Below are 72,089 nucleotides of genomic sequence, written 5' to 3' on the forward strand. Positions count from 1 at the left end.
ACTACTTTAAACTGTAGCAAGATAGTTCAGGAGGCAAGAGTAAAAACTAGGATTGAGATAAACTAGAGAAATTCTCTCAATAAATAAATATGTTTGGTTGCACATCAAATAAATAAAATCTAAAGGCATATAAAAAAAATAGGAGAATTACCAAACTTTGTAAGGAAAAACAGTTGCACACAATCCCCACCGTCTGTAGTTGGCTTTGAAAAAGACAGAAAAGGGAAAGTGGCATAACCTATCCGTAGAAAACAATGATAATGTACAATCCATTAAAACCAAATAGAATTTGCCATAGTCAAATAACCCTAACATCAGATTTTATTGAACCAAGGAGTTCAATCGAAATAGCCTCTAACCGGCATACATTAGAATGACCCTCTTTCTCTATGTAGAATGAATGGCAAGGCTTATGATGAAGATGGGAACTTGTGTATGTTAGTGTAACAAATGAATACTGTGACTACTGGGAAATTTCCTTTGATTCTTATGTGTCCCCTTCTTTTCCTTTGTTTGTGATGTTGTTTCATAGCTGAGTTATTGAAATTTGGAGTTATTGAAATTTGGAACCTAATTGACTTTACCAAAGATTTGATGTCACTACGTTCCAATTTACTCTGAATCATATCAAACCATTGTGCGGCTCCAGACAGATAATGTCTCCGTGGACTTCTATTTTGATATTGGGTTAAAGATATATTTTACTCTTCAATTTCCGAATTTTTATTTTTATTCTTTTAGTATTTTATTATTATACCTTTTAATCTTCACGATTTTTATTAGTATTTTAAATTTCTAACAGAGTACAGATGCTTCATTAGACATGTAAAAAATAATAAAAAAAAAACGATGTGGTTTTGAATTTTTAACAATAATAAAAGCAATATTAAACACAAAAAAATAATATTGCGTTGATAATTTTATTATGCTTCACTCATACATGTTACAAGTCGTGACTAACATAAATACTATTTAAAATTAAACATGGGAAGATTATCATTAGAAGAGTGTTTAAAAGTAATAATGTGTTAAATTTGTTGCCAAGAAAATTAACTTTAAACAAATTAACTTTTTATACATGCTATTTCCGTTTTTATAACGGGGTAAAATCTTTCAAACCACTGTATTAAAGTAGATGTTCTTCATAACATTGTATTTTAGAATACACGAATCTCATTCAAATTCAAGATCACGTAAGGGAAAATATCAGAAGAAACAAAACTCAAATTGTTCACCATCTTAAGTGTTAACTACCAAAATTAGATCCAAATGACATAAAAAAAATGAAAGAATTCTGTTTATTGAAGAATTAAATAACTTTATACATTAATTAATCGAGTATATAGTACTTCATTTCTTTTTCTTCAAACGATATGAACAACACGTGTCAATTTTAAAACCAATATAAGGCATTATTCAGTCTTTTATATGCTTTTGTGATAAGAGCTAGAAATTTGCCAGATATACATAGCAATTTCTTGTCATTAAGCAAAGATATCTCAAGTTTATTCTCCTGCATATTCTTATCATGTTACCTTTCTAGCCAAAACCAAAGAATATCCTTGATGCTTCAAAACTGAGTGGAATGATTTTACAAAAAAATGTAGCATCTGCATGATCTAAAAGAGAAAGGGACAATCTGTTAAGAAATATTTTTTTTCCTATTAATAGACAGAAAATACTGCATAATGTCCTTGACAGAAACAAAAAGGATATTAAAACATGGTTATATGAACTGAACCACAAGAGTAGAAGAGTTTCTACTCTTGTAAATATTTAAAGAATGTGACTTATGCACTAAGGCACTGTCTAGTTGAAAAAGTAGAACATACCACTAACTGAAAATGACCAACTCCTAACGATTCCCATGGCTATGGAATTTTAAACCTTCTCTTTTTTCTTTTCATTCAGTGGACTCCAGATTGACAGTGCTTTTCGTACTTTGTTATTTTCTGCATAAGCATGCACAAGATTTGATTCCAAATTTCAACGACCATGATATGGAAAGATATGAAGCTTATTCTTTTATAATAGTCAAGCATTTAAAACTAACAATTGCATCAAAGTTTTGAACTTCTGACTTAACTGGCATAGCTCATTTGTTTGTGCTCACCTTTTCTGGTTCAATCTACCCTTTACTGCTTTACTTTTCATGTTGACAGCCAGGGCTGAAAATCACTAATTTCTTGGTTAAACCAATGGCCAATGAGAAATGCACCACAAGAACTTCTTGTTTCTGTTTACAAGTTTCTTGAGCATCATAACAGAACTATTATGCTCATTAGCACTAAGTACATACATTGATTTCAGTTCAGGGATAAACTTGATTCATTCCTATTTTCTTCTTTATAAATGTTTATATGCTATTTCCACATTATCTTAATCTCAATGATAATTAGTCAAAAATGAAAAATTAGAAAAGCCTGCATGTAATTATGGTAAGTGTATCTATAGATTGTTTAGGCAATAAAGACACATCCCAACATGACATCACTTTCAACTTTCTTATATTATATGCACAACTTTCTTATTTCTAGCAAATACGAAAATTAAACTCATACTTAGATTTCCAACACAACTTTCTCTTAGACACTTTGATTTTCGTATGTCATTAGTCATAAAACAAATTTATAATATGGTCATGGATCTATGGTATTTGCTGATGATGCTAAGGCCTTAGTTTTTCCATTTTTGTTCTGTCACATTACATTATTTGCATAGTGGATTGCTTGCATCAACAAATAGGTAAAAACAGCACAAAAATCCCTCATGGGTACCATTTCGAATATTCACATATATACTATCATATTTTTTGGGTGTATGCAATATAATGTGCATATCATGATGTAAATCTCCACAGAATAAGGTGAAAGATCCTAAGTAGTACGGTTTGAGCCACCTTTACAGCATATAATTATAAACTTTAAATGGGTGTTTACATGTCAATTTTGTTAGATTATTACACTCTTGGAAAATCATACTATATCCATTATAAAATAATTCAAATTACTTTCTCTTTTTATAGTGAATAAATTTATTTGAAAAGTAATATATTTATTATTGTTCATGTGCTACATAAACTACAGTCATATAATATTGACAGATGAAGGTGCCATGGAATTATTCTACTTCCCAATTGCACACCTGAAATGCATAATCAAAGGTCACAAAAGTGCTTCCACACGCTTTGAATTGACAATATTAATGCTTGTGAAGCATCACCTAAAAGTGCTTCCCAAATCATGCTTACGCTCTTCTGAATTAACCAGAGGAAAATATTAGAGTAATTTTGATATATTAATCCTGTAAAAGCTTTACAGTTTTAATTTATGATTGAATGACCATTTTCAAGTAAAAAACTATTTACTCAATTAACATTGGAGTCATCCTTCCGCAATACTTAATTACTAGCATGAATGAATCTGTGATTTTATGAGCACTTCTGTTAGGTTCTGTAATGAAAGAACCCACAAACTAACACTAGTATAAGCCACTCGTATCCCTTCGTTTACAAATCACAGAGAATTACAGAAAATATGTCCCTTCCTTCACCGGATGTAAGCAAACCTGCCAACTTTCCTCTAATCCTCTTTCTATCCCCATCACCCCATCGGATCCCTACATATAGTCTTCTTCTAATATAACAAAGACTATCCCTTTCCTCTCATAACTAATAGTTTGTTAATTATGTTATTAACTATTTTTTCCTCCTAACATACATTTTCCACTCCCTAACATTACCCCTTCCTGGACCAACAACCTTATCCTCCGGGTTGAAATCAGTATTGCATAGTAGTCACGTCTTACCAAGTGGCTGTGTCAGGACCCCATTCTGCCACTGGATCAACACTTGTTTAACAAAATCCTCTTGTTCAGCCTGGTGTACACTCCTTTTGTCAAGAACTTTGCTTGGCAAACAAATAGAAGTTTGCGAATGTAGTTGCTCTGGTAAATCAGCCTCCACTTCATGTGAGCCCACAACTTTTTTCAGTTGACACATGGAAAACCGGATGTATAAGAGTGTCTTTGGAAGTTGTAAGTAAAAAGCAACTTGTCCCACCTTTCTGAGAACTAAAAAGGGACCATAATACTTAGCCGATAATTTCGGATGCAGTCGCATGGGCATGGATAGTTGCCGGTGAGGACGAATCTGTTAGGGTAAACTTAAATTAGGAGATAGTGAGCAAACTTAAATTAGGGTAAACATTTGTGATGTTTAGGAGAGCAAAAGTCAAAAGTTTTATGTGTTATGTTTCGGATGTTAATGGTGATTAGTGTTATGTTTTTATAATAATTGGAGACATTATGACTTGTAGATAAAAAGCCAAATGTAAGTCCTATAAATTGTAGTGTCTTGCTCATATGAAATACACAAGTGAAGTAAATCATATTTTCAGAAATAGAGTGCCTTTGCTAACAAAGTGGTATCAGAGCCAGTTAGCCTGAGTGTCTGAGAGTGAAAAAAGTGTGAGTGATGGGCAACAATATGTCCTTACCCCAGCTGACACAAAAATCTGACTACGATAAGTGGAGCATACAAATGAAGGCCTACCTCAGATCCCAAGACGTGTGGAATGTAATTCAAGGTGGCTTCAGAGAGTTAGAGGATTTTGATGAACAGATAGTCGCTCAAATTGTTGCGTTGAAAAAAACATGAGTCAAAGATAGAAAAGCTATGTATACATTGTACCGAGATGTGGACGATGCAGGCCTTGAGAAGTTAGCAAACGCTACGACTTCAAAAGAGGCATGGGAGATCTTGGAGAAAACATATAAGGGAGATGACCATGTGATACAAGTTCGTCTTCAAGCTCTCAGAGGAGGGTTTGGGAGGTTGGTGATGAAGGAGAACGAAGGGGTATCCGAGTTCATATCTCGGGTGAAGACTGTGGCAAACCAACTTGGCAAGAATGGGGAGCCGTTGCCTGCACACCAAGTTGTGGAGAAAATTTTGAGGTCAATGACAATTGACTTCGACAACAATGTGTGTGCTATAGAGGAATCCAAAGACCTCTCAAAGCTCACAGTGGAGGAGCTTGCTGGGTCTCTAGAAGCCTATGAACAGAGAAGAAGAAAGACGAAGGAGGACTACTTTGGCCAAGCTCTCCAAGCAAGGGCAAATTTCAAGGAGAAAAAGGCGTTCGGAACTCAGAACACTTGGGGCAGAGGAGGAAGAGATCACGAGAGTCAAAACCATGGTCCTGGAAGTAGAGGTCGATGACGTAGTGGTCAAGGTCGAGATGATTACGAAGATGATGCTCCCAGCCTGGAAAATTGGCGAGGCCGAGGTCGAGGTGGAGGCCGAGGAGGTTGGTCAGGCAATAATGGTGAGTGCTACAAGTGCGTCAAGCCTGATCATTACGCAAATGAGTGTAGATCGGTCAAGTGTTATAACTATGGTAAGACCGATCATTTTGCAAAGGATTGTCGGTCTTAAAATAGGAGAAATGAATCAACCAATCTTCTTACAAAAGAGGTTGAAGAACAAGTTGAAATACTGTTGATGGCAAGTAGCGAAGCGAGCTCGACACATGATGTGAAGAACTCAACACATGATATGAAGAATTTGGCAAGGAAGGAAACTGATAAGGATGAGATTTGCTGACAAGGAGCTTAAATATCGAGCTTAGTCCAAACTCTAGCACAAACACCGAGTTTGGTTTACGAGTCCAAAACAACTTGATCTAGTATCTAGACACTGGAGCTAGTAACCATATGTGTGGAGATGAAAGTATGTTTGACGAGCTCTCCAAAATTGAAGCTGGACATGTGTCATTTGGAGACGCTTCCAAGGTGATGGTAAAAGGATGAGGTACGATATGTTTTTATCAAAAGAATGGACGAATTGGGACAATTCGGGATGTGTACTACGTACCCGACCTCAAAACCAACATATTGAGTGTGAGACAGTTAATGGAAAAGGGGCATTCAGTCATCATGAAAGATCGAGTGCTGGAGTTGACGGATAAACTCGAACACCTTATTACCCGAGTAGAAATGAAACAAAACAGAATGTATAATTGAGGTGTTTGAAACTCGATGTTGAGGATGAAACAATGAAGTGGCATTTTCGATTCGGCCATTTGCACTTTAGAGGGTTGATCGAGCTAGTACAAAAAGAAATGGTGCGTGGATTGCCAAACATAAAATTTAAGAAGAATTTCGTTGAAGATTGTGTACTCGGCAAGCACTAGAGAGCCTCGTTTCCAAAGACAATTGAGTATCAGGTGAAGGAACAACTCGGCCTGGTGCAAACTTATGTTTGTGGACCAATTACTCTTATATCTTTCAGTGGTAAGAGGTATTTTTTAACATTTATTGATGATTTCTCTCGGATGACATGTGTTTATTTTTTGAAGGAGAAATATGAAGTATTTGGAGTGTTTAAGAAATTTAAAGTAATGATTGAAAATGATACGGGCACAAAAATTAAAGTTATTTGATCAGATAAAGGAGGTGAATACACATCAGCCGAGTTCATGAGGTACTGTGAGGTGCTTGGCATTAGAAGATTTTTTACAGCTTCATACTCACCATAACATAATGGAGTTGCTGAAAGGAAGAATCAGACAATTCTCAACATGGTTCGAGCAATGTTGAAAGGTAAGAATATGTCAAAAGAATTTTGGGTTGAAGCAGTGTAGTGTGCAGTATATGTGCAGAATAGGTGTCCTCATGCAAAGCTCAATGGACAGACACCACATGAAGCATGAAGTGGAAAGAAACCATGTGTATCTCACTTGAAGGTATTTGGCAGTGTAGCATATGCTCATGTTCAAGCGCCACAAAGAACCAAGCTCGAGGACAAGAGTAAGAAACTTGTTTTTATTGGATATGATGAAAAAACAAAGGGCTATAAATTGTTTAATCCAACAACAAAGTTCCTGTGAGTCAAGATGTTGTAATAAATGAGGAGAACGAATGGAACAACTCGACAGTGACAGTTAAGAGCTTAGCAACGACAAGTGGGAGCTCGGAAACTACCTTTGGAAGCCCGACAAGTGAAAGAAGAAATTTGGACAATGTACCAGCAAGACAACAGGAGGTCTCTAACGAGGAAGAATAACCATTGTAACCCAGAACTCGGAGCCTACAAGACATATATAATACAACTAACGAGGTACATCTTGTATGTCTTTTGGCAGAATCGGAAGATGTTAGTTTTGAAGAAGCCGTGGTGGACGAGAAATGGAAAAAGGCAATGGGCGAGGAGATTGCTGCTATAGAACATAACAACACATGGGAACTATCTGAGTTACTACAAGGAGCTCGACCCATTGGAGTAAAGTGGGTTTTCAAGAAGAAAATGAACGCACAAGGTGAGATAGAGCGATATAAAGCTTGATTGGTGGCAAAAGGCTATAGACAGAGGGAATGAGTTGACTATGCCGAGGTGTTTGCACCTGTTCCTAGGATGGAGACTGCTTGTCTACTAATTTCTGTAGTAGCTTAGAACAAATGACCCATTTTCCAAATGGACGTAAAGTCAGCTTTGCTGAATGGTGTGTTAAAGGAAGAGGTCTACATTGAGCAACCACTCGGCTGCATGAGGAGAGGTGAAGAAAAGAAGGTGTTGAGGCTGAAGAAGGCTCTTTTTGGCCTGAAACAAGCTCTAAGGGCATGAAATGACCAAATCCACACTTATTTCGTGGAAAATAAATGTGAACAATGCCCGGTTGAACACACACTATATATAAAGAAGCATGGAGGTAGGATAATGTTTATAGCTCTTTATGTTAATGACCTTGTGTTCATGGGTAATGATGCAAAATTAATCAAGAAGTTCAAAAGAACCATGGAGAAAGAGTTTGAAATGACAGACTTGGGACAATGAGATACTTTCTCGGGCTGGAAGTCAAACAACTTGAGATAGGCATCTTTGTGTCTCAAGAAAGATATGCCGAGGACATTCTAAGTAAATTCAAGATGATGAGCTGCAACCTGGTTTCAACTCAATGGAACCAGGTAAAAAACTTTCAAAGTTTGATGGAGGAGATCATGTAGGTGCCAACAAATATAGAAGTTTGGTTGGAAGTCTTTGTTACTTGACGAGTACAGGGCCGAATTTATTACTAAGCGTTGGAATAGTAAGTCGATACATGGAGGAGCCGAGCTACACACATTAGAAAGCATTGAAAAGAATATTGAGGTATGTGTGGGGAACAACTTCACTCGAGTTATACTACACTAGGTCGGACGATTACCGATTAGTAGGGTACTCGGACAATGATTGGTGCAGAGATGTAGATGATCAAAAAAGCACATCCGGGTATGTATTCTGCTTGAGTAACACGGTGTTTACCTGGCTCTCAAAGAAGCAACCTATAGTGACGTTGTCTACATGCTAAACTGAGTACGTTGCAGCATCATTGAGTGTATGTAAGACCCGAGAAAATTAAATAATTAAATAAATAATTATTTAATAAATGCGGGTAGTAGAAGCCTTTATGGCACTTAATGCTAATTTTTGTGACGTGTAAAAGTACTAGCTCAAGTGGTTGAGAGTACTTTGATTGTGTGAGAGGACTTGGGTTCAAGTCCTATGTATGCCAATTGTATGATCTTTGTTTTGTGCATTTTTTAAGGTTATGAATGAATGTGAGTAGTGATAATGTAATCCTAAAATTTTAGAAATTATCACGAAATATGAATTGGTTGAATTGCTTATGCTTTGACTTTGTAATTGCAGGGTTGTGTGTTCAAACCTTGCTCGGAACGAAATTAATCCCTTTGTTTTTGCTAATATAAGTGTGGTCTGATTGTGAAAGGATGGGAAAAACCTAGGACTTCCAAGGGAGGCTAAAAAGACAAGGAGGTTAGGAAAACAACTCATAATGGACTGTTAAAGGCAATTATAAACAATCAAAAAGCCATTTTCGTTTTTTTTGCCATTAACCATCTTTAGGGACCATATAAAAGGGGAAAATAAGGTAATTAGAAGGGTTTTTGAAGTCTGAACCCTAAAGTGAAAAAAGAACACAAATTTTGAATAGAAAGAAAGTTAGAGGGAATCAAGAAAGCTGTGTTGGGAGAGTACTAGGGGAATCCAAATTGGGGCAAGAAGAACTATCAACCTTCTTTTCTTTTTGAGTAGAGGAAAAACTAGGTTAGGGGAGCTCTTTTTGTATCTATATGCATGTTGATAACAAGTTCGTGTATTTTGTTTTGGGAATGAATAAATTGTATCTTTGCCATGAGATTTTCGTACTCAATTTGGGGGTTTGATGGTTTTGATGTTGTATGGGTAACTCCTTATGCGAATGTATGCAAACAATCGGGTTTTCATTACTATATGTGGGTTATGGCTAAAATTCGAATTTGGGGGTCAATTTGGAGTCTAAATCAGGTTCCTAATGCTGGTATGATGTGATGAATTGCTTTGGAATGTCGAATGTGAATTTGGGCATTTGTGATTAGTGTTTGCGTGCATGACAGGGAGAATGTCTGCTATTCTTGCTCAAGCGAGAACCCGTGAGGACTGTGCAGTTCTGCTTGAGCACCTCGCTCAGGCGGAGAGCCCTACTGATGTGACCCCAATAAGGCTTATAGCATTGGCCAACGCCTAGGCCATTTTTTTAATCTCTTTTATTTTTCTTTTATTTTTAATTAAATAAAAGTTGTTCTAATTGAGTTTGTTTTGCTAATTGTAGCCCATTTTCCAAGCTGCCAATTATTGAAGTGTTGGCATTGGGCCTGCGGCCCAACTCTCCTCTACACAAAATATCACACCTTTCTCCATGTGTAGTAGCCCGGTTCATTCACGTGTTTGGGTTTGCAAAGGGAAATTGATCTACGCACCATCAACCTAATTGGGCCCGAGTTCAATTCTTCCAAACCTCACGCATCCATATTTCACTAACGCAGGCTTGCTCCTTCATCTGCACATCTTCACGCGTCAGCATTGTTGATTTTTGGCCAAAAAAGACAACACCCTCTGTTTGGGCTCTCAACGTGTGATTCAACCCAATGTTTCACCAAACCTAAGCGTCTGAATCCTTTCGATATGAAGCAGAAGCAACCAACATGACTTCTCTTCAGGTGGCTGTGCTAGGGTTGTCCGCTGTCCCTACACGCGTTCAAACCCTTTTGCTTAGTTAGGGTTCGTTCATGCTTATGTTCCTTCACATGTTGCCTCATCTCTATCACGTTTTGCACCTTTGATTCAATCACGTTGGAAGCACGCCTCTAGGGTTTCTGTACGCGCGCCATCACCTCTTTCAACTATTTCTGGATCTAGTGACAATGGGTGAAATTACAAGAAATACCCTCGATAGTTGTTGGTAGGTGGGTTGAGTCAATATGGATGGATACTACTGATGAGTGTGTATTTTTGCCCTCATTCAGTTTTTAATTCTGGGTATTTAATTAAATTTGTGTGTTTAAAGATTGATTTAATTGGAATTTTCTATAATTGGGTTTATTGAGCATGAGATACAAAAACATGTTAAAAATAGCTTTTTAGTTGCATAAATGTTCTTTGGATATTTTGAGGTGTGTTAGTGCAGCTGCAGCTAAGTTGAGCTCATGGAGGTGTGAAAATAAATTGCTCAAAGCTTCATGGCACCTTAAAGATAAATCCAAGAATAGGAAATTATCAAAATCACAAAAATCCAAGCCAAGCATTCCATGAAGACGGCAAAAAAAGCTTGAAAAAGTGAAGAAGTTTGGCTAAAAATCAAGAAGAGAGGAAAGAAAAATTGGACCTTGCGGTTTTCTTTATCTTTATGATAGAAAAAGATTTAGTAGTTATCAAATTTGATAACGCTGTCGTTGACGCGATCAAATTAATACTACTAAACTATAGCAACGTCAATATTGCTAAGATAGTAGTCAACAAAATAGAAAGGGTAAAGTAACCCAAACTCGTCTCCCAACGAACACATTGATTTTTAACAAATTAGTTCTTATAAAACTATACAAATGAGTTAGTCAAATAAAATTAAAAAATAGGGGATTAAGATAAACAAAGATAGAAATAAAATTTAAAAGATAAAAAGAAATAAAAACAATAGTAAAGAAAATAGATTGATTCCATTGCTTTTTCAAAATAGATTCATCATCGGTTATCTAAAGATTATTGATCAATTAATTATTGTTATAGATTTACAAATTAATCAATATAAAGTCTCAATTAATTTGTTAGCGTTCTCACTTTTAACCAAAGTACAGTCTCAATTAAAAGTGAGAACTTTTAGATTATCCACAGTAAATTCAACCAAAGTACAGTCTTAATCAAATTTACTATGCCTAATCATGTTTATTCTTTTATCTCCTCACCAAATAAAAAGCTTCATTAATCAAAGTAAAGTCTCGATTAATTTTCGTTAGAGTAAATACCTTTAACCAAAGTAAAGTCTCAATTATTGGTAAAAACTCATTCAATCACATGAAAGTTTCTAAATAAAATCAAAGTAAAGTCTCAATTCAATTTAAAAACCCTTGAACTCATATGATCAACATGCATATAGATTTAAAATCATTACTTTTTACGTGATTCAAAGATAAAAGACATAGATGAATTAAAACCTCAACAATAATAAAAAGAACAAAGAAATTAATTGATCTAACCTCAGAATCCAATTAAGAAATTACAATGGAATCAACCCAAGAAGTTTAGAACTCCATGAATACAAAATAAAAATAGAAGAATGGAGAGAGAGAAAGGAAACGAAATTAGGCCCCCCTAAGGGTTCCTGAACTCCGAAGTCCCGAGCTTGTTCTTTCTGCTTCTCCCTTGGTCTCTTTATATAGGAATTGGACTAGGCTTTTATGTTGCTAAAATCTCTCAAATATCTTTTAAAATAAAGATAAAGATAAATATTTAAAAATATTTGGAGAGATATAGACTATTTGACAAATATAATTGGTTGATAATATCAATATCTAATATAACTAAATTAATTAATTAATTAAAGATATATGATAAATTATCACCAATTAGTATTTGTATTAATTTTCCAAATCAACCTTTTGCAATCTCTTTAAATTATCTTCTAAATAATCCAACATCTTCAAGATATATTTGTTTGTTGTGGAACTAAAAAGATTCAAGAAGATATTGTCATATTTAAAAAGATTTGGTAGTTATTATCTTTTAATATTTTATGATATAATTAAATAAGATAATTATTTAAAAATATCAAATAAAATATCTAAGATATATTTTCCCAAATTATCTTCTATCATAAAGATAAAGAAAACTGCAAGGTCCAATTTTTTTGTTGCTCTCTTCTTGGTTTAGCCAAACTTCTTCACTTTTTCAAGTTTTTCTTGCCGTCTTCATGTAATGCTTGGCTTGAAGTTTTGTGCTTTTGATAATTTCTTATTCTTGGATTTTTCTTTAAGGTGTCATGAAGCTTTAATCAATTTATTTCCACACCTCCATGAGCTCAACTTAGCTGCAGCTGCACTAACACACCTCAAAATATCCAAAGAACATTTATGCAACTAAAAAGCTATTTTTAACATGTTTTTGTATCTCATGCTCAATAAACCCAATTATAGGAAATCCCAATTAAATCAATCTTTAAACACACAAATTCAATTAAATACCCAGAATTAAACACTGAATGAGGGCAAAAATACGCACTCATCAGCGACATATTGCAGTTGGTTTGAATAATTCTCAAGTGCAATTATGGGATACAACTTCAAATAGACAGGTATATCTTGGGCTTATAAGAGCTCTATAATAAACTGTTCATTTATACTTTACTAATAGTGTTATACAGTTTTTGCAGTTGAGATCTTTGAGAGGTGGACATAGACAAAGAGTTGGATAGAATAACCACGTACTCACAACTGGAGGGATGGATAGTAGAATTATTAACAAAGATAATTCTGCAACTCACAGCCAATGTGTAAGATGTACTTGTGCCGGGATTGAGTCCCACAATGGAAAGATAGAATTATAGTGAAGTTTACAAAAGTTTGGCCTTGAGTCATTTTGGAAGGAGGTGCCATTTGTCTTGCTTTACTTTGTTATTTTTACATATCAGTGAAGAGTTTGAATGTAGTAAAATTATTGTATTATAATTTATTCTAGATGATGTTGATCTTGAATGGTGTTGGTGAATCTGACTAGGATAACCGATAATATAAGATATGATCCTAAATATTTTTAAACTAAAGGTGGGATTTTGCTTCACTGAATCGCTCAAGGGGGTGAGGTGGTTGTTGTATCACTTATTTCTTAAATGAGCTTAATGAAATTGTTGTATCTTAAATTCATTATAATTAAGTATCCATCAATGTTTGTATTTATTGTTTAAATGGTGTTAGGCATCTCATGCATCACATCTATTTATAAATTTTAACATTAATTTCATGTTATTTTTATTTTCTACGGGGCCATATTTTGAACATGTGCATATTTTCTACATGATCATATTATTATTTGAATTAATATAGCAGTAGTATTAGTAACATTATTATTATTGAGATTATTATTATTAGTGATGTTAGTACTATTATCTGTGATTTAATATATCAATATATTTTAATATCTTTGTATGTGTTTGTCGATATCTACATGTGTTTCTATTTATAAATTTTAACATTAATTTCATATTATTTTTATTTTCTACGGGACCATATTTCGATTATGTGCATATTTTCTACATAATCATTTTATTATTTGAATTAATATGAGCAATAGTATTAGTAACATTATTATTATTGAGATTATTATTATTAGTAATAGTAACGTTAGTACTATTATTATTAACATTAACATTATTATTATTATTATTATTATTAGCATTGATATTAACATTATTATTATTATTAGTTTAAATATTTTTATAAGTCGTCACTTTGAATTGATACAAAGAATTCAAATTTTAACTTAAACTTTGTATTTCGTGGTTACTTTTTTAATATTATTTTCATGTTGGATTTTTGTTGTACAGGATCATATTATATAATATGCTTACATTTTACTCTAACAACAATATGTGCATACACATTCTATTTTAATAAAACATACAAGCATCTATATATCTACATGTATTTTTATTTAAAATTTTTAACATCAATTCCATGTTGTATTTATTTTGTACGAGATCATATTACACACTATGCCTACATTTTACCTTAACAACATGTATATATGCATTTCATTTTAATATAATATATATGTATTTATTTCTACATGTATTTTTATTTAAAAATTTTAACATCAATTTTATGTTATATTTATTTTTTACAGGAGCATATTACACAACATACCTACATTTTATTTTAACAACGATCGTACATACACATTTTATTTTAATATAATATATAACTCAAAAGTATAATTTAAATTTTAATCGTGTAACTTTATTACACATTACTAATTAATTAGTGTCAATTTTATGATTTAAAATAAATAAAATCATATTACATTATTATTTTTTAATTTTATTATTATTAATATAAAAATCATTATACTAATTATATAATAGTAAAATATAATTACATAAATAAATAATTGATTCAAATATAATAATTATTATATTAAATTTTTTATTCAAATATAAAAAAAAATGACCCGTGCGTGCGTAGGCACGGGTCTCGTACTAGTTTTCTTGAAAATAAACTCCTTTGCATCTAGTGTCTGTTACATAGAAAAAATGAGCACAAATGCAAGTGTAAATATAGAAAGAAAATCAAGTATACATCGGTTAGAAAAACCATAAAATTATCATTATTGCATCACTTCGAAACCAAAAAGCTAGTAGAAATAACACAACTATAATGCATGTTTGCAGTTAATATAGTAACAGTGGCAGGGGGATCTGGTAGGAACAGGAGGAGCACACATAGATCATGATAAAAGGAATCCATAACGAGCAAACATGGGTTGACCAGTTTAAAAACCAAATGGCCTGGAAATATTTGACACTCATCAATAACAATTCCATACTTCCATTTCCATTCTTTCAGTTTTGGATAAAAGACAGAGAAGCTCATAAAATTACCCACTTGCTTAGAGAAAATGATTTCCATTTTTATTTTCAGAAAAACAGTTTTCATTATCATTGTTCCAAAATTTAGAAAACTTGTTTGGGTACTTTCTATTCTATTTGCAGACTGATATATGCATTTCCAATAAATTGTATTGCAAGCATTCTTGTTCCTACAGAGAACAAATAAGATAAGTTAGACACAAGTGTCACCTTGCCTATGTAGTCCACTATCTCCTCAGTTGGCTTCTTCCCGGTTGGCACATGTCTGCTTGGACCTAGAAGGGGTTACCTACAGAAGGGACTACGAAGCTCAAGTCAGTCAAATATCTCGAAAAGTCAAATCAGGTGATTAATGGAGTAATGGATGCGTACCTTTAATTATTGGGGTCCACGCATATTTATAGAGTATTAATTATGTTTGGCCAGGTCAAGGGCTGCACCCTAGTTTGGGCTGTAGGTGGGCCTGGGCCCTAGCTCAAGCCCTTAATTCGATTATTGTGGGCTCATTGGATATCAGGGGCTTTGATTTTGCTAATTCTTTTGGAAGGGTCTGATCTGGTTACTTCCCTAGTTGGCTTATGTCGTCCTTGTCTGTGTACTGTCCTAGGTTGGCCGTTCCTTTTGCGACCTTTGTTATGAGTTTAGGCCGGTTTAGGTCTATGTCGGCCCGAGCCGTGTACCTTAGTTGTTTCCGGCATATATATGAGGATTATTTGTTGTTACTTATATGGTTCAGTTGGTCAGGTACGGTACAATTCCATTAGCTAGCTATTTCGTCTCTTGGATCAGATTCTTCAGTCAAAGATTCAATCGTAATTTGAAACATTTCACAGGAACTTTGATTTTTCTTTATTTTTCTCTTTTATAAGTTTGTCTTTCCTTGTCTGTAGCCACAAATTTCAAAAATTTAAGAAAATTAAAATAGAACATCGATCAGAATCTTTTTCAAACTGCCAGTATGAATCTTTGAACATCTTTTTCATCATTCAATGAGTGTTTATTACCAAATGTCACTGTGCTCAATATGTGAAAGAGTTTGGATTATGCACTGAGGTAGATACTCCCCTGCCATTTACTATTCACTCACCTTATCCCCTCTCTCCATAGGTCCCTGTCCAAAGCAACACGTTCTTCCATTGGCAACCACAACCATGATTCTCCCTTTGCACAGCTGCCACCCATGGAGTGGATGGGTGTGAAGGATCCAAATGGCATTATGATAAATGGTTTTGGAGAAGGAGACTGACTTGAACCTTGTTTGGTTGAGAATTTGTCAACTTTAGGCAAATAGTGAGTGGCGAAACAGAATGGTGCAATAACAAAGGTGGAGAGGTATAAGCAGGATTCAGATTCAAGTCATTGAGATGTCAAATAGGAGCATGGTAGGCAAACACCAATAACCAATACTTTTTCTTTTTACATTTGGGCCTACTTCCAGCAGCATTTTCTAAAAATATTTTTTAAAGTTCAACAAAACATTAACTTTATTTTCAGTTTTCTCTGAAAATGCAAAGAGGTCATGGACAAAACAAACAGCTCCTAAGAGACTCTCCTTACAAAACATAATGACAATGTTTGATTTTATCAAACATGGGAAATTATGTTATATAGCCACACACAATTAGCAATTCTAATTATCATTATGAATGCATATGTATTAATAGAAAGACGTTGAATGCATTGTTGGTGCAAGTAACGACTGAAAGACCAGTTCATTCCATCCAACCTTATTATATTCCTACTCCCATCATAAAAAACCTGATTCGCATATTGAAATGGAATGTCTATACTCACATGCTCCTCAACAACAGCATGAACAGCTGCATCCGGTACTATTGGTCTGCCAATAATTGTCTGACTAGCAGAGCCAAGCAATAGAACTTTGATCAAAATCAACTGCAATGGACAAAAAAATGCAATGGAATATCAAACAACTGGCATGACAGGTTCCATAACAAAAAACAGGAACTAATTAGTAGAGAGAAAATATGCCGTAGATGATTACTTGATAGGCATGCTGACACATTTACACAAACATATTGCAATCACACAAACAACTACGCAAACAATGCAGTTTGCAAACTATTAACACAAGCTATTTCTTACTAGGTAGGGCGTGAAAAATAACTACCTCAATAATGCTTTTAATAGCGGATCCACAAGAACCCAAACAAATACTATTTTCCAAAGAATCGTCTACCTAAATCATAATAACACACAAACTAGAATCAGGAATTTCTAGGAAAAAAGAACTCACCGTGTCATTCACTTCACAAAACTTTAACCTTTCGGTGAAAATGCTCTCTCCATTACTTACTTTAAACTGGTGTTATCCAACCTGAATGAAAAAATGCACAAACAATCACTAAAGAGGAAGGAAATCGGATTCTCTTTCCACTTTACAGTTTTAAAAATTGTTTTCTACTACAATTTCATGCTACTCACTCATTAATTTCTCACTCAATCTATCAAGTTTTGAAAATTATTTTCTTGACAAGGGCCCTAGAAAAGCAAAAAACAGAAACAACAACTCAAAGAAGTTTTTCTCATTTTCTTACATTTAACATTCAGATGAATCGAAACTACTTCCTTTCTCTCAAACATAGTTGCTTACGAGGACAAAAGAAAATCGAAAATGACGTCGGCATTCTACAATGTAGTAGCGTCTTTGTATCCACATAGCAACTTCGGTGGCATTCATTCAAATGCAGTGTCACTGATGAAGTAATGAGTGAGATAATTGAAGCCCTTGAACCTGGGTGTTTGTATTAGTAATATTGTTTGATTAAAACTTCTTTGAAATGCTTTAAATCTAATGACAAGGCTAACAAAATTTGAGCTATTTTGAACAATGTGTATTGAAGTGAATCAAACGAGTTTCTTATAAAACTAAAAACTAATATTGGAAAGAGTAACCGAATCCAACAAGCTCTGAAATAGTGCAATGGCAGAATGTTTGAAAAGATGAACCTGAACAACGGGGATAGGAAAGGACAATGACATTTTTTAGCCCTACGAACCTAAGAGGTCTTATAATCTTTTTCACCAATGCTGATAAATCGTGATGCCCGCCTTTAGCCAACTACCATAGGCAATTTGTACAATATTCATGGTTCAGAAGGTTAACTTAACTATTTACACCTAATTGAACTTTCATAAAAAGAAAAGCAAATTAAACAAATATGGGTGTATGAAACGTGTTAATTTATGATTTTTTAACTTTTTAATTATTTTTTAATTTTTTATTTTTGGCTTAAATACCTATTTGGTCCTCATTTTCGTAGTGTTTATTGTGGATGGTCCTCATGTTGACAGAATGTTTAAGATGGTTCTCATTTCTACCGAATGTTTAAAATGGTCCTCATTTTCGCAATTTGTGTTTTCTTTGGTCCTTTTCTGTAACTCCGTTTAAATCATTAATAAAGCGTTGTACAGGTGGCACGATTTGTATTAGGATGTGTTACTTGTACTGTACATGTGGCTAATTAACGTTGATTTTTTAATTTAGGGGAAATTTTGCAATTAGGGAAATTTCTTCATCTTCATCTTTCTTGAGCTCGGATTTGCAGAGGAAGCAGCTAATACTTGCAATTTCATCATTGGATTGCAATTGCGCTCTTCATTTCAATTTTCCAGTTAATCATCTCAGCAGTTTAGGATGAAATTACAGATTAGGAGGAGGCCATGATAGCAGCTACAAACGTCTTAGTTATTTTTTGAAATTTTTGATGTAGAATTCATTATTGATGTACTGCATTTTGACTTTCCTTAAACTTCGTTCAATTTCACTTTTGCCAAACGTTGATGTAGTGCATTTTGATGAGGATTAATTAATGTTATGAATTTAACTTCTTCCAGACTTAGATTAATTTAATTTTTTCCAAGCTTAGATCAATATCACTTACTTTAATGCTTAGATTAAGATGTCATTTTGAACATGTTGGGACTAATATCAACATAATCAAACTAATTTATTTCTTCATTTAACAATATTACAAAACAGATTGGACTTTAAAATATTACACACAATAACCGTATGAATAATACAATAACAACACAAGTAAACCCTATTACTAATTGCAGCCTCTTCTCAACAACCTTCAATGACTTCTCCAAATCATTAATCTGCCTCATTTGTGTCATGATGATGACATCCTTTTCATCAACACCACCATTTGAAAAAGTTGCAGCCCACATTATTGGAACCACCACTCTATAAATCAATAAACCAAAAATTAAAATCAATTTATTATTAACACAAAAATAAAAGCAGATTGTACCCAAAATTTTCTACCAATATTCTTTGGAGTTTTTTCCATCCTCAAAGTTGTCATCTCTCCGCAACTACAAATCGGGTTAATCCATTTCTCGTTGAACTACCAACAGTGCACGAAGTGATACAACATAGTTGCCTCCAACGATTACAACCAGAGGTAAAGGAAGAAGATTGGGACCGTAACATAGCTATATAATGGGATTGCAGGAAGAAGAAGATTGCAGCAACACCAATTGGAAATGGAGGAACAAGATTGCCAAAACTCACCAACTGCTCAAACATTCCTTACCAAAACCCTAACTCACTTATTTATCCACAAATATCTAATTACCACACTTGTACAGTACACGTAACACACCCTAATACAAACCGTGCCACCTGTACAATGCTCTGTTAATGACTTAAACAGAAAAGGACCAAATAAAACACGAATTGTGAAAATAAGAACCATTTTAAACATTCGGTAAGAATGAGGATCATTTTAAACATTTTGTCAAAATGAGGACCATCCGCAACAAATACTACGAAAATGAGGACCAAAAAGGTATTTAAGGCTTTATTTTTTTATTTCATGATTTATAATTACATAATTTTACAATTTTATAATATTACAATTTTATAATTTTATAATTATAAAATTTTGTAATTTTATATATTTAAAATTTTTTAATTTTATACATTTCAAATTTTATGGTTTATAACTTTATAATTTTTTACTTTTATAATTTTTGATTTTATAATTTTATAATTTTATAATTTATAACTTTATAATATTTTATAACTTTATAATTTTATAATTTTATGATTTTATAGTTTTATAATTTTATAATTTTATATTTATATATATATATATATATATATATATATATATATATATATATATATATATATATATATATATTTAATTTACTTTAAAAATATTTTTTGTACAAATTTTGAGAGATCTCATGATAATGCTTTCTTGATAAAGTATTATGTGAAAATATTTAAGCAAAATAACAATATAAAATAACTGTCATACTAGAACGGTCGAAAGGTAACTCGATCCCGTCTAACCTGACTTGATTTATCAATTTATCATGGGTTGACCACTTAGTGAGTCAATCCAACCCAACTCACTTATTAGCGAGAAAAAAAATTTAAACCCGACTCAGCTCACCACGGGTTGCTTTGTAGGTTATATAGGTAGGTTCACTAATTCACTTAATTAAAAAAAATACAATTTTATTTTCTTCAATCTAAAAAAAAAACTAAATTGTAATTCTGATTAAAATCTAAATAAACTTAAATAGAAACCAAATGAAATCCAAAAGGATGTTAAACTCCAACTACAAACCAAAATCAAAATAATATCAATGTGTTGGCTAAAAAAAATAACCTAACCCAACCCAGATGTAAAGTCCAACATAATAAAAAACACTTGTGTAACATTTTATTTGCAAGTTGGTGAGCCAACCTGGCTCACCACAGGTTCAACTCAGGTGAGCTAGGTTCTAAATGTGCCTCGTCAAAAATTAACCTATATTAAAATTTGTAAACGTTCTTATATGGTAGGAACCAAGCGATCTCAAGAGCCTTCAGCCTTCTTTCTCCTCGTCTCCTCGTCTCCTCTCCTTACAACTAATTCTGATCCATCGTCGGGAGTGGGGTACCTGCAAGCACTCCGATGCCTAAGTCAGAAAATACTCAATATTCTCTGTGCACTATATGAAATTTAGATTGAATACCTCCTGTCAGTCAGTGAATTGTCCCTTATATTACCTGGCATTATTCCCAACTTTATTACCTACAGGGCGGTTTTCTTCTCCCATTAAGCACTAAGGAATCTAATCAATATGGTAACTGCCCCAGACCTTAATGGTAACATTTCCAAATTCTCATTAATGTTGAACTTCTAAGCCCTTGGACCTGTGTGTTATCTCTGCCATCACTGGAATAGGTCTACCTCTCTGCGTGCCGGCCCATTACGTACCAAGTCCCTTGGGCCGAGATGTATCAGGCACCTAAGGCCGGCATGTACCTGGCCCCCAGTCCTAGATGCGCTTGCTATCCTGTCAGGCCACATAATGCGCCTTGACTCCAGTGGCCGAGATGTACCTGGCCACTAGGCCGTGGTGTTCACGGAAACTAGGCTGGGATATATGTATCTGACCGCACCACAGTGAGCCTATCATACTTTCTCCCCATCTTCCTCTAATGGCTGTGCCTTATCTTGAATAACACCCTTTCCTACCGTGCTCGTGTCCGAGTACATGCCTTCCAAGCTTCCCTACTGTACTTAATTAATGGGATGTACACAGGCACCCTATACACTAGCCCCCCAGGCTCGCAGTAAACAAAGTGAAACAAGAGTCTGTATGAAAACATAAGTGAAAGAGTGAAGGGTCATACGACGACTCTTCAAAATGAAAATAGGAGTGCAGGGTCTAGAGGTAGACTGGGAGTAGCACGAGGCTCGAGATACAAGCCATGATGACGACATCGGAACCCCTGCATAACCTATGCATAACTGATACCCTTGGGCTCCTATAAATAGAGATGAGGGCCCATATTGAGAAGGATTTGTGCTTTGAGAAGGGAAGCCCCCCAAGCTAAGAAGTAGCAACCTCCCCAGGTATGTCATCCCCTTCTACTTATTGTTCTTCTAGTAGGTGTAGTGGGTCAGACAAGGAGCGGGATATACCCGACTCGTCGAATAGTCTAACATCTCTAGTTGATAGCGACTGTACTGTAGGGGCCGAGGAATATGCGACCTTACATCACCCGGGGTATGACTGGGTAGATCCTAGAGTAAAGCTTCCCCTGTCGCGGTTCACCTGGTTCGCCGAACTAGCAGCCTGGCGCAAACGGGCTCATATCATAGCAAATACCGTTGATGAGCGTATTGTAAGTGTTGAGCAGGTTAGTAAAGGGGATAGCGTGTGCCATGGGCATGAGGGTCATTCGCATGATTTCTTTTATATGTACGCAACCTTAGTGACCGATTTGCATGTATGCGTGCCGTTTGACGATTTCACAATGGGTGTGTTAAGGGTTTTAAATGTAGCCCTTAGTCAACTACACCCCAATAGTTGGGCTGCCCTATAGTCCTTCAGATTGGTTTGCCGCGTGCTACATCTGAAACCATCGCCCCAAGTCTTTTTGCAGTACTATAGTACCCGGCCAGGGGAACTGGCCAGTTGGGTGTCCCTTGTAGGCCAGAGTCACCAGTGCCTGTTGGCTGCGTATACTCAGTCGTTTAAAAGATTTAAGACAGGGTTCTTTAAAGTCATTATTAGATCCGCTAGGGCTGAGTATTTCTATTTTGATGACGCAACGCCCACGTTTCCCTTCATTGGACTAAATTCCCCACCACATATCGTATTTGGCCGAGAGAGTCTCTAACCCCTAAAGATCGACATACACTGTCCTAGTTGGACCAATTGCCCAAGAGACTATCTTCAAAGAAAATTATTGGTGTATTAAGATCCTCCCATCAACGTGATGAGTTATTCGGTATGTATCTTTGTTTGGCTAAGTGCCAATGGTATGATGTTAATGGTGGTTAACACGTTTATGCTTGTGTAGGTATCATGGCGGCTGCTGGTGGCTCTGGAAAGGATATTTACTTGGAGCTAAGGCGGAAGAGGATGGAAGAAGAAAAGAAGAAGAGTGGTGGAAGTGCTGGACGGACGACAGCAGAAGGGTCGTTGTAGAGGGGTGACCTATTACCCCCTCCTGTTGAGAAGAAGAGGGGAAAACGACGCGATCGGCCCGCCAAACCAGGAACCCCCCATCCTCCTTTGCCAAAAAAGACGAGGAATGTTGAAGAAGAAGGCCAAGACACCATGTCGGCCCTCTTTGATTCCCAGTTGAAGATAAATGAAGGCATAGAGGTGTCTTTATCCCTAGAGGAGGCGAAGATAGTGTCGACCATCCGTCCATAAATCGTGTTGTATGCACTGAATGAGTTTCAAGCGAGAGCTATGGTAATGGGACAACACCTGGAGACGGTTTTAAGCAAGTTGCCAGACTCTAGTAGGTTATCTGTTGAAATAGAAACATTGCAAAGGGATTTGGCATAGGCGAACCACAGGAGGCAAGAGGTGTCTCTATAGTTGGGCAGTGTGAAAAATGAGAGGTCCCAACTGTTAGGGGAACGCAATACGCTGAAAGCGCGTTGCAAAGAGCTAGAAATGAAGGAAGAAGAATCACAAGCCGCACTAGAAAAGCTGGAGGAGAGGTTGGCGAACCTTCAGGCTGAACATACCTCGGCCTTGGAGCGGATCTATGAGTTGGAAGGATACGTCATGGCGCAACATAAGGAAGGCTTTTACAAAGCCGTTCGTCAGACTGCCCACATATTCGAATTTGATGCAGGGGATGATCGTATTAACATCGAGAAGGATGTTTATGATGGGGTCTTGATGAATATTGAAGACACAACGTCTGCCAAAGCTACTGCTAGCGATTCAGGGAAGGTGTCGTCGCCGCCGTCTATTTGATGAACTTATGTGTTTGATGTTATTTTGTGCTAAGGTGACATTATATGTTATGTGTTAAAGGCCTTTAAGGGAAGTGTTGAACCTTTAAGATTTGTAGGTCGTTTGTAATGAACTGCAAGATGTTTTGTGTGATATTGCCTGATGTTTGAATTAACTGCCTTATTTGTACTGCGAATTAATTCAGTAGGGACATGTCTTACAACTATGTTGGCAAGATGAGCGGTAGCGACGTGCCTTATTATGCGTGCAGGAATGTTGTCGGCCGCTTAGGGAGAGATATTCTCGGTCACGTTGGCTGAGCGCTGGGAGAAGGTAAGATATGAGAAAATATAATGTTATATGGAGCGTAGTGTCGGAGTGTGGGAGGGATCATCGCGGTTAATGATGCTACCTGACCCATGGTGAATGTTTGAGGGGAGGGCTCGTCACGGTTAACGAGACTTCTAGACCCCTTGGGAGAGTAATAATTTTATTGACACTTAGAAAAAAATGAACAAACCCAATCACAAAACAATATAAAAGGAATGCAAATGCTTTATTGGTAATGGGGATGCCTCATTAAAACCTCCTCGACCAAAACCCTCCTTAGGGAAAAAAATCGAGGTAGGAAAGAGTACATCGTGTGAAACATAAAGAGTCTTAGCTATAATAAAATTTCAGATGTGACGAATTCCAAGTCGCTGGTATAGGAGTCCCATATAGATATTCTAGGCGATATGCTCCCTTGCCAATGACCTCACGGATGCAAAACGGACCTTCCCAGTTAGGGGAAAATTTTCCTGCATGCTTTCGACCGTTACTAGCTATCCGCCAAACCAAATCTCCTTGATGAAACGACCGATGCTTGACTTTAGAATTATAGCGGCATTGAGATCGAACCTTGGATGCTGCTTCTCGTATGCAGCTTCGATCCCTGAGCTCATGAAGCAAGTCTAGGTTGGTGAGCATGCTTTCATTATTAAGGTTAACGTCAAAGAACTGCCTTCTTAGTGAAGAATCGCCAATTTCGATAGGAATCATTGCGTTGACCCCATATGTCACGCTGTATGGCGTTTCTTGAGTCGTGGATTGAGGGGTGCAGCGATAGGCCCACAAAACTTCCAATAGTTCATCTGCCCAGTTGCCTTTCGCGTCCCCTAGTCGTTTCTTCAACTCCCTCAATATGACTTTGCTTGCACCCTCTGCTTGGCCATTTGTCTGCGGATGCTCCACCGAACTAGTAACATGACGAATATGGAGTCCCTTGTAAAAGTCAGCCAGCCCTTTATCAATGAATTTTCGCCCATTGTCTGTTACAATGCTTTTTGGGACGCCAAACCTGCAGATTAGATTGCGCCAAACAAACTTTTGTACCTGTTGAGCCGTGATTGTAGCGAGAGGTTATGCTTCGATCAGTTTGGTAAAATAATCGACTACTACCAACAGAAACTTGACCTATCCCTTCCCAGGACTAAAAGGTCCAAAGATGTCCATACCCCACATAGCAAATGACCATAGAGATATAATGGCATGAAGTTCCTCTTGCTTCGTGTGTAGGAGATTGCCATGCTGTTGGCATCGAGTGCATCGCTGGACATACCTGTCGCAATCACTTTTGAGAGTAGGCCAATAATACCCCGCTCGCAAAATGCGGGATGCCATGGCTCGTGAACCGGAATGAAAATCGCAAATGCATGTGTGCAACTCGTCCAGCAGGTACTGGGTTTGATTTTCGGCCACACATTTTAAGAGAGGGTTGGAAAAGCCCCTTTTATATAATTCGCCGCCTATGAGCATGAACTGAGAAGCCTTCCTTCAGATTGCGGGATTGTCGGTCCCGTTGTCCTCACCATTTTGTATGAATGAACTATAGGAGCCATCCACCCATTTTCCTCTGTTTTTGAGACCTCTGTGACATTGCTATCTATCATGGTGACCGTAAGTTGACTAAGAGTAGCATGAATTACTGTGTGATGTTGTCCCTTCATCTTCGCCGCAGCTAACTTGGAGAGTAGATCTGCTCTAGAGTTCTACGCGCGGTTGATGTGTTCTAGCTGTGCTATTTTGAATTTTCCCAACATTCCCTTCACAACATGGTAATATCGCAAGAGGAGAGGATCTTTCACCTGAAAGCTACCATCCATATGTCCAACTAGGAGTTGCAAATCTGATTTGAACGTAAGGTTCTCGACGCCCATGTCTACTGCTAAGTGTAATCCAGCAATCAATGTTTCGTACTCCGCTTGATTGTTGGAGGTTTTGAATCCGAATTGTAAGGATTGTTCAAGAAGAAGATCGTTCAGACCTTACAAAACTATACCAGCCCCTCCTCCTTTAGTGTTAGAGGAGCCGTCCACGAAAAGTGTCCACGTATTATCATTCAGCTCTGTATGTCCAGTCAACTCATTAAAAAAATCGGCTAGGCATTGGGCTATGATCGCTCCCCGCACTTCACAGCGAATATGAAATTCGTATAGTTCAACCGACCATCCCACCATACGGCCTGCCAAATCGGGTCTCCTCAACACTTTGTGTATTGGGTAGTCGGTTCGCACTATGGCCTCAAAGCCCTGAAAGTATGGTCGTAGTCTTCTGGTTGTGACTACTAACGACAATGCCACCTTCTCAACTGTCTGGTAGCGTAGCTTGGCGTCATGCAAAACTCTACTGATGAAGTAAACAAGTTGTTATTGTCCATCGTGTTCTTGGACTATAGCAGTGCTTACAACATTATTAGAAATAGCCAAATATACTAAAAATGGTTTACCTTTTGCAGGTTTGTGCAATACTGGGGTGAAGACAAATATTCCTTCAAGTTAACAAACGCGTGCTCACAATGTTCATCCCACGGAAACTTACAGGCTTTCTTCATCAGTTTAAGTATGGGCTGTGTTTTCTCAGCTAGTGTCGGCATGAATCGTGACAGTGCCGCTAAGCGTCCCACCATCCTCTGTGTCTCCTTGATGTTTGCAGGACTACGCATATTTAGCACAACTTGGCACTTGTCTGGGTTGGCCTTAATACCTCGGTGCGTTAGCATGAAGCCTAAGAATTTTCCTCTTGTGACCCCGAACACGCACTTCTCAAGATTCAGACGCATGTCATATCGACGCACTGTGTGTAGCACCTCCCTTAGATCTTTGATATACTGCTCGAGTGAATCAAACATCACCACCATGTCATCCACATAAACCTCCATGCACCTTCCAATAAGATGATGAAAAACCCGATCCATCAGCTTCTGATACGTCACCCCTGCATTTTTCAAGCCAAAGGGCATGACCTCATAGTAGAAATTGGCCTCTTCCGTGATGAAAGCTGTCTTCTCCTTGTCACCTAAGTACATAGGTATTTATTGTAGCCAGAATAGGCATCCAGGAAACTAAGTACTCTATGGCCAGCTGCACCATCGACAAGCCGGTCGATACTGGGCAAAGGGTAAGTGTCTTTGGGGCAAGCCTTATTAAGGTCTGTGTAATTCGTGCACATTCACCACTTACCATTGGACTTTTTGACTGACACCACGTTGGCTAACCAAGTGGTATACGTAGCTTCTGTAATGAAGCCTGCTGAGAGCAATTTCTACACCTTGGCCTTGGCTGCGTCCCTTTTCTCTCCCCCCATTTTTCACCTCTCTTGAGTGATCGGTTTCGCCTCTATGTAAACAGACAATCTATGACAAGCAACTCGAGGGTCAATTCCAAGCATGTTGGCTGCACTCTAGGCGAACAAATTGGCATGTTCGTTCAACGTCTATTTCAGCTCTGTGGCATCCACGTTAGCCTTACCGACATAAGTATACTTGAGCCCCTCCCCGAAGTTGTGTTTCTCTGTAATCTCAACTGGTTCGACCCGTGTGTCATCGTTGAAGCAAGGATCTAAGTCTACGCCCTCGATCCGTGATGTCTTCTCAATGTTGTGTATTGCGCGTCTTGGGGGTGACTTGGGCCGCCCTCTCAAGCTATATGCATAACACTTACGCGCGGTGGGTTGATTCACGTGTATGGTGATAATGTCTCCGGACGCAGAAGGAAACTTCATTGCTAAATGATACGTAGAAACAACTGCACCCAACGTGTTAAGAGAGGCCCTGCCTAATAGTATGTTGTACGATGTGTGTGCATCGATAATGAGGTATCTGATCTTTACCGTCCTCGTCACCTTTCCTCCTCCGAACTTAGTGAAAAGATTGATATAGCCTTTCGTGTCCACCTGTTCACCTGAAAAGCCAACTATAGGTTTCGAATAATGTTGAATATCTGCTTTTGAGATTTTCAACTTTTTGAAAGTTCTCCAATAGAGGATATCCACCTAGCTCCCCTGATCCACGAGGGTTTTCCTGACGGCAAAGTCTTCGATTTCCACCGATATTACCATCGGATCATCATGTTGGGGGTCAAGAACATGAAAATCGTCGTCCCGAAAGGTGATAGGCGGCATACGCCTACGCGGATATATCAAAACTGCATTCACGCTTTGAATTGCTCGTACATATTTCTTCCTGGCAGACGCAGTTGAGCCTCTGCCAGCGAAACCCCCTGCAATGTAATTGATAACTCCCCGCAGTGGCTTTTCTTGTGCATCACGTTGCTCATCTCTTTCGTATGCTGGTGCCCTGTACTCCTTCCTCTCATTTCCTCCTTCTCGGTCCTCCTTTCGGGATGAAAATCCCCCATCTTCACGTTTTACAAACCTTTTGAGGTGTCCAGCTTGTATCAGATCCTCGATCTTATCCTTCAACGTGAAACACTCTTCCGTAGTATGACCATAATTCCGGTGGTAGCGACAGTGCTTCGTGGTATCCGCATGAGGGGGAGTTGGAACCTTCCTTGGAGGGGATATAAGGTCGGCATTAAGGGCCTCCTCTAGAATCCGTGCCCTGTTGGATATCAACGGGGTATACCTGTTATACTTTGGTTGTCTCTATTCTTGGAACCTAGAGCCCGATCTGGAGGTTGTTGCCCTGTCTTTCTTAGGGTGTTTCCTGTCGTGGGTCTCCCCGTGAGTGGTGTTGCGAAATTCCTTCAACTCTTCCATTTGCATAAATTTTGTAGCTCTCGTTCGGAGCTTGTCCAAATTAGCCACGTGTTTCTTACACAAGCTGTCCACAAATGGGTCTGGTCGAAGGGCTGTAATTAGATGATGCATGGCCACCTCTAGATTCAAATTGCTGATGTTCAAGGACAGTTTCTCGAATCGCTCTATGAAATTACGTAATGACTCTTCTTTCTCCTGACACACATTCACCAGTGCTAAAGAGGTAAGGTGGTGGTGAGGTTTGCTAGTGGCAAACTGAATACTAAATCGTGTCGTCAGCGTATCAAAACAGTCGACGGAGTTGGGAGGAAGTCGGGTAAACCAACGGAGCGTCGTACCCTTTAACGATGTTGGGAAAAAGTGACAGAGGATCGCATCTTCTGTTGTGTACAGTCCCACCTGAGTGGTGAAAATGTCTATATGCTCCTCCGGATCTGTGGTGCCATCATACTGATCATAGTGAGTCCCTTCCAACGTGCGAGGAGGTCGGCCGTCATGATGCCATCCACGAAGGGGTGACACCTGGGTGTTCCTGCTCGCGCACCAATTTGGTTAGGGTTGGTTTGAGCTCTAGACTCCTCCTGGTGTGACGTCTTTTCCTGTTCCTCCTCTTCCTGTGGCATCTCTCTTCTTCTCACCGTGCGCTTTGTCTGTCTCCTAATTCTTTGGTTCTCTGCCCTCAAGGCATTGATTTCTTCCTCGCTTTTGCGCCTTATTTCTTCTAATTGTCGCTGCATCTCTACCTGCATCTGTCGCCGTATCTCGGCTAGGGCTGCACCGTGATCTATCGTTGTTCTTGTCGACTCCATGTCCCTTGAGAATAGCTTGGCCCCATGGTGGGCACCAAAATGTTCTTGTATGGTAGGAACCTAGCAATCTCAAGAGCCTTCAGCCTTCTTTCTCCTCGTCTCCTCATCTCCTCTCCTTACAGCTGATTCTGATCCACCGTCGGGAGTGGGGTACCTGCAAGCACTCTGATGCCTAAGTCAGAAAATACTCAATATTCTCTGTGCACTATATGAAATTTAGATTGAATACCTCCTGTCAGTCAGTGAACTGTCCCTTATATTACCTGGCATTATTCCCAACTTGATTACTTATAGGGTGGTTTTCTTCTCCCATTAAGCACTAAGGAATCTAATCAATATGGTAACTGCCCCAGACCTTAATGGTAACATTTCCAAATTCTCATTAATGTTGAACTTCTGAGCCCTTGGACCTGTGTTTTATCTCTGCCATCACTGGAACAAGTCTACCTCTCTGTGCTGCCGGCCCATTACGTACCAAGTCCCTTGGGCCGAGATGTATCAAGCACCTAAGGCCGGCATGTACCCGGCCTCTAGTCCTAGATACGCTTGCTATCCTGTCAGGCCACATAACGCGCCTTGACTCCAGTGGCCGAGATGTACCTAGCCACTAGGTCGTGGTGTTCACGGAAATTGGGCCGGGATATATGTATCTGACCGCACCACAGTGAGCCCATCATACTTTCTCCCCATCTTCCTTTAATGACTGTGCCTTATCTTGAATAACACCCTTTCCTACCGTGCCTGTGTCCGAGTACATCCCTCCCAAGCTTCCCTACTGTACTTAATTAATGGGATGTACACAGGCACCCTATACAGTAAAAATATTTTAACTCAACCCGAACCTCTGTGGATCGAATTGGCTCATATTTCAACCCATTTTGATAACTCTATGTTATACTATGTAATTAAAAGAAAAATCTAATTACAGCTACTCATTTAAAAAAAATTATTTAAAGTTTTGAAGACAAAAATAAAATAAAAAATTAACAGAGACCTCAATTTGAGCTTTATATTTATGAGAAGCTCGAAATATAAGTAACCTATATTTAATAATTAAAGAGATTATTATTATTACATGGTGCATTAATTATTTTTTAATGTGTAAATATGGTAAGTCAAATTACAATGAAATAGTAATGCATATATTTAACTAAAAAATGAGTTGTCTTCTAATTTTTAACTATAGGTTTTGTCTAACAAGTGTTAGATGCAACGGTAGTATTATAATGAAAGTCACGAGTTAGCGATAAATCATTCCAAGTTTTTAGCATGTATTAACTTCCCATTCAATGTATAATTGTAACTAATCACAGTAAAATATTATAGAAGTACGCCTGAGCAAAAACATTTACAAATTCAAAATAAATTTAATTACAATTAAATTGCGTGAATGAATAATATTGAATAAAAGAAATTGAGTAAAATAAATAATTAATAGTAATATATAATGCTTCAGAATTTTATGGATATTTGATCCAAACCAAATTTATTTTTTAATATAAATTTGTAGTTATATTTTAAACTTCATTATTGGTACGATATTTTTTGTTGAAATTTAATAATAAGCTATGTCAAATCATAACCATCACAATTGAAATCACACGTGTAAATTTTTTGAGTTAAAAATTTATTAGATTTATTTCATTTATTTAAAACCAAAAACATATATATTCCTTTCAAATTGGTTTTATATAAATCTATAATCTAAATAATCCATCTGAACTAATATATCATCCGATTAACACATATCTAACTGACGTGTGATAAATTAAATAGTCAAATACACATTTCAAAATATTAAATTTGAGTTATACTTAGAGATGTCAAAATAACTTCCAATCCATGAATCAATCTGGCTCACCATAAGTTCAAGTCGGATTAGGTTGAGAAAAATTTAGTTTTTTCAAAGGTGGGTCGAACTGAATCTGATTCACTTAACCCACAGATTAAACAAGCTCGAGTCGGGTTGAAGGTGAGTTGACCTACTTAACCCACAAATATTTTTTTACAATTTTTAATTTTTTTTTATAATTTCTTACTACTTTTAATTGTATAGGTTCACAATTTCATATTTTTTACATATTAGAAGGTTGCTTAATAATATTTAAATAGTTTGAATGTTTAATTAATTTCTTTATAACGTTAATACTTTAATATTTTATTATCTTTATAATCATATTTCCGATGATTAGACGTACAATTTGATTTCACTATTATAAATAATAAATTAAGTAAATTCACTCTTATTGTAATGTAATAAATATATAAAATAAATTATAAAAAAAATCGTAAGTGAACCAATCCACTAACCCACCAACCCGTGATGAGTCAAGTCAGGTTACAAAAGTTACAAAAGTCCTGATTTACAAAAAAGTGAGCCAAATTGAACTAGTCTTATTTTAGCTCAATCCATAATGAGCCAACCCGTCACGGATTGACTTACTTTAACACCCCTGGTTATACTAAATTGATCATATTAATCCAAATTGTATCAATTTGAATATTGCTTAGACCTATATAAAAGTGTCTAGAAATTAGATATTTTATGAAATTGAATTATGCTTGTGACGTAGTTATTTTAAAGATTTTCATTGCCCCCCAATGCTTGATGCCACCACCAATGGTGATCTTAAATCTGAGTGTGAAGAGAAAAATTGATTTGTTAGTATTGAAATTTAAAGAAGACAAAATTGAAAATAACTCAAAAATAACTAGACAAGTTAATATACTAAATTTAATCAATACATAATGTTTTTTTTTAAATTAATTCCTATGTAGACTAATTTTAATTTATGGAAAAAATTGATTCCACTTTTTAATTTCTTTTTCCATTAGAAAGAACTTATATAAAAAAAAGTCACTAGTGTAGGATATTGCGCCATGTATACTATCATGCTTACGCTCAACCTGTTTACTTTCTAAATTAACCAGAGGAAAATATTAGAGTAATTTTGATGTATTAATCCTGTAAAAGCTTTATAGTTTTAATTTATGATTGAATGACCATTTTCAAGTAAAAAACTATTTACTCAATTAACATTGGAGTCATCCTTCCGCAATACTTAATTACCAGCATGAATGAATATGTGATTTCATGAGCACTTCTGTTAGGTTCTGTAATGAAAGAACCCACAAACTAACACTGAATTGATAACGGTATAAGCCAGTCGTATCCCTTCGTTCACAAATCACAGAGAATTACAGAAAATATGTCCCTTCCTTCACAGGATGTAACCAAACCTGCCAACTTTCCTCTAATCCTCTTTCTACCCCATCACCCTATCACATCCCTATATATAGTCTTCTTCTAATATAACAAAGACTATCCTCTCATAACTAACAGTTAGTTATGTTATTAACTATTTTTTTCCTCCTAACATACACTTTCCACTCCCTAACATTACCCCTTCTTGGACCAACAACCTTATCCTCAAGGTTGAAATTGTTGACAAACAAGTCTCTATGGATAAACACTTTTTGTATTCAAATTTGTTGTGTTTTGAAATGAAACACTACATGATCCTTTTATAGGCCTTTGGACATGACCCTTCAACTACATTCATTAAATATAACCACTACCTAACTCACAATTAATGAACTCTATAGCATGCTTAATCATAGCTAGACCCACTCTCAACCTTTTACAATCTCCTAGACAATTAATATAGCAACTTCCAACTACCCACATTTAAGTTTACCCAACAAAATCCTCTTGTAAACTTAAATGCTCTTCTTGTCCTTCATTCCATGTATCATCTTGTTGTTCTCGAACAGAGAGGATGACAGCGACTTTGTAAACATAACTGTAACTTGTGCTCGACTTTCGACGTGCTCCAACTCTAGATTTCCTTCTTTCACTTGTTCTCAGATGAAGTGAAATCGAACATCAATGTGCTTGCTTCTCTCATGATTGATCGGGTTCTTTGCCAATTCAATGACCAACTTTTTGTCAACTCGGATCACAATTCCCTTTTCTTGCTTCAATTCCAGTTTGCTTAGAAGGTTTCTAAGCCAAACTGCATGGCAGACACTCCTGGATGCTGCAACGTACTCTGCTTCACATGTTGATAGTGTTACAATGGGCTGTTTCTTTGAAAGCCAGGTGTACGCCATGCTCCCCATCAAGAATACATATCCAGACGTGTTTTTTCGGTCATCAACATCTCCACACCAATCACTGTTTGAGTAGCCGACTAGTCAGTAATCATCCGTCCTAGTATACACTGTTCCTCTCACGTACCTTAGAATTCTCTTTAGGGCCTTCCATTGAGTATACCTCGATTCCTCCATATACTGACTTGCTATTCCAACACTCAACATTAAATCTGGACTAGTATTTGTAAGATACTTGAGACTTCTAATCAGACTTCGGTATTTGCTCGCATCAACTCGGTCTCCATCTGCATATTTAGAAAGTTTTATGCCCGGTTCCATAGGGGTGGAAACCGAGTTACAACTTGTCATCTTAAACTTCTTCAAGACCACCTTAGCATACCTTTCCTGTGACACAAAGATACCGTCCTTCCCTTGAATGACATCCAAACCAAGGAAATACTTCATAAGACCTAAGTCGGTCATCTCGAACTCTTTCATCACTTCTTTAAATGCTTCAATCAGCTTAACATTATTCCTCGTGAAGATAAGGTCATCAACATAGAGGGCAATAAACATCACATCTTCTCCTTTCTTCTTTATGTAAAAAGCATGTTCATAAGGGTACTACTCATACCCATTCTTCTTGAAGTAAGTGTCGATTCTTTCATTCCATGCTTGTGGAGCTTGCTTCAGGTCACAAAGTGCCTTCTTCAATCTCAACACCTTCTTCTCTTCGCCTCTTCGCATGTATCCAAGTGGTTGTTCAACATATACTTCCTCCTCCAAGACTCCATTCAAAAATGCTGACTTCACATCCATCTACAAGATTGTCCATTTGTGTTGAGCTGCTAAGGAAATCAACAACCTGATTGTTTCCATCCTCGTCACGGGAGCGAATACTTCGTCATAGTCTATTCCTTCCTTCTACTTGTACCCTTTCACTATGAGCCAGGCTTTATATTGCTCGACTTCACCATCAGCATTTGTTTTCTTCTTGTACACCCACTTTACGCCAATAGGTTGAGCTCCTTTGGGCAAATCGGTTAGCTCCCACGTGTTGTTGCGTTCGATTGATCCGATTTCCTCATTCATCACCTTTTGCCACTTCTCCTCCTGCACAACCTCTTCAAAGCTCAAAGTCTTCTGAATCTACCAGGAAACATATAACATGTATTTCGCCAGTCGAGTTGTATATGTCTTGCAAGTTTCGCACTCTAGGCTGTAGAGGTTCATCTTCTTCATCAGAAGTCTCATGATCTCTCACAACTTGTGGTGTATCTATCTCCAAGCTTCTAGACTCCTTCTCCGAGTTGTTCCACTTCCACTCACTCTCTTCATCAACTTGAACATCTCGGCTCATAATCACCTTCTTTGTTATTGGGTTGAACAACCTATACGCCTTGGTTTTTTCATCATACCCAATAAACACGTACTTCTTGCTCCGATCTTCAAGTTTGGTCCTTTGTTGAGCTGGGACATGACCATAAGCAATGTTGCCAAACACTTTGAGGTGAGACACACCTGGCTTTCTTCCACTCCAGACTTCTTGCAGTGTCTTCTCGTTCAGCTTAGCATGTGGACATCTATTTTGCACATAGATGGCACATTGCACTACTTCCGCCCAGATCTCCTTAGGTACATTCTTGCTTTTCAACATTGTTCGAACCATGTCAAGTATGGTTAGATTTTTCCTCTCAACTACTCCATTCTATTAGGGTGAGTATGGTGTTGTCAGAAATCTCCTTATTCCTTGCTTCTCACAATACTTCATGAGTTCGGATGAGATGAACTCGCCTCCTCAGTCAAATCTAACAGATTTGATAAGCATGCCGGTCTCCTTTTCAACCATTGCTTTAAATCTTTTAAACACTTGGAACACCTCAGATTTCTCCTTCAAAAAATACACCCATGTTTTTCTTGAAAAATCATCTATGAAAGAAATGAAATACCTTTTCCCACTGAAAGATTCATGGGTAATTGGTCCACAAATGTTTGTGTGAATTAATCTGAGTTGTTCCTTTGCCCAGTACTCGATAGTCCTCGGAAATGAGGTCCTCGGATGCTTCCCGAGCACGCACTCTTCACAAAATTTCTTTTCAAACTCCATAGTCGGGAGTCCTCGCACCATCTCCTTTTTCACTAACTCGGCCAACCCACCAAAATGCAAGTGACCAAACCAGAAATGCCACATCATAGCTTCATCCTTCACGTCGAGTTTCAAGCACTTCTTTGAACTATTTTCAAGTCCAGCTTGTAGATCTTGTTATTCTTCACCTCTACTCGGGCAATCAATCGATCTGACTTATCTTTCAAGTATAGTATTCGGTCTTTCATCAGAACCGAGTAACCTTTCTTCATCAGCTGGCCCATGCTCAATATGTTGCTCTTGAGATTGGGTATATAGTACACGTCTTTGATTTCTCCAACTCGGTTGTTCTTTTGCAGGTACCACATTGTACCCCGACCTTTTACTGCCACCTTTGATGCATCTCTAAATGATACGTGTCCAGCCTCAACTTTAGTGAGCTCCATAAAGAGATTTTCGTCCCTACACATATGGTTGCTTGCTCTTGTATCAAGGTACCAAACTGAGTTGTTAGAACAACATGGACTTAGCTCGGCACCTGATCTCCTGAACATCATCAATATTCCTTCTTCATCAACATCCTCAGAAAGGAAGTTCGTTTCCTTCTTGCTTTCAGATCAACAATCCTTCGCGAAATGTCTAACCTTCCCACAATTGTAACATTTGACTCCTGAGTAGCAGTCTTTGGCAAAATGACCATACTTACCACATTTAAAGCACTCAACTCCTGAGTTGTTTGACTGACCTCCTTGACCTCTACCACCACGACCTCCACCTTGTCCTCGACCACGCCAGTTTTGTTGGCCACCTATTTTTGACCTCTTTCATATCCTCCTCTACCACCTCGACCTTGAGTGTTCTGAGTATAAGGAACCTTCTTCTCCCTAATGGTTGTCTTTGCTTAGAATGCTTGATCAAGGGACTCCTCCTTCTTCTTCCTTCTTCGCTGCTCATGCGCTTCAAGCGACCCAACAAGCTCTTCCACTGAGAGCGCTGTCAAGTCCTTGAATTCCTCTATTGCGCAAACTATATTCTCAAAGTCATCAGTTAACGACCTCAAGATTTTCTCCACCACTCGGCAAGCAGGCAACGTCTCTCCATTTCTACCAAGCTAATTCACTACGGTCTCAACTCGGAAGACATACTCGGCAACCCCTTCATCTTCCTTCATCCTCATCCTTTCAAGCTTACCTTTGAAAGTTTGAAGCCAAACTTGCTTCACACGGTTATCCCCTTTGCATGCCTTCTCTAGAATATTCCACACTTCTTTTGAAGACATAGCATTTGCTATCTTCTTAAAGCCGGACTCATCAACAACTGGTACAGCCGTAGAGAGCCGTTTTGTCCTTTGTTTGTGTTGCTTTTAACGTAGCAAACGGGGCTATCGTCATTTCTCCATTGTCCTCTAGTTCTTGGTACCCATTTTCGACCACCTCTCATACTTCTTAGGAACCAAGGAGAGCCTTCATCTGCAGGCTCCAGTTATCATAGTTGATGCCTTTTGATAACTTCGGCAGGGGCATGCTGTTAGTTAAGCTGACCATCTCGATCAAACTCTTTAACTCACTCAAACACTCAGGCTCTCAAGCTCTTATGCCAATTTGTTGACAAACAAGTCTCTCTGGATAGACACTCTTTGTATTCAGTGTTGTATTTTGAAATGAAGCACTACATGGTCCTTTTATAGGCCTTTGGACATGACCCTTCAACTACATTCATTAATATAGCTATTTTATAATCTCCTAGAAAATTAATATAGCTATTTCCAACTACCTACATTTAAGTTTACCCAACAGAAATCAGGGACTGGTATTGCATAATAGTCACGTCTTCCCAAGTGGTTGTGTCAAGACCCCATTCTGCAACTAGATCGACACTTGTTTAACAGAATCCCCTTGTTTAGCTTGGTGTACACTCCTTTTGTCAAGAACTTTGCTTGGCAAACAAGTAGACGTTTGCACTTGTAGTTGCTTTGGTAAATCAATCTGCACTTCATGTGAGCCAACAACTTTTTTCAGTTGTGACACATGGAAAATCATATGTATACGAGTGTGATGAGTGCGTATTTTTGCCCTCATTTAATGTTTAATTATGGGTATTTTAATTGAATTTGTGTGCTTAAAGATTGATTTAATTTGGATTTCCTATAATTGGGTTTATTGAGCATGAGATACAAAAACATGTTAAAAATAGCTTTTTAGTTGCATAAATGTTCTTTGGATATTTTGAGGTGTGTTAGTGCAGCTGCAGCTAAGTTGAGCTCATGGAGGTGTGAAAATAAATTGGTTAAAGCTTCATGACACCTTAAAGATAAATCCAAAAATAAGAAATTATCAAAAGCACAAAAATCCAAGCCAAGCATTGCATGAAGATGGCAAGAAAAGCTTGAAAAAGTGAAGAAGTTTGGCTAAACCAAGAAGAGAGGAACAAAAAAATTGGACCTTTCAGTTTTCTTTATCTTTATGATAGAAGATAATTGCCAGTGTGGACGAATCTGTTAGGGTAAACTTAAATTAGGAGTTATTGAGCAAACTTTATGAGTGGTTACATTTGTGATGTTTTAGGAGAGCAAAAGTCAAAAGTTTTATGTGTTATGTTTCGGATGTTAATGGTGATTAGTGTTATGTTTTTATAATAATTGGAGACATTATGACTTGCAGATGAAAAGCCAAATGTAAGTTCTATAAATTGTAGTGTCTTGCTCATATGAAATACACAAGTGAAGTAAATCATATTTTCAGAAATAGAGTGCCTTTGCTAACAAAGTGGTATTAGAGCCAGTTAGCTTGAGTGTCTGAGAGTGAAAAAAGTGAGTGATGGCCAACAATATGTCCTTACTCCAGCTGACACAAAAATCTGACTACGATAAGTGGAGCATGCAGATGAAGGCCTACCTCGGATCCCAAGACGTGTGGGATGTAGTTCAAGGTGGCTTCGAAGAACTAGAGGATTTTGATGAACAAACAGTCGCTCAAATTGCTGCGTTTAAAAAAATAGGAGTCAAAGATAGGAAAGCTATGTATGCATTGTACCGAGCTGTGGACGACACAGACCTTGAGAAGTTAGGAAATGCTACGACTTCAAAAGAGGCGTGGGAGATCTTGGAGAAAACATATAAGAGAGATGACTGCGTGAAACAAGTTCGTCTTCAAGCTCTCGGAGGAGAGTTTGAGAGGTTGTTGATGAAGGAGAACGAAGGGGTAACCAAGTTCATATCTCGGGTGGAGACTGTGGCAAACCAACTTGGCAAGAATGTGGAGTCGTTGCCTGCAAACCGAGTTGTGGAGAAAATTTTGAGGTCAATGACAATTAACTTCGACAACATTGTGTGTGCTATAGAAGAATCCAAAGACCTCTCAAAGCTCACAATGAAGGAGCTTGCTGGGTCTCTAGAAGCCTATGAACAAAAAAGAAGAAAGACGAATGAGGACTACTTTGGCCAAGCTCTCCAAGCAAGGACAAATTTCAAGGAGAAAAAGGTGTTTGGAACTCAGAACACTCGGGGCAAAGGAGGAAGAGATCATGGGAGTCAAAACTATGGTCTTGGAAGCAGAGGTTAAGGACGTAGTGGTCAAGGTCGAGATGATTACGAAGACGGCGCTTCCAGCCTGCAAAATTGGCGGACCGAGGTGGAGGTGAAGGCAGAGGAGGTCGGTCAGGCAACAATGGTGAATGCTACAAGTGCGACAAGCCCGATCACTACGCAAATGAGTGTAGATCGATCAAGTGTTATAATTGTGGTAAGACAAGTCATTTTGCAAAGGATTGTCGGTCTCAAAATAGGAGAAATGAATCAACCAATCTTCTTACAGAAGAGGTTGAAGAACAAGCTGGAATACTATTGAAGGCTAGTAGCGAAGCGAGCTCGGCACATGATGTGAAGAGCTCGACACATGATATGAAGAATTTGGAAAGGGAGGAAACTAATAAGGATGAGATTTTGCTAACAAGGAGCTCGGATATCGAGCTTGGTTCGAACTCTAGCACAAACACCGAGATTGGTTTGCATGTCCAAAATAACTCGATCTGGTATCTAAACACTAGAGCTAGTAACCATATGTATGGAGATGAAAGTATGACGAGCTCTCCAAAATTGAAGCTGGACATGTGTCATTTGGAGACGCTTCCAAGGTGATGGTAAAAAGACGAGGTACGATATGTTTTTCTCAAAAGAATGGACGAATTGGGACAATTCGGAATGTGTACTACATACCCGACCTCAAAACCGACATATTGAGTGTGGGGACAGTTAATGGAAAAAGAGGTACTCAGTCATCATGAAAGATCGAGTGCTGGAGTTGAGGGATAAACTCGGACACCTTATTACCCGAGTAGAAATGAAACAAAACAGAATGTATAAACTAGAGCTGAGGTGTTTGAAACTCGATGTCGAGGATGAAGCAATGAAGTTGCATTTTTGATTCGGCCATTTGCACTTTGGAGGGTTGATCGAGCTAGTACAGAAAGAAATGGTGCGTGGATTGCCACACATAGAATTTAAGAAGAATTTATGTGAAGATTGTGTACTCAGCAAGCACCAGAACTGAGTATGAAGTGAAGGAACAACTCGACCTGGTGCATACAGATGTTTGTGGACCAATTACTCATGTATCTTTCAGTGGTAAGAGGTATTTTTTAACATTTATTGATGATTTCTCTCGGAAGATATGGGTTTATTTTTTGAAGGAGAAATCTGAAGTATTTGGAGTATTTAAGAAATTTAAAGTAATGGTTGAAAATGAGACGGGCACAAAAATTAAAGTTGTTCGGTCAGATAGAGGAGGTGAATACACATCAGCCGAGTTCATGAGGTACTGTGAGGAGCTTGGCATTAAAAGATATTTGATAGCTTCATACTCACCACAACATAATGGAGTTGCTGAAAGGAAGAATCAGACAATTTTCAACATGGTTCGAGCAATGTTGAAAGGTAAGAATATGTCAAAAGAATTTTGGGCTGAATTAGTGCAGTGTGCAGTATATGTGCAGAACGGGTGTCCTCATGCAAAGCTCAATGGACAGACACCACATGAAGCATGGAGTGGAAAGAAACCATGTGTATCTCACTTGAAGGTATTTGGAAGTGTATCATATGCTCATGTTCCAGCGCCACAAAGAACCAAGCTCGAGGACAGGAGTAAGAAACTTGTTTTTATTGGATATGATGAAAAAAAAAGGGCTATAAATTTTTTAATCCAATAACAAGCAAAGTTCTTGTGAATCGAGATGTTGTAATAGATAAGGAGAACGAATGGAACAACTCGGTAGTGACAATTAAGAGCTCAGCAACGACAAGTGGGAGCTCAAAAACTACCTTTGGAAGCCTAACAAGTGAAAGAAGAAATCTAGACAATGTACCAGCAAGACAACAGGAGGTCTCTAACGAGGAAGAAGAACCATTGCAGCCCATAACTCGGAGCCTACTAGACATATATAATACAACTAACGAGGTACATGCTGTATGTCTTTTGGCAGAATCGAAAGATGTTAGTTTTGAAGATGATGTGACCCCACCAAGGCTCATAGTTTGGGCTAATGGCCTGGCCCATTTAGTTTATCTTTGTTATTAAATAAATACATATTTTTGAAATGCTTTATTTTCAGTCTAATAATTAGGCTTTATTCTGCAACCCATGTCTACAAATCTAATTCTCGGATGAGCCAACCAAAAGGGCAGCAACCAATAACCCTTGCTTTATTTTCTCACAGTACTTTAATTGCATCAAGTGTTCCCGTGTTGGGTTGCGCAGCACATCATGCGTGATGGGGTGTGGAAAGAAGCAAGGCACGCATCTGCCAAATGATTGGAGCGCGAAGTAGGGAATTGCACCTCATCTTAAATCAACTCCCTACCACCAATGAGGACCACATGACTTTTCCTAATTTTCAGCTGCGGGTGCTTATGTGCTTATGTGATAAGCATCAGTCACGTCTTGTATCACAAATTGGGCTTCCAGCCCAATTCCTTCAAAGCTTCCAGTAGTTACTAGCATGTTACTTGGGCGCATCTTCCATCTGCCACGAAACTTGATCCAGCCAGTTGCGTTGCATCTCAAGCAGGAAGGCCCTTCCCTCATTCCAGCGTCTGCTAGTTAGGGTTAATGATGAAAGAGGGTTGTGCCCCTTTCTTGTAGTTACTAGGGTTTTACACTTTCTTCTCCAAGAGTCCCAGTCGTAGTTAGGGTTAACGTTTTCCTTGCCTCTTCTTCTCCTTATACAAGAGGCAAGCTACCATTGTAACAGTTTAACTTAGATGAATGATAAATCTGGTTGAGAACACTCCCACTTTCGTCTCTGCTCAAACCCTTTACCTTAGATGAGGATTTATCCTCCTAGGGTTTCCAAACCAGTGAGATTCCAGCGTTATTCACCAAGTATAAGCCTTCTGTTGCATTTTCTAGTCGTTTCCACCGAACAAACGACTACCGGAGGCCGTCTCTGTCGAACGGAGTACAAATTCTACCGATTAACGGCGCCGATGGCCTCATCAAGTGGTATTCAGAGCCAATCGGTTCTCGAAGGTCTTCAAAGATGAGTATTCTTCGTCTTTTATCTTTGTTTTTCTTATTATTATGTTTGATTCCGTCTTGTTCATGCGCTGATTGAGTCTACTTTTGTCTGTTGAATCTGTGTTGTGGTGATATTTTTTGCTGAAATTGATTCAAAATGCGTTGATCTAATTTTCTGAATGAATATGTGATGCAATGTCATACGCTCTCTGATTTTGTCATTCAATGTATGTCACAGTTAGGCTTTAATTTTAGTTTTGATTACCTAGCTTTAAATTGTATAATCTCGTGTTTTTGTCTTAGGTTTTGTTTAGTTCATTTTCTATGTCAATGATTCCATAGATGTTGCCTAATTTGCGTATTGTCATAGTTTTCTCTCAGTTTTAGTCCTTGTTTTGTCTATCACATGCTTAGTTTCTGTTCTAATGTATTGTGGAGTTCACATATTACTACTAGATCAATAGTAATATTCTGTAGTGTTTCAGTTTTCACTGTTTCGTGTTTCAATCGTGCTGGGTTTATGTTTGTCCGAGTTGTCATTGCTTGTTGATTTTGCAATCATTTTTTATGTTCAATTGCTATCTTTGCTTTTGAGTTGTGTTGTTGTGCTGCACTTTGAGTCTGATGGCCAAGGATTGCTGTGACCGAAGCATTTAGTGACTAATCTATCAATGCGAGCTCTAATTTGTATCAGACTCTATATGTGGAACCTCCAGCTTGGTCATGTGTATGCATAGGCAGTTTTACAGTTTTACTGGCATGATTCCATTACTGTGCACATCACTTTCAACATTAATATTCATTTGCAGAATTCTGTTATTCAGAATTGAACCATGCGCATTGTGTTTTGCTTCCAGTTCTGCTCAGTTTACTACTATTTGCTTTGTTGATGATTGAAATCCATGTTGATTTTAAAGCCAGTATCATGTTTTCATTCCAATATTGGTGTGAGGTCTTGTGATTGAAACAAAATTTTGCATAGCAGTTCTATGCTCCATAGTTTAAAGACTGCATCTGTTTCACTCCATTGTGTTGTTTTATGTGTTGGAAGCACTCTAGTTTCTTAATTTGAATGCTTTGGCCAAGATCTTGTTGTTGTTTTCACTACAACTTTTGCAATATCAGTTACCATGAGACAATATATTGTAGTGTTCAATTTTGCTAAATCAGTGTTTCTTATATTTCTCCACCTATCCAAGGTTGATTTTCATTACTTACACTGATTTACAACATATTCATAACTGGTAGATTTTTGTGCTTGTCTAAGCTGATTGAGTTGCATATCGTTGTAATGTACTACCTTGGTTATATCCTGTTGTGCAACAATCAATATTGCACATTCTGTTTGCTACATCATATTTGGCCTTTTTTGTTGAGTGCAGTAGAGTTTCTGGCCTGGCTTTCTTTTCGCAGTTTCTGTTTTATCAGATTACTGTCTAGTGTGTTCATCCAGTGGTGTTCTAGCTAGTCTGATTCAATCTGTGTCAATTCTACTGCATACTGCTGAGCTATATCCATTGGCTGATTGATTAATTTCTTGTATGTCTATTTCCATTGTTTTTTTTAAGTTGAATCAACTTTGAACTCTGTTATATGCATTTGATCACTGATTTGGCAGTAGCACATTGACACTGTTGTGAGCTGTTGTTAAGATCTTTGAGAATTAAAAGGAAAGAAAGAAAGTGAAAAAAATTATAATGAGAAAAAGCATCTGATAGAGAATGATTCGGTCTTGATTGAATTTGAACACATTTGATTCAGCAAAATACAAGTTGACTTGACAGTTTCCAAAATGAATACTGCTCTTTTCAATGTCAATTGCATATGCTCTTGATTCAACTTGCTTTGAGTCTTTGCTTGATTTTAGTTTTATTCATCTTATTCTAGACCTATTCTTTAGGTTCTCTTTTGTGTGCCATCCTTTCTTGCTTTGCCTTGTTTCTTACTTGTCTTTGTTGGTTATCATTTGAGTTTGTCTATTAAATCTTTCAATTGATGTTGTCCCATTCTTTCATTTGAGCTTTTATTGTTTTTATGAATTTTTTTTCCTTTCACGCAGCTTGATTTGCACTTGATTCTGTGTTGGATCCTGCATACTCACTATTTTTGCAGCCTTTGTAGGTGAAGCCTCTTCTTGGAGGAGGGTGAGTGAATCTATTGTGAGAGTACATTGTCGAGAGAATTGTAGCGTAAGCTGGGACTTGGGAGCATCAAAGTGGAAGAAACACTTGAGGGATATATGTTTTGGAGGCTGGACCGAGAGAGACATAGCATAACATTCTTTTATTTTGTGATTTGTTGTTTTCATATCACGGTATTTTGGGTGTACTTTTTTTAGTTTGCTGTTTCTTTTCCCTTTCATTTGGCTTAAGGGGGAAATGCTTTAGAGCAATCCCATCCTTAGCATTTAATTGTAATAGTTTAAGCGTGTTTAGTGTGAGGTTCAAGGGGTTCCAAAGGCCACTTGTATCTTCACTTAGGCTTTCATTTTTCGTCTAGTTTATGTTTTCAGTTTTTAAGTTTTCAGTCTTTATGTTTTCAGCTTTTATGCTCTGTTTTTCAATGTCCAGGTTCTGTTTTGTGTGAATTGTATGTTTAGCTTTCTGTTTTAGGTCACTGTGATATCTAGGTGCAAGTTCTTTTACCACCTAGTTGACCTTTCTTTGGTCATAAGTTCATACACATTTTTTTCACACAATCTGTTTTCATTTGAATTTCTATTGAGAATTTTTGTGAAAGAAATTTAGAAATCTCTGGCTAGGAAATTCTTGGTTTCTAAGCTTGTCCATGAGACTCACCTCCCTTTCCTGGGAGTATCTCTAGATATCTTTTCCATTATTTTCTCTTTAGGAATTCCTCAAATCTTTGTGAAATTTGTTTTGCTAAAAGTGTTTCAAAATGAGTTTTTCTTCTTCTAGCTGTGTGCTTTTAGGTAGGCATAATAGTATGCATTTAGGTAGGCATAATAGTAGTCATGAGTTACATCATACTATTCATAGTGATATTCCATTCTTTGGGGAAGATATAGGACTAATATCATTTAGAGATTGCATGTGGGATACAGAGAAATTGGTGCAACCTTTGTTTAGTAAATATAGTCAAGTTGATATTCTTAGTCATGTTATTTCTAAGTTTGTAGGACGTGCATATGAGTGGTGGCAAGAAAGGGAATATAGAGTGAAAAAGGAGAGAAAATCATGCATCAATACATTTTATGAATTATAAACATGCATGTGGAAATATTTCATTCCCCCTTCATTTAGGATCACTAAAGCGCAACAAGCTAGGATAGAAGACTTTATTGACATTGGGGATGCATTCATCCAAAACATTGATAAGTTTTCTAGACTAGAAAAAGATTTTAAGGACAATTTAGACTTGCTCTCGAGTGAACCAAGAAAGAGAGAAAAATATAAGAGAGAGCAAGCTAAACATCAAAAGCTTCGAGAGATTGAAAAGAAGAGAGGAAAAGAAGAGCTTGAGATGCTTTGTGCTCAAAGAGAACAAAAGGAAAAAGAGATAAAAGAGAGCAAGAAGAAAGAGGAAGAAGAAAAGGCTAAAGAGGAAAGTCTAAGAAAAACAAAAGAAGAGAATGATAGAAAAGAATTAGAGGAAAGAGAGAATATAAAACATGAAAGTGAGCATGAAATACAATCACAAGTGGTGGAGTTAAAGAACATTTTAAAAGCAAAAAGGGAACCCATTATTAGGGATCTGGTGATCAATCCTTCACCAATTCCTTCCATTAAGTCTCAATTTTCAAAGGGAGTTTTCCACTCTTTACATTCTTCCCACTTCTTCATTAAATCTTTTGTTTTGTTTCCTTCTTAAATTTTTTGTTCTCCAACTCATTCCCTTATTTCATCCTCCTCAACTTGTTTTGCCAAAACACACTTTGACATTAACATTATTTTCACAAATCATCCCCGTCAAGGTGTGCAACACTGTTTTTGTGAAGTCGGCCTAATACCATCCTTTTCAATCTTTAAAAGCCTATTTTCACAACTTTCCCAATCAATTTTACTGCATGGTCATTATGATTTTAATTCAATTTTATTTGATGACTACTACAAGTTTGTTTTTGATCCAGGTGGACCATTCAATTTAGTTACTGTGAGCCTTTCTCAACCCTTTTGATCTGAGGACAGATGCTCTTCAAGAGGGAGAGGATGATGTTAGCCCACTAAGGCTCATAGTTTGGGCTAATGGCCTGGCCCATTTAGTTTATCTTTGTTATTAAATAAATACATATTTTTGAAATGCTTTATTTTCAGTTTAATAATTGGGCTTTATTGTGCAGTCCATGTCTACAAATCTAATTCTCGGATGGGCCAACCAAAATGGCAGCAACCAATAACCCTTGCTGCCAATCCTGATGCTAGCGCTTACGGGATTTCCTCACAGTACTTTAACTGCATCAAGTGTTCCCGTGTTGGGTCGCGCAACACATCATGCGTGATGGGGTGTGGAAATAAGCAAGGCACGCATCTTCCAAATGAATAGAGCGTGAAGGAGGGAATTGGGCTTCATCTTAAATCAGCTTCCTGGCACCAATGTGGACCGCATGACTTTTCCTAATTTTCAGTTGCACGTGCTTATGTGCTTATGCGATAAGCATCAATCGCGTCTTGTATCACAAATTGGGCTTCTAGCCCAATTCCTTCAAAGCTTCCAGCAGTTACTAGCATGTTACCTGGGCGCATCTTCCATCTGCCACGAAACTTAATCCAGCTAGTTGCGTTGCATCTCAAGCAGCAAGGCTTTTCCCTCATTCCACCGTCTGCTAGTTAGGGTTAATGATCAAAGAGGGCTGCACCCCTTTGTTGTAGTGTTCTTGGCCACACCCAAACCCTTAGTTGTTAGGGTTTTACACTTTCTTCTCCAAGAGTCCCAGTCGTAGTTAGGGTTCACGTTTTCCTTGCCTCTTCTTCTCGTTATAAAAGAGGCAAGCTACCATTATAACAATTTAGCTTAGATGAATGATAAATCTGATTGAAAACACTCCCACTTTCGTCTCTGCTCAAACCTTTCACCTTAGATGAGGATTTGTCCTCCTAGGGTATCTAAACCAGTGAGATTCGAGTGTTATTCACCAAGTATAAGCCTTCCCCTGCGTGTTCCAGTCGTTTCCACCGAACAAACGACTGCCGAAGGCCGTCTTTGTCGTGGTGGATGAGAAATGGAAGAAGGCAATGGACAAGGAGATTACTGCGATAGAACGTAACAACACGTAGGAATTATCCGAGTTACCACAAGGAGCTCGACCCATTGGAATAAAGTGGGTTTTCAAGAAGAAAATGAATGCACAAGGTGAGATAGAGCGATATAAAGCTCGATTGGTGGTAAAAGGCTATAGATAGAGGGAAGGAGTTGACTATGCCGAGGTGTTTGCACCTATTACTAGGATGGAGACTGTTCATCTACTAATTTCTGTAGCAGCTTAGAAAAAATGGCCCATTTTCCAAATGGACGTAAAGTCGGCTTTTCTGAATGGTGTGTTAAAGGAAGAGGTCTACATTGAGCAACCACTCGGCTACAGAGGAGAGGTGAAGAAAAGAAGGTGTTGAGGCTGAAAAAGGCTCTTCATTGCCTGAAACAAGCTCCAAGGGCGTGGAATGACCGAATCCACACTTATTTCGTGGAAAATAAATATGAACAATGCCCGATTGAACACACACTATATATAAAGAAGCGTGGAGGTAGGATAATGTTGATAGCTCTTTATGTTGATGACCTTATGTTCATGGGTAATGATGCAGAATTAATTAAGAATTTCAAAAGAACCATGGAGAAAGAGTTTAAAATGACGAACTTGGGACATATGAGATACTTTCTTGGGCTGGAAGTCAAACAACTTGAGACAAGTATCTTTGTGTCTCAAGAAAGATATGTCGAGGACATTCTGAGAAAATTTAAGATGGCGAGCTGCAACCTAGTTTCAACCCCAATAGAACCAGGTACAACACTTTCAAAGTTTGATGGAGGAGATCACGTAGATGCCAACAAATACAGAAGCTTGGTTGGAAGTCTTCGTTACTTGATGAGTACAAGGCCGAATTTGTTACTAAGTGTTGGAATAGTTAGTCGATACAAGGAGGAGTCGAGCTACACACATTGGAAAGCACTGAAAAGAATATTGAGGTATGTGCGGGGAACAACATCACTCGGATTATACTACACTAGGTCGAACGATTACCGATTAGTAGGGTACTCAGACAATGATTGGTGTGGAAATGTAGATGATCGGAAAAGCACATCCGGGTATGTCACTACAACAAAAAGTATTTTAGACAACACCACAAAACTATGGCCTAAATCGTAAAAACTTGGGCTAAAGTTTAGACAACAGTTTCTTAGCCGTAGTCTAGGTGGCCGTTGGTGTAGGCATTAGGCCACGGTTTTCAATACGATAACATTGTTAAAACCGTGGCTTAATATCCTAATAATAGACAACACCCTTATAAATATTGTCTTTGAGTTTAAGCCACATTTATTAAAATGTGTTTTTATAGAAAAGTTCAATGTGAAAAAAGTGTACCTCTTCAAATCACAATATTATACAATTAGGCACCACAATAGTCAACACCTCAAACAATATTCGTACGCAAAATATTCATAATTGAATGAATATTAAATGTCATTCATACATATATTTCAATGCTAGAATGAAAACTATTAAAATAACTATCTTGAAGTCATTATTAAGGATGAACCTTTCAAAGTTTTAGCTAGAAAGCTAAAATATAATATGTCTAATGTTTCTTAACTACATAACAAAGATCATTATTCTATAAGATTGTCTTCATAATCTTCATAGCCTTCATTGTCTTCATGATCTTCTTTGTTTTCTAGCTACAAACAACAACACAATATATTATCACATTTTTCCAACATATTATACATTATAACAAGTTAATTAAGTCAAATTTAACATGTAAATGTGCATTGAATCACATGTTTTCAATCATTTCTAAGTTCCAACAAATGCATGTTCATGAGTGAAGTAGAGACCTAAAATGTAACATTATACTCATCATGATTCTTCTCTTACATAATGTATCATAGATGTTAAATAACAAACATGATTTGAGAGTTTATAGTATAGTATTAATCTAATGTAACACCTAATAAGCACAAAATACCAATATTTTAGTTGCTAAGAGTCTAAAGCATCAATAAGTAGTTATTGCAACATCCTAACCATATCCTATTTAGTATTAAACTTTTGGGTATTTTACATTGATATTAATGATGGAAGTACAATTAAAAACTTTTCTTTACCTGCGGATCATGGGTTGATGCAGATAAATATGGCCCTGTTGCACTACTTTCTTTACCTAAAATGCGTGCCATCATATTATTTAAGTCCTCTTCATCTAAATTTGGATTTTGTTGCCTTACCACAAAATTTACAATTGCTCGTAGATCTTGTATTTCCTTTGTCATACCACTAATTGCGTTTGCATGTTCTTTCTTGATGGTAGCAATTTCTTCATTTTTCCTAAATTGTGATGATGTCATAGTCTTTCCGTAACAACGTACCCTCCCAGGCTTTTCTTTTCCAAACAGTGATTTAAATGTTTGTTCTGCAGAATCACTTGAGTTTTGAATGGAACCTTGAAGCTTAATCTAATAAAACAAAAATAAAAAATCATTATGTAGATCTATACAATGAATAAAGGAGATTTATTTATATTGAGAAAAAGGAATCTATACATAGCATTATGTGTTTCTTCATCCAATTCTTTTCCTTTTCGGCCTTCTCGACGTTGACGAGTTGTAATAAACATTTCAGCTTGAGTAACTTTTTCTCCTACCTCTTTCTTGGTACGCTACAATAAGAAAAAGGTCAATTAGCATATTTTGCATTAGATATAAAACATACGATGACATAAGTAGAAATATATTACCAATTCAGCATGAATTCTAGCAAAACTAGTTGGTCCCATGCGATGGATGTACTTTTGCTTAGCTTTATTTGCAGCATTTCTCTTGCTAAAGCTCTACATTAGGATAAGAGAAAAATAACAATCAAGGTAGATTATAACACGTAGCTTTAACGTAATAAGACATCAAATAAACTTACCTGGATAGTACTATTGTTCCAATATTTGAGCAATTGCTTGAAATGAGCTTCAGAAAGGAATAAAGGATGATGTTTTAGCCGATCCTTCAATGTGGAGTACTTTGAAAAGTGTTTTTTCTTGATAAAACTTTTGTAGAGTCTCCATGCATCATTTATACGAGTAAATACGGCTTTCTCTCCTTTATCACTAATATTGAACTTTTCCTACATAAAAAAACATTAAATGGATGAATTTTAAGAAATATTTATGTCGCCAAATCAATATAAGTTTAGTTTTCATACCAGAACATATGTCCATATATGAGCCTTATTATCTTTATCTTTGAGTAGAGCTTTGAAACTTGTGTAAATCAAGGGACAAAAGCTTGAATTCCTCGCTATTGTGCCAAGGAAATAACTCAAGTCAGTTACAATTTTGTCAGTCGGACCAATAGGTTCTCCATCTACATCCAATACAACTTTTGGACGATCTTGCATTGATCTTCCGTGTATTGCTAAGCATTGAGTTGGTCCTCTTGTTCTTTTCTTCTTTGTCCCTATTTTGACATTCAACTCACAAAATTAAATATTACATATGAAAAACAAATTGTCAAATGCTAATAATAAAATATTTACCTTCTTTTTCATTCAATTCGCCATCTTCATCTTGGTATGTATTTCCTTCACCAACATATTGTTCTGCCTCCTCACCTCCATTTTGAATATTTTTGTCTTCATCATCAATGCTTCCATTTTCTTTAAGAAATTGATCAATTGACATTGACCCCAATTTTGTTTTTGTATCCTTAGGAGCAACACCTCATCTTGTCATTGATTCAACATCTTCAATCACTAGTCCTTGCTTAGATCTTGACTTATCATCTACCATCGTTCCTTTCATAGGCAATCTCCTTTTCTTAGAATTTTCCTCTTGTGACACTCCCTTTTTATTGGGTTGTTGATCAACACTTGAATTAGTGACTTGAGTGAATGCTCTTTCAATTTGTAGTAGCTTTTCCTTTGATTTATCAGCTACATTTGCTGCCTTTTTCTTGAGTTTCCCATTCTGATTTCTCGAGCTAAGCCTCCTATCCAAATTTGCATGGTCATGCAACTTAAAAGTAGGCAAGTTTAGTTGTGTTTCAGCAACAATTCTAGGTGCAGTAGTTCTACATTGATTGCTTGTCATCTTTCCATGTGTAATTTGCATTTTCCTTAGCAATTCTTTGCTTGATTTTACTTGATGAAGTTCCATACTTGAAGCACTCATTTGAATGTTGTTGCCTTGAGGTTTCATCTACCCTTTTAGGAAGTTAAGAGCAAAAATAAGTAAGAAAAAAAAATGCAATTAAGCATAACTAACAAGCAAGGAAATACATATAAATGAGAAGTGATGCAGATATGAAGAATAATAAACATATAAGTGATAAAGAGATGAAGAATAGACAATATTAAGTTTTCTATTCAAGCTTATTCTAGAGTTACAGATTTTGTGTATCCCTCAAATGTCACATAAATGAACCTAAATGTGGCTTGGGAGAAATATGAGTCAGTTAAAGTTGTACACAAAATATGGTTCTTAGAGATCTTCAACTGCAATCTGTAGCTTCTTCAACTGCTTCCTTGACTTCAAGAATCTGTAGTAAAATTTAGCAATAAAATTTGGAAGCCAAATTTTCATTCAGAGCTTAACTTTGATACATTGTGTTAGTGTAATAAGAAATTAATTTATCACTGTTATCACTGTTATGTGTTCCTTTTTAAAGTTGACCTGCAATATAAAACAAATCAATTTAATGGCTACATATTTATGTTGATATAGACCTGCCAGAATTGTACAGTAACAAGATTTGTACAGTAGCTCAATTGATATTGTCATGAAAAGAAATGGTTCCACACAGTTTCAATGGATAGATCTCTTGATGAAAACATTTAAAGGTGGTCTAGCACATGAGCCTCATAAGAGGAGAGGTTCTTCTGCGAAAAAACCAATTGCACCTGAATTAGAAACATTGAAATTTACAATAGAAAAGAAAAAGACTTGAGGGATAAAGTGACATAAACCACCTACTAACATGTGTTCTGTACTTTTATTTTTTGTTCAATCATGACCTTTACAACTGTGTATCATAGTTAATCAGCATATACCTAATAATCCCCGCACTTAATCAACATAGAAAATGAAACATTTTTTAGCCATAAAAGGATTTAAAACAACTAATTCGTTAATTCCTGGAAACTCCTTTGAAACAACAAAAAGTTCTGAATGTAGAGCTGTTTTTGTCCAATACACTTCCAATACTCGGGATTCAAAAAATAGCAGATAGACCCTCTTCTTTGTACAAGACAATTATACAAAACGACATTTCACCACATTTCACCAAGATTTGTATAGTAGCTCAATTGATAGTTGAGGAACTTTTGCTAAGGAAATTTTAAAAGTTATTCACCACATTTCATGATAGCAACAGTAGTTCGTACAACCAAACATATAACAAAATTTTAAATAGAGATGAACAACAGAAAAATAGAGTCATTCTATCAACACCACATTATATGAGGAAATGTTTAAAAAGTTATCTTACAATTATAGGAAAAACAGAGAGACTTATTCATGTCAAACTAAAGCAGAGAGACTTATCTTACAATTCTGCATCTTGTTACATAAAAAGATCCAAACTACAAAATCCATTCTATCAACACTAGCCATCCTCCTCTTAGTCCATATAGTCAAAAAAAGTCTCATCAAAATCAAGATCATCAGAATAATCTTTCTCCAAATCTTTATAAGGTTTCTCAGCTACTGTTACAGGCATGTCTTCCCTAACCCAATTGAATTCATCATCATTATCAGAATTATTTACTTGTGAGTGATCACCCATATTAAATAAATCTCTTGGAATCGTCTTCAAAACATAATGTTTACTTGTTTCAAAAGGATCTTCAACATAAAAGCATTGGTGGACTTGAGAAGGCAACACAAAGGGATCATTTTGGTAACATTTTTTGTTGAAATAAACACATGTAAGCCCATGTTTGTCTGCATCACTCTCAAACCAATCACACTTAAACATCACAAACTTGAAATGCTCATAATAGTCTAACTCAATTATGTCATTGATTGCCCCATAATAAGTGATGGGTTCTATCCTAGGATTTTCATCCTTGGAACTTGCATAACTTGGTGTTAATGAAACCAAAGTTACACCAGAATTTTGAGTTTTGCGTCTAGCATCTCTCTTTGTAGTATGAAATCTGTAACCATTGATGAGGTAGCCTGACAACCTCCTTGCAACAGTATTTGGACCACGAGAGAATTACTTAAGTTGAAGTGATACATCCTCACTCATGGCTCTATCTTTGAACCATTCACTAAACTCTTGACTTTGGGTTTTAGCTTTGATCCACTTTCTTCTTTTTGTCTTCCTATTTAAAATCTCATCATACTCTCTATAAAAACAAATAATTCTTTATTAGTGATTTAAGGTATAATTCAAAAGATGAGAATGAAAAAAAATAAACTAGTATCACACCTGATGTATATGTTTATTTCGTCATAGTTGAATAAGAGGTATCGATGAGCTTGATCCTTAGATGTCAAATCCAAAGAGAATAGTTTACCTTTTTTCTTACCACCCAAAGCACTACCTCTATTTGAAAAGTAATCACAAACATCTACATCACATAAATCATTACCTTCGTAATTTCTTCTTTTTCTATTCAATCTTGTATCTACGTCTTTATGCATATATCTTGAGCAAAGTGTCAAAGCTTCTTCTGCTAAATACCCCTCGGCAATAGAACCCTCAGGATAAGCCTTGTTTCGAACATAACTTTTAAGTCTGCACAAATATCTCTAAATCGGATACATCCACCGAAATTGAACTGGCCCACCCAATCTTACTTCATTTGCTAGATGGATAGGCAAGTGAACCATTATGTTAAAAAAACTAGGAGGAAATATCGTCTCCATTTGAAAAAGTATTTCTACAATATTGGCTTCTAAGTAATCCAAATCCTACACTTGGATCACTTTTTGGGCCAGCCAAACGAATTAAAGGGCCAGCCACTACATCAAGCATTGTGCATCTTATTGGAACTTGTAACAAGTAGTGTAGCATGAAATGTGCATCATGACTCTTATAACCACTTATTTTCTTTTCACTAGCATTCACACACTTTGAAATATTTGATGCAATCCCATCTGGTAATTTGGTGGACTTTAAAATAGCACAAAAAATTGGCTTTTCATGTGCATTCATTGAAAAACAAGATTTTGCAAACTGTACACGACCTCCATCAAGCTCCCAAGGATGAAGATTCTTTCTAATTCCCATGTCTTGTAAATCATAGCGTGCATTGACATGATCTTTTGTCTTGCCTTGAATGCCCAAAAAAGTCCCAATAATATTATCACATATGTTTTTCTCAATATGCATTACATCAAGATTATGACGTAATTTATTTTGTGACCAGTAGGGCAACTCAAAAAATATTGATCTTTTCTTCCATGGACCATCTTTCTTATTTTTTCTATACTTTCCAAAATCATTGTTAAAATCCTTCAAGATTTCTACAATATCAGTACCTTCTAACACAGTTGGTGTAGACCCAAGTTCTTTCTTTCCATTGAATGACTTCTTATTCAACCTCCATGGATGACTTGTTGGTAAAAACACACGATGGTTCATATAACACATCTTATGGTTGTGTCTCAAGTATGACGAATGAGTGTCATAATTGCAACATGAACATGCCAACCTTCCTTTAGTGCTCCAACCTGACAACATAGCATACCTAGGATAATCACTAATTGTCCACAAAAGAGCTGCATGCATTTGAAATTTTTGATCTCTTGAGGCATCATATGTTTCTACACCTATTTCCCATAATTGCTTTAGTTCCTCAATTAGTGGTTGCAAATAGACATCAATATCATTTCCAGGTGATTGTGGTCCAGGAATTAGTAGTGACAACATTGTGTATTCGGGTTTCATGCATAGCCATGGCGGAAAGTTGTACACCACCATCATGACTGGCCATGTACTATGTGATATACTCATAGTCTTAAATGGATTGAAGCCATCACTTGCTAGACCAAGTCTTACATTGCGAGGCTCAATATAAAAATTAGCATGGCATTTATCAAAGTCTTTCCAAGCTTCACCATCAGCAGGGTGTCTCATTTTTCCATCTTTTGAGCGCTCATCTTCATGCCACCTCATTAAATCTGTAGTGTTTGAGCACATAAATAGCCTTTGAAGTCTGGGGATCAATGGAAAGTGTCTTAAAATTTTTGCAGGCACTTTCTACTCATTCTTTTGTTGCTCTAACTCACCATGTGCTTCACCAAATTCCTTCCATCTTGAAACTTTACACTTCTCACAAAAAGTGTCATTCTCGTGCTCCTTCCAATATAGCATGCATTCATTTCAACATGCATGAATCTTTTTATAATCAAGGCCTAAATCTTTAATCATGGCCTTTGTTTATTAAAAGATTCAGGAATGTTTAGATTCGACATGGCTTCTTTCAATAATTGTAAAAGGTCAGAAAATGAGGCATTGCTCCACCCATGAAGACATTTCAATAGATACATTCGGATTATGAAAGAAAGACTGGAGAAACTTTGGCATCCAGGATATAACTCTTGTTTTGCTTCATTAATCAACTTGTAGAACTTTTTTGCTTCCTCATTAGGACCAGTGTTGTCCCCACTTCCTTCTACCACATTTCTAAATGTGTCATGCAATAATCCATTTATATTATCTTTCATGTCGTCATCACTTGGAGTAGGCAATGATTGTATTGACTCCCCATGGTTTACCCAAGTGTTGTATCCTTTTAGAAATCCTTTAGCTATTAAATGATCATAGACCACATTTCTTGTTGCCCAATAAAGATTTCTACACTTGGAACAAGGGCATAAGATCTCATTCCCTTGAACTCTTCCGCTAGCGTATGCAAAATCTAAAAATAACTCTAGACCATTAGCATACTCTTTACTAAATCTTGGAAGTTTAGTCCACTATTTGTCCATCATCTTTAATCTAAAAGATGATAACATAATATAAGTCTCTCTAAAATTAACAATTTTAAATAAAAATAGGAATAACATCTTCCATAATTTGCTAATGTAAGCTAATAACAAACCTGATATTATAGAATCCACAACAGGTGTTGTAATAGTTAAAGCACAACAACTTCAGAAATCATACTCCTTTTTCTGATCACTAACATAATATGAACTAAATTAAAGCATTTTAAATAAATAAATTAAAAACATATGAAAATTAAAACAATTAAAAATCCTGATATGGTTTCCATATTAAAAACTAATATGAAAATTAAAGCAATTAAAACAATGAAAATTAAACAAATAAACAATTAAAGCATTATATAACACATTAACACCACACACAACATTTAAACAAATAAATTAAAAACTAATATTAAAATTAAAACAATTAAAAATCCTGATATGGTTTCCATATTAAAAATTAATATGAAAATTAAAAAAATTAAAAATCCTGATATGGTTTCCATATTAAAAGCTAATATAAAAATTAAAACAATTAAAACAATAAAAATTAAACAAATAAACAATTAAAGCATTATATAACACATTAACACCACACACAATATTTAAACAAATAAATTAAAAACTAATATGAAAATTAAAACAATTAAAAATCCATTTCAACGAAATACACCATTGATTAGCAAAAATCAATAGTCTTACGCTCACTGCTCCCAATTCCTACAAAAGCCTCTAACTTCAATCCCAAGGTAAAATTGAGTACATCTTTTCTAAAATTTTCTTTCAACTCAATGAAATTACCAATCTACCCACAAGTCTTAATTCATAAATAATGCTTCAACAAAGTTTCCACAAACAGCAGTGAAAATATCACCAAAAAGAAAAGTGACATTTCAATCATGCAATGCCATAGCATAGCCCAACCTTAGAGAAACAGTTCTCAATTTATTTTTTATGTTTTCTTCTTCACTTTTACTTTTAAGTGTGATATTTCTGAAAATAACTTTTAAAAATATAAAATTACACTGTGAAACAAATTTGGCTTTAAAAACTAATATTTTTTATGTCAATACCATTACAATAAAAAATATAAGAAAAATATTTTTATTTTAGATTTGAATTTAGGTGTTTTAAATAATGAATAGTATATATAGTGAAGTGATAGTTACACTACTAGATTTTTCAAAGATTAAGGTGTGTTTAATAGTCATGTAGGCAACATTATTACATACTAAGGCTATTTAGAGTTAAGTAAAGCTTTTGACCTAATCTTACCCAAATGATGCAAAGAAGTTTCTTACTTCCCTTGAACGCTATATCTCTCTACTTCTTCTGCACCCACCTGTTGGAACATGACAATCAATGAGCTGAGTTTCACTAAAAGCATAATTGACAGCTTTATTTAATAATATCATGGATTCTCAATAACATCATCAAAGTGTGATTTTCAAGTGAATTATGATTACTATCCACAGTAACCATGTGATTCATATGATTATCAACAACAAATTGTCACACCTACTTCTGCACCTGATATAAGTGGGTTAACTTTACGACAATTTAATGATCTATATCCTAGATCATCTTTTTTGGGATATGAGCAACAACCATATTCTGAGTGTCCACCTCAGCAACCATATGTTCCAAATAGTGTTCAGCAAGAATATATACCGCCACAGCAAGTTGAAGCAACCAATGGACCATCCTACAAAGAAGTTATGATACTAATGGGTGAAGTTATAGAGAAATTAGAGTCCATGGATGAAAGGTTGCGAGTTGATCAAAGATGCAGAAATATTGAGCAAGAGTGGTACGAAAATAAGCAAATACTGTCTGATATGTTGAGGGATGCAAGTAAGAACAACTTCATAGAATTACTTGTAACTGTTAATACCACCCCTCAACCCCATCAGAGATTTCCTGAAAATCCAGATTTTAACGAACTTTGTCATGAAATCAAAGATGTGCTTCTGAAGTTGGCCATCAGAGATGAACAAATGTCTGAAGATTTGAGTCAGATAATGAATGATGCAGTGAGAAAGGTCACTTTGGAAGATATGATGAAAATGATGACTGAAATGATGAAGATGAATCAGACAGATCAGAAAGAGATGATGAATGCCGCCACACAAAGCCTGCAGAATCAGTCTGAAAAACCAATAGCGGAATCACATCATATTGATATATCTACTGATGGATATAATGATTTTCATAGTAATATGTCTACTGATGGACATATCAATTTTGCTAAAGATGTTGTTGATGAAGAAATTGAAGATTCTCACACTAATATATCTACTGATGGATATGTTGATGCTGCTCAATGTGAGTATAAAGTTGTACCCATTGATGAGGATATGAGTACAAATGATCATTTTCAAGAGCAAAGTTGTGAGAACAATACAATGGAGGAACCAAGTGCAGTTGAAGAGCCAACAATATTCGAAGATGCAGCTGAAGCATCTACTATTGCAACTGGCTTGGTTAATGATGAAGCAGTAGAGTCAACAACACTAGGTGACAATTTTTGCTCAGAAGATGAGATTATGAGGATTACTGATGATCCACTTAACCATCCGAATGCACCTGATGATGCTCAAGTTGAGTTGAAGCCACACACTCCACACATCAAGTTTATTGATGTGAATGATGCAAATAAGTTTTCAGTGGTTATCTTTGTTGACATGGCTGCAGAAAAAGAAGAAAGGTTGCTGCAATAGGTAAACAGGTTAGATTCAAATTATTTTGAAAGCATTGTTGATAAAAAATTTAAATTGCATGCATATTTGTTTTTTGTTTTTGATTTTAATAAAAAATATAAAAAAATTTCAAAAATATGTTTTTTTGTTTTTAGTTTTCATAAACTTCAAAAAGTAAAAATTAAAAAAATGGTACAAGCTGACTTGTACTTTATAAAATTAAAGAAAATAAATTTTGACATATGGCCAAATTGAGCCAGAAATCAAAAAAAATTTCGTTTCCTCCCCAAAATAAGTCCATCAAGGACAGTTTTTTTTTGAAATAAGTGAGGGGGAGACAAACTGTAGCTAGGATTTTTTTTTCTTTTTTATGTTTTTCAATTTTTTGTTTTTGTTTTCATTTAAAAAGAAAAAAATTGTGATTTCTTTTTGAGAAAATTGTGAAAGTATTAACTTTTTACTAAGGGAAACTTTTAAACAATATGTCTCATAAGAAATCCACAAAAATATTTCCCTACTTTCAATAAAACATATTGACATTGGATTTTGGGATTTGATTCAGTAATTGGGATGATCATAATTCGAGAAAAATAAAAGTCATGTTGATATGAGTGGATTGTTTCTATGATTTGCTAATTGAGTTGATTTGAGAATTTCTTAATTAAATCTTTTGTGAAAGAATTTGACCTTGTGAGTCTTGAGCTTTAATGTAAAGGATGGACCGCTATGTGCCATTCCTATATTTTTTCTTGAGTGACTTGCTCATGTTTGTTTATACTCAAATGTTTAGCTTGACTCTTTTGTTTTGCATCTTAGGTGAATATGCATGATTTGATATGACTGAGGCATTTTTTGTTTTAGCTACTTGGCCAAATAAGCCCACCTTGATATTAATCCATTTGTAGCCCTTTTGAGCTTTAAACCTCTTTTTCTTGTTTTAAGCCTATTGCATAACCTTGAAAAGAAAAAGACCATATTCTACCTTAGGAAGAAAGAAGGAGCTAATGGATTATGTTCAGGAATGGTTGAGGAATAAAGTGTATGGGTGAGTACCTCACCCACAAATTAATAAAAATGGCAAAAGGAAAAATTGTTGATGAAAAAGTGTTGAAATAATTGCTTTCTAAAAGAAAGAGAGAGCAACAAAGCAATAAACGAAAATGAGTTGTTTTTGAAATTATGCTCCATTATCTTTCTATATTTTAATTTCAAAATCCCAAAAATCTTAAATTTTTTCCTACCTTTCCCTTAGCCCCATTATAACCTGTGAAAAGTCCTCATGATCTTTGAATGCATATTTTCTGAAAGTTTGTGAATATTAGAGTCTTGTTAAGTATTATGAGAGTTTACTTACATGATTATTTTGAGTGAAAACACAAGCCAAAACACTTGAGAGAATTTTGGTGAGAAAATACACATTTAACTTGAGTGCTTTCTTTCATAATTGATTGTCTTGTGAATTCAAAAGATTAACTCATGTGTGAAAAATAGAACATTTCTGTTTGTATATACATGATAATTTGATCTCTAGAGTATTGATTTGTCTCCAGTGATGTTCATTCCTTTGATCTAGTGTTGATGTGAAATAAAATACCTCAGATTAAGTTTTGAAATTGTTTGATTTTGCCCAGGAGTGCAAAAGGATAAGTGTGTGGGTATGATGAGTGCGTATTTTTGCCCTCATTTAATGTTTAATTCTGGGTATTTAATTGAATTTGTGTGCTTAAAGAGTGATTTAATTGATAATTCTGATAATTAGGTTGTTTGAGCTTGTGTGATAACGCTGTCGTTGACGCGATCAAATTAATACTACTAAACTATAGCAACTTCAGTATTGCTAAGATAGTAGTCAAGAAAATAGAAAGGGTAAAGTAACCCTAAGTCGTCTCCCAACGAACACGGAATTGATTTTTAACAAATTAGTTCTTATAAAACTATACAAATGAGTTAGTCAAATAAAATAAAAAATATAGGGGATTAATATAAACAAAGATAGAAATAAAGTTTAAAAGATAAAAAGAAATAAAAACAATAGTAAAGAAAATAGATTGATTCCATTGCTTTTCTAAAATAGATTCATCATCGGTTATCTAAAGATTATTGCTCAATTAATTATTGTTGTAGATTTACAAATTAATCAATGTAAAGTCTCAATGAATTTGATGGCGTTCTCACTTTTAACCAAAGTACAGTCTCAATTAAAAGTGAGAACTTTTAGATTATCCACAGTAAATTCAACCAAAGTACAGTCTCAATCAAATTTTACTATGCCTAATCATGTCTATTCTTTTATCTCCTCACCAAATAAAAAGCTTAATTAATCAAAGTAAAGTCTCAATTAATTTTCGTTAGAGTAAATACCTTTAATCAAAGTAAAGTCTCAATTATTGGTAAAAACTCATTTAATCACATGAAAGTTTCTAAATAAAATCAAAGTAAAGTCTCAATTAAATTTAAAAACCCTTGACTCATATGATCAATATGCATATAGATTTAAAATCATTACTTTTTACGTGATTCAAAGATAAAAGACATAGATGAATTAAAACCTCAACAATAATAAAAAGAACAAAGAAATTAATTCATTCTAACCTCAGAATCCATAATGAAATTACAATGGAATCAACCCAAGAAGTTTAGCACTCCATGAAATACAAAATAGAAATAAAAGAAGAATAGAGAGAGAAAGGAAACGAAATTAGGCCCCCCTGAGGGTTCCTAAACTCCGAAGTCCCGAGCTTGTTTTTTTTCTGCTTCTCCCTTGGTCTCTTTATATAGGAATTGGACTGGGCTTTTCTGTTGCTAAAGTCTCTCAAATATCTTTTAAAATAAAGATAAAGATAAATATTTAAAAATATTTGGAGAGATATAGACTGTTTGACAAATATAATTGGTTGATAATATCAATATCTAATATAATTAAATTAATTAATTAATTAAAGATATATGATAAATTATCACCAATTAGTATTTGTATTAATTTTCCAAATCAACCATTTGCAATCTCCTTAAATTATCTTCTAAATAATCCAATATCTTCAAGATATATTTGTTTGTTGTGTAACTAAAAAGATTCAAGAAGATATTGTCATATTTAAACAGATTTGGTAGTTATTATCTTTTAATATTTTATGATATAATTAAATAAGATAATTATTTAAAAATATCAAATAAAATATCTAAAGGTATATTTTTCCAAATTATCTTCTATCATAAAGATAAAGAAAACCGCAAGGTCCAATTTTTTTGTTCCTCTCTTCTTGGTTTAGCCAAACTTCTTCACTTTTCCAAGTTTTTCTTGTCGTCTTCATGCAATGCTTGGCCTGAATTTTTGTGCTTTTGATAATTTCTTATTCTTTGATTTATCTTTAAGGTGTCATGAAGCTTTAATCAATTTATTTCCACACCTCTAAATGAGCTTAAAACTTAACTTCAGCTGCATCAACAAACGTTAAAATATCCAAAAATAATTTATGCAGCTAAAAATCACTTTTTAAGACATTTTTATCACACAAGCTCAAACAACCTAATTATCAGAATTATCAATTAAATCACTCTTTAAGCACACAAATTCAATTAAATACCCAGAATTAAACATTAAATGAGGGCAAAAATACGCACTCATCACATTCCTTTACCTGAAGATACAAATTTGTTAGCTAATAATATATGCAAACATCCATGCATATAACAGATGCAGGTTCAGCATTACCACCTCATTCTGTGCTACCCCAGATGGAATTTGTCTGGATGACGCTGCTTCTGCCTGCAACTTAACTTTTATCAATTTGGTACTTGAATGCATTCTCAGATATAATTCGTAAATTATTTTAGCTAAGAAACACAAATTTTGAATTATCCGTATCTCAATTTCAGAAAATGCCACTCAAAGGAGTAAAGTGATATATAGTGAAGTGATAGTTACACTACTAGATTTTTCAAAGATTAAGGTGTGTTTAATAGTCATGTAGGAAACATTATTATATATTGAGGCTATGTAGAGTTAAGTAAAGCTTCTGACCTAATCTTACCCAAATGATGCAAAGAAGTTTCTTACTTCCCTTGAACGCTATATATGATTGTTGTAGGGAACATTGAACCAGCAAAGTATGAAAAATCACCAATAAAAACTTTAGCAGCTTTCTCTTATAACTGTGCCCTCCACACCACTTGGTAAAACTCGCCTCAGAACAACACAGAGGTCATAATATAATACAGTAGCACAAGTTATTGATACAAATTATTTATTGTGTTTGTTTGAACCAAAAATAGATACTATGCATAAGAAAAAATACGACATCAACATTATTAGTATGTTTCTTATTCTTATTTTGGTTGAGTGAAGGTGCAAAAGGTAGCCTTACCAAACAAATATTCTCAACCAGAGTCAATTAAGCATGACTAAAATAAGATTACATATAAAACTCATTCTTTTCTTTTTTGGAATATTTAATTTAACCAAGCAGACAAATTTGTCTTCATGTTGCTTGGATTGGATATAAAGCATAAAAAATGTCTCACAGCAAAGCGTTATATGATGGGGGCCCTGCAAAGGAAAATAGTTTACCAAACAATTGTAACAATTTGACAAAGCAGCACAATAGTTATTTTTCAATTGCATCGATTATAATAACAGCTTCTGCACACAGAGGTTTTAGCACCATTTACAATTTATATTCTGAAAAATTTAGATGTAATCACAGGTTCTGAAGAAACTACTCTGTATCTTTAGAGAAATATGAGTACAACTTTACTTCTATTTTACTTATAAACTAATTACTACAATATGATTACAAATTTAATTTATATTATATATACAGACGCTCTTTTTCTTACACCTCCTATCTCTGGCACTCTAAGTTTTTCATGAACAATAGTTTGGTCATTCCGCAGTAAGAAATATGATAGATATACTAAGAACAAAAACAATAAACCTCATCTCAGAAGCAAAATTAATTAAACCAAATTCAAAGAAATTAACAAAATCAGGGACTAAACACTAAATTGCGGAGGTAAGAGAAAAACCTTGATTGAACGGATCAATTGTGAAGAGATTAGAAACAATGTAGATACAAAAGAGATAAGCCCTAGAATGTGAGATGTCAAAATTACAAAAGGGGAGAACAATAAGTGTTAGAGAGAAACCATAAAGAACGACGAGCAATAAACGGAAATGAAGAGGGAAGAAACGATGGCTCAACTACCAGATAAATGAAAATCGCAACAGTGAATGGGAGAGGAAGTCGCGACGTAGTTGGACACAAGAGGAAGCCGCGACGCAATTAGACTCGACAGGAAGTCGCGATGGTTGATCTGGAGAGGCAACGTAGTTGAACTGGCAATAGTCAACGGAGGAGATGGAGTGGTGTGCAACCATGAATGAGAGAGACAATATGTGAATGTGCAACAGGGAGAGACATTTTTCGATCTAACGTAAGGGAGGGAAATGAAGAAAAACTCTTAAAAGTGGATTTCACTTTCTTTCGGACCATATCTCTTTTTAGCCCACGTGTTTTAAGACAACATTAAAATAAATGTGGGTCTTGATTTGCTTTATGTAACATTTACAAAATTATTGTATTTAATATATTTAAACAACATTTATAGAACTGTACTATATTTTAGTGTGGTCTAAAATGCAAAATGACGTAGTGTGTATTCTTCATGAGCATCACAGTGTTTACTTAGCTCTCAAAGAAGCAACCTATAGTGACGTTGTCTACATGTGAAGCTGAGTACGTTGCAGCATCATTGAGTGTGTGTGATGCAATATGGCTTAGAAATCTTCTAAGCAAACTGAAGATGAAACAAAAGGAGGGACTGTAATTCGAGTAGATAACAAGTCGGCTATTGAGTTGGCAAAGAATCCGGTCAACCATGGAAGGAGTAAGCACATTGATGTAAAATTTCATTCCATCCGAGAACAGGTGAAGGAAGGTAATGTAGAGATGGTGCACGTGGGAAGCAGAGATCAAATTGCAAACTTATTTACAAAGCCATTGCCAACTATGTTGTTCAATAACTATAAAAATCTAATCAGAATAAAGGATGGAAGAAGTATTTAAGTTTACGGGGGAGTTTTGTTAGGGTAAACTTAAATTAGGAGTTATTGAGCAGACTTTATGAGTGGTTACATTTGTGATGTTTTAGGAGAGCAAAAGTCAAAAGTTTTATGTGTTATGTTTCAGATGTTAATGGTGATTAGTGTTTTGTTTTTATAATAATTGGAGTCATTATGACATGCAGATGAAAAGCTAAATGTAAGTCCTATAAATTGTAGTGTCTTGCTCATATGAAATACACAAGTGAAGTAAATCATATTTTCTGAAATAGAGCGCCTTTGCTAATAGAATCTTCAAAAACACATAATCCCCTACTTGTATTTAAGATGATTTCCTGTGCTTGTTGGCATTTTTGGCCATTTTTTGTTGTGCTCGTGTCAACTAGAACTTGAGTTGTCTAAGTGCCGCATCCCTGGACAATAGATCTTGTGCCACAACTTCTACTACTGTTTCGCCTGGTACAAAATGGTGCAAAGATAGGGGAGACCTTGCATAGACTACTTCTGAAGGGGTGCTTTTAGTTGCTCCTTGGAAGCTAGTGTTGTACCAATACTCAATCCATGGTAAGAACTGTGACCACACCTTGGGTTGTTCCGAGTTGAAGCACTTTAGATATGTTTCTAAGGTTCTATTTAAAACTTATGCTTGGCCATCAAATTCTGGATGGTATGCTGTGCTCATTTGAGTTTAGTCCCGTGCAGACAAAATAATTCCTTCAAAAACATACTAAAAAAGGTTGGATCCCTGTCATTGACGGTAGAAGCTAGTATTCCATGTAACTTCACCACCTCTTTGACAAACACCTCAGCAATACTCCTGGCTAAGTAAGGATGTTTTATTGGAATAAAATGTTCATACTTACTCAATCTATCCACGATAACTAGAATGGCATCATACCCATGGGACCTAGGGAGGTTTATGAAATCCATGATGATGTCTTCCCAGATGACATTAGGGATGGACAACGACTGAAGTAGCCCTTAAGGAGAAGAAGCCAAATGTTTGTGTTGCTAACACACCAAGCTCACAACCACAAATTTTGTCACCTTGTTCTTCATCCCAATCCAATAGAGGGATTGCCCAATCCTTCTATTTGTACAAAAAACTACTGAATGACCCGTTATTGGTGTTGTATGATATTATGCCAGGAGGTTAGGTATCCAAAAGGATGTGGCAAAAATAACCAGTCTTCCTTTATGGTGTAGCCACCCTTGTTCCAAAGTAAAGTGCCCACGAGACTGCATTGTGTATTAAATCTTGAACAATCTTCTGTAAGGCAATATCCTTATTGACTTCCTCTATTATGGCTTGGGAGTCTTGCTAAAAGGGTTTAGATATGATCCTTAGCTCCTTATCCTCCTTCACCACATCCTCCCATTTTCTAGACAGGACATTTGCAACTTTATTGGACGATCTTGTCTTATATACTATGTCAAATTCATACCCCAGAAGTTTGGCCAACCAATTTTGTTGGTTCTATGGTGTGATCCGCTGCTCCAGTAAATACCTTAAGCTTTTTTTATTTCTGAATACTATGAATCTCTGTCCCAGTAGATATGGTCTCCAGTGTTGGATGGCCATCACCAAAGCCATGAGTTCCTTTTCATAAATGGATTTCATGAGAGCAGAATCTAATAAGGCTTTGCTAAAGAATGCTATAGATTTTTGGTTTTGTGGTAACACAACTCCTAATACTGGTGAAAGGTTGATTGAAATTAGGCAAGACCAACACTGGTGTCGTTGTCATAGCATTCTTAAGTTTTTCCAAGGCCTGCTCACTCCTTATTCCATTCAAAATTACCTTTCTTTAACAAGTTGGTCAGGGGGCGTACTATTTTCCCATAGCTTTGTATTTTGGCTTGGGCCACTTCTTTATTGTAGCCAACTTTCCCCCATCCATCTGCACACCTTTAATCGAAATCACATGCCCGAGGTACTTGACTTCTTGTTTACCGAACTCACATTTCTTCTTATTGGCATAGAACTTTTGTTACAGTAGCGTGCTGAACACCTGTCTTAAGTGATTTATGTGGTCCTGCCAAGTTCTTCTATATATCAATATATTGTCAAAAAAAACTAGGACCCCTTTCCTCAACCACTTTTGTAGTACCGTGTTCATAACACATTGGAAAGAAGCTGGGACATTCATTAACCCAAAAGGCATAACTAGGAACTCATAATGTCCTTGGTGAGTACGAAAAGTTGTCTTAGGAATATCAACCTCATTCATTCGTATTTGATGGTAGCCAGCCTTTAGATAAACTTTTGATAAATATTGGGCTCCATGAATTCATCTATTAATTCCTCAATCACGGGTATTGGGAATTTATCAAGAACAATAGCTTTGTTAAGAGCTCGGTAGTCAATGCAAAATCTCCAAATTCCATCTTTTTTTTACTAATATAATTGGGTTGGAGTAGGGACTATTCCTGGGTCTAATTATTCCCATTTTTAGCATTTTTGCCACTTGTTTTTCTATCTTAGATTTTAATAAATATGAGTACCTGTAGGGTCTAACATTAACTGGGTTTTCTATCTCTTTGATGGAAATCCTATGGTCCACTGGTCTTTAAGGAGGTAGCTCATGTATCTCCCGAAACACCCCTTTGTACTCCTCCAAAACTGCTTCTAAGTCCTCTGTTTGTTTGGGGGTTAAAGCGGTACCCCTTTATTCACTGTTTTCAATGTCAGGTACTACAAGTTCCCATAATATAGTCATTGCCTCTATCTCAGTTTCTTTTAGCAGTGCTTGGGGTGTGACAACCTTCCTTGCAAGGGTGGGGTCGCCCTTGATCGTGACATGTTGTCCCTTCCAACCAAAACCAATGGTTAAAGTTCTCCAGTTAACCTTTACCTCTCCAATGATGCCAACCAAGCCATTCCCAAAATTAGGTCTACTCTGTTCTTATGGAACCAAGTTGTATTCCACAAATCTCTTGAATGACTATCGAACTCAATTGTTGACTAGTCTCTTCTTGCTCCGGTGGACCTCCGAGGACGGCGCAAGGGTGCTTGCAAAAGACACTCTGATGCTTAAGTTAGCACTGGTGATGTCAGGGATTTAGAAAATATTTCAATGCGTCCTCAATGCATAGAATAGTGTGTTATTTATACCTTTTTACCTATGGATCCTACCTGGAGTGGGCTTTTGGGCATAAATACCTCTTTTAATTATTTCTGGATCTAGTGACAATGTGTGAAATTACAAGAAATGCCCTCGATAGTTGTTGGTAGGCGGCTTGAGTCAACATGGACGAATATTGATACTTTATGGAGGATCCTAAGTATACAGTATCCGGTAAGCGGACATGTGGGATCTGAGGGCTGGATACTCTTAGGCCGCCTAGTTAGTTGAGTGGATAGGGATGATTACCTCTTACTCGAGCAACTTCATAGTGTATTGCTCATGGAGGTTTCCTTATTGCCTGTTAGTTGGATGCTTGAGACTGCCTATTGTGTACTGGTGTATTCCTCAATGTGGGGTGAAAAATATAGGTGTTGATGGCTACTTACTATGTACTAAGGGATTCCTAGTGTAGAGTAAGCGGCCATAGAGGTTACTGATGGCTAATTACTCTATACTATAGAGTAAGCAGCCTTTGAGGTTACTGATGGCTGGTTATTGTGTACTATAAAGTAGGCGACCTTGGAGGTTACTGATGGCTGGTTACTGTATACTATAAAGTAAGCAACCTTGGAGATTACTGATGGCTGGTTACTATGTACTATAGAGTAGGCGGCCTTTGAGGTTACTAATGGTTGGTTACTGTGTACTATAAAGTAGGCAGTCTTGGAGGTTACTGATGGCTGGTTACTGTGTACTATAGAGTAAGCAGCCTTGAAGGTTATTGATGGTTGGTTACTGTGTACTATAGAGTAAGCAACCTTGGAGGTTACTGATGGCTGGTTACTGTGTACTACAGAGTAGGCGGCCTTGAAGGTTACTGATGGCTAGTTACTGTGTACTATAGAGTAAGCAGCCTTGGAGGTTACTAATGGTTGGTTACTATGTACTACAAAGTAGGCGGCCTTGGAGGTTATTGATGGTTGGTTATTGTGTACTACAAAGTAGGTGGCTGATGAGTGCGTATTTTTGCCCTCATTTAATGTTTAATTCTAGGTATTTAATTGAATTTGTGTGCCTAAAGAGTGATTTAATTGATAATTCTGATAATTAGGTTGTTTGAGCTTGTGTGATAAAAATGTCTTAAAAAGTGATTTTTAGCTGCATAAATTATTTTTGGATATTTTAACGTTTGTTGATGCAGCTGAAGTTAAGTTTTAAGCTCATTTAGAGGTGTGGAAATAAATTGATTAAAGTTTCATGACACCTTAAAGATAAATCAAAGAATAAGAAATTATCAAAAACATAAAAATTTAGGCCAAGCATTACATGAAGACGGCAAGAAAAGCTTGAAAAAGTGAAGAAGGTTGGCTAAACCAAGAAGAGAGGAAAGAAAAATTGGACCTTGCGGTTTTCTCTATCTTTATGATAGAAGATAATTTGGGAAAATATATCTTTAGATATTTTATTTGATATTTTTAAATAATTATCTTATTTAATTATATCATAAAATATTAAAAGATAATAACTACCAAATCTTTTTAAATATGACAAGATCTTCTTGAATCTTTTTAGTTCCACAACAAACAAATATATCTTGAAGATATTGGATTATTTAGAAGATAATTTAAGGAGATTGCAAAGGGTTGATTTGGAAAATTTATACAAATACTAATTGGTGATAATTTATCATATATCTTTAAGTAAATAATTAATTTAATTATATTAGATATTGATATTATCAACCAACTATATTTGTCCAATACTCTATATCTCTCCAAATATTTTTAAATATTTATATTTATCTTTATTTGAAAAGATATTTGAGAGATTTTAGCAATAGAAAAGCCCAGTCCAATTCCTATATAAAGAGACCAAGGGAGAAGTAAAAAACAAGCTCAGGACTTCGGAGTTTTGGAACCCTTAGGGGTGCCTAATTTCGTTTCCTTTCTCTCTCTTTTCTTCTCTCTATTCTTCTTTTTATTTTGTATTCCATGAATTGCTAAACTTCTTGGGTTGATTCCATTGTAATTTCATTATGGATTTTGAGGTTAGAATGAATTAATTTCTTTGTTCTTTTTATTATTGTTGAGGTTTTAATTTATCTATGTCTTTTATCTTTGAATCACATAAAAAGTAATGATTTTAAATCTATATGCATATTGATCATATGAGTCAAGGGTTTTTAAATTTAATTGAGACTTTACTTTGATTTTATTTAGAAACTTTCATGTGATTAAATGAGTTTTTACCAATAATTGAGACTTTACTTTGGTTAAAGGTATTTACTCTAATGAAAATTAATCGAGACTTTACTTTGATTAATTAAGCTTTTTATTTGGTGAGGAGATAAAAGAATAGACATGATTAGGCATAGTAAAATTTGATTGAGACTGTACTTTGATTGAATTTACTATGGATAATCTAAAAGTTCTCACTTTTAATTGAGACTGTACTTTGGTTAAAAGTGAGAACGCCAACAAATTAATTGAGACTTTACATTGATTAATTTGCAAATCTACAACAATAATTAATTGAGCAATAATCTTTAGATAACCGATGATGAATCTATTTTGAAAGGGCAATGGAATCAATCTATTTTCTTTTCTATTGTTTTTATTTCTTTTTATCTTTTAAATTTTATTTCTATCTTTGTTTATCTGAATCCCCTATATTTTTTATTTTGTTTGACTAACCACTTTGTATAGTTTTATAAGAACTAATTTGTTAAAAATCAATTATGTGTTCGTTGGGAGACGACTTTGGGTTACTTTACCCTTACTATTTTGTTGACTACTTTCTTAACAATACTGAAGTTGTTATAGATAAGTAGTATTAATTTGAACGCGTCAACGACAGCGTTATCAAATTTGGCGTCGTTGCCGGGGAACACGGTTAGAATTTTTATCATTTTAGTTCTTATTTTTATTTTATTCTTTTGATTTTATTTTATTTATTTTTATTTTTATTCTTTTGATTTTATTTTATTTTTATTTTTATTTTTATTTTTTGTTTATCACTAACATTTTCTTTTCTCAATTTTTGTTCTAACATTTTTTTTTTATTTTCTTTAGTTATTTTATTTTATTTTATTTAGTTATTTTTTTTAAGCATAGTTTTTGTTTGAGGAATTTTGTTGGGAAATTTGTGAAACTAGTTGGGAAAAACTTTGGCTAAGGAAAGACAAGGTACTTAAGTTGTCCATTGAGACGCACCTCTCTTTCCTGGAAGTCTACTCAACAAGCTTTCAACGTATTTCTTTTCAGAAAACCTTTTTCAAAAATGCAAAATAGTTTTTCATATGAAAATAATCAACAGTGTGATTTTCAAGTGAATTATGATTACTATCCACAGCAACCACGTGATTCATATGATTATCAGCAACAAATTGTCACACCTACTTCTGCACCTGATATAAGTGGGTTAACTTTACGACAATTTAATGATCTATATCCTAGATCATCTTTTATGGGATATGAGCAACAACCATATTCTGAGTGTCCACCTCAGCAACCATATGTTCCAAATAGTTTTCAGCAACAATATGTACCACCACAGCAAGTTGAAGCAACCAATGGACCATCCTACAGGGAAGTTATGATATTAATGGGTGAAGTTATAGAGAAATTAGAGTCCATGGATGAAAGGTTGCGAGGTGATCAAAGATGCAGAAATATTGAGCAAGAGTGGTACGAAAATAAGCAAATATTGTCTGATATGTTGAGGGATGCAAGTAAGAACAACTTCATAGAATTACTTATAACTATTAATACCACCCCTCAACCCCATCAGAGATTTCTTGAAAATCCAGATTTTAATACACTTCGTCATGAAATCAAAGATGTGCTTCTGAAGTTGGCCATCAGAGCTGAACAAATGTCTGAAGATTTGAGTCAGCTAATGAATGATGCAGTGAGAAAGGTCACTTTGGAA

The 72,089-nt window shown here is 36.0% G+C and overlaps 3 protein-coding genes and 1 pseudogene across 3 annotated transcripts; all 4 read right to left on the reverse strand.

Moving 5' to 3' along the window:
- Positions 1 to 28,001: 28,001 nt before the first annotated feature.
- LOC114191197 (uncharacterized) lies at positions 28,002 to 29,536 on the reverse strand. Its single transcript, XM_028080377.1, has 3 exons — positions 29,272 to 29,536; positions 28,627 to 29,161; positions 28,002 to 28,569 (listed from the first exon to the last, which is right to left on the reverse strand). The coding sequence occupies exons 1-3, from the start codon at positions 29,534 to 29,536 to the stop codon at positions 28,002 to 28,004; spliced, it is 1,368 nt and encodes a 455-aa protein (XP_027936178.1).
- A 6,312-nt stretch (positions 29,537 to 35,848) lies between these two features.
- LOC146884652 (uncharacterized) lies at positions 35,849 to 36,417 on the reverse strand. Its single transcript, XM_085675959.1, has 2 exons — positions 36,362 to 36,417; positions 35,849 to 36,263 (listed from the first exon to the last, which is right to left on the reverse strand). The coding sequence occupies exons 1-2, from the start codon at positions 36,415 to 36,417 to the stop codon at positions 35,849 to 35,851; spliced, it is 471 nt and encodes a 156-aa protein (XP_085532085.1).
- Positions 36,418 to 49,009: 12,592 nt separating this feature from the next.
- Positions 49,010 to 51,072, reverse strand: LOC114191199 (uncharacterized). Its single transcript, XM_085675486.1, has 7 exons — positions 50,928 to 51,072; positions 50,595 to 50,848; positions 50,313 to 50,516; positions 50,137 to 50,229; positions 49,948 to 50,058; positions 49,508 to 49,855; positions 49,010 to 49,078 (listed from the first exon to the last, which is right to left on the reverse strand). Exons 1-7 carry the CDS (start codon positions 51,070 to 51,072, stop codon positions 49,010 to 49,012), a joined length of 1,224 nt encoding a protein of 407 aa, XP_085531612.1.
- A 1,936-nt stretch (positions 51,073 to 53,008) lies between these two features.
- On the reverse strand, positions 53,009 to 56,331 carry LOC114194868 (uncharacterized; annotated as a pseudogene).
- Between the last annotated feature and the right edge of the window lie 15,758 nt (positions 56,332 to 72,089).

This window comes from Vigna unguiculata, chromosome 7 (genome assembly GCF_037176805.1).
Source record: "Vigna unguiculata cultivar grain cowpea cultivar isolate G323 ecotype 2 chromosome 7, ASM3717680v1, whole genome shotgun sequence".
In the NCBI taxonomy this organism is placed as follows: Eukaryota; Viridiplantae; Streptophyta; class Magnoliopsida; order Fabales; family Fabaceae; genus Vigna; species Vigna unguiculata.

Excerpts from the sequence above, each read along its gene's own strand:
- LOC146884652 (XM_085675959.1), bottom strand. The coding sequence starts at position 36,417 with ATGGTCATTTTGCCAAAGACTGCTACTCAGGAGTCAAATGTTACAATT. Across the intron at positions 36,264-36,361 it reads AATGTTACAATTGTGGGAAG|GAGATCAGGTGCCGAGCTAA; the intron begins GTTAGACATTTC and ends GATGATGTTCAG.
- LOC114191199 (XM_085675486.1), bottom strand. The coding sequence starts at position 51,072 with ATGTCAATTGATCAATTTCTTAAAGAAAATGGAAGCATTGATGATGAA. Across the intron at positions 50,517-50,594 it reads ATATATGGACATATGTTCTG|GAAAAGTTCAATATTAGTGA; the intron begins GTATGAAAACTA and ends TTTTTTATGTAG. Across the intron at positions 49,079-49,507 it reads CATCAACCCATGATCCGCAG|CTAGAAAACAAAGAAGATCA; the intron begins GTAAAGAAAAGT and ends TGTTGTTTGTAG.
- LOC114191197 (XM_028080377.1), bottom strand. The coding sequence starts at position 29,536 with ATGGAGTCGACAAGAACAACGATAGATCACGGTGCAGCCCTAGCCGAG. Across the intron at positions 29,162-29,271 it reads AACCAACCCTAACCAAATTG|ATCCGGAGGAGCATATAGAC; the intron begins GTGCGCGAGCAG and ends ATGGCACCACAG. Across the intron at positions 28,570-28,626 it reads ACCTCCAGATCGGGCTCTAG|GGCACGGATTCTAGAGGAGG; the intron begins GTTCCAAGAATA and ends GATATCCAACAG.